Source organism: Erigeron canadensis, chromosome 8 (genome assembly GCF_010389155.1).
Source record: "Erigeron canadensis isolate Cc75 chromosome 8, C_canadensis_v1, whole genome shotgun sequence".
Classification (NCBI taxonomy): Eukaryota; Viridiplantae; Streptophyta; class Magnoliopsida; order Asterales; family Asteraceae; genus Erigeron; species Erigeron canadensis.
In genome coordinates this window covers 6,111,627-6,178,220 of record NC_057768.1, presented here as the reverse complement: position 1 = coordinate 6,178,220, position 66,594 = coordinate 6,111,627, and the positions used below count along the sequence as shown (strand labels likewise).

Below are 66,594 nucleotides of genomic sequence, written 5' to 3'. Positions count from 1 at the left end.
CTGAGGAGTGTCAGATCTATTTTGAGAAGGCTGTCTTCCTCTTTTAGGAGTAGCATGCCTTAGATTTGATTTTGAGGGCATTGATTGAGATACTGTATTAGTTTGAGCAACAACATGTACTTCCTTTGTGGGAAGTACTTGCTGGTGTCTTACATCAACGAACCTAACCCTTCTGTTCATTTGATGATTAGATAATGAATTTGTATGGGTAGGTTCCAGCTGAGATGAAGATTGAGCACCAGAGTGTTGCTGAACGACATGATTGCCCCGCTGAGGGGTACCATAGTCATAGGGAGCAGCAATAGTGCTTCTTTTAAAGGGCTCAGCACCTTTTGTGGATAGAGGCTGAGGAGCAATGGGTACATACCCATCACTTGAGATATCCCCTTTAAAAGTTCTTGGAGGAGAGTTTTGAATTCTCCCTTCGTGTGGCATCATGCCAACAATAGGGAGATAGGAGAACATGTCAAAAGTACTGGTTGAGGTACTTGTACTTTTAGCATTTGAGGAAGAGGGAACATTGGTAGATGCTGTAGCCTTTGAGTCCATCTCAGCATGGTAGTCATTTTGTCCCTTGACAAAATACCACTTTTTCATTTCTTCTTGAGAGATGGAAGATGAACAGGGTGGAGGAATGGAGATTTCAGGCTTTACATCATCATTAAAGGAGTCAGCGATAGAGGCAGAAACATCAAAATTGCCACCAATTACCGCCTGTACTTGAGCAGGGACTTGTTCGCTCAAGCATTGATGATGAAATTTAGAAGCCTTTGACCAGGAGGTCACAATCTTCTTTAGATTAGAAACTTCAGCCTTGAGAGTTCCATTCTCAAGTTGAAGTTTCTGAGTCATCAACTCATGAGATTTAAGTTCCACATGAACATTTTTCAATTTCACAAGTTTTTCAGATTTTTCACTTAACTCTACTCCAGCAGAGTTAAGTTTAGTTTGAAGTTTAACACGTAGACTTTCTACGAACTGAAGATCACAAGACAAGGACTCAATAATTTTGGTCTTGTCTTGATTAGAAGAAGAGAGAAGAGAGAAGAGAGTGTACCTTTTTAACAGTGACGTTCACCCACTGACTAGAGGAGACTTGATCCTTTGTCAGAGCATCACTGTTAGCAAGTGCCATAAGGCACATGGCATCAACATAATCGTCATCATCAGAATCATCTGAGTCAGCCCAATCATGTTCTTCAGCAATTAGACCTTTTGTTGGAACTTTGACATCCTCTGTTTCAGCCACCTTAGCCTTTAGCTGATAATATTTGTTCCTATATTCATCAGCAGATTTGGAAGGATTAGTTTTGGGAGCAGCAGGATTCGGTAAGGAGACTCTACACTCCTTCTGGTAGTGGCCTTTTCTGCCAAACCTCCAGCACTCTTCCTGTGATTTGTCAACAGGAGGTTTGAGGGGAGTAACCGTTTTGCGATTATTCCACCTTCTGGAGTATCTTCTACTAGCAACCAGGGCAAAGCCCATGAAGTCATTAAACAAATCTTGTTTTTCTTCATCATCCAGCTCATTAATGAGAGTCTGAATAGATGCTGGAAGATTAGAGGTACTGGCACCATCATAGAGATCGATGGGCTCAGTAGAAACAAGAGCGATAGGGTCAGAAATAGGATGAGAGGAGATGCTGACAGAGGAAGAAGAAGAGCCAACATGTCTTTTGGCATCAGCAGAGGCTTGAATATTTTGAGCCAATGCTCTTTCTTCAAATTGAAGAGTGCCAAATAGTTCTTCAAGATCAAAATCTTGGATTTTCTTCGTAGTACGAAGAGTTTGTCTTAAGTTTTGCCACTTAAGAGGAAGAGAGTCGATGAATTTATGACATACCTCAAAGTCATCATGGGTAATGCCAACATTTGTCATATCATTGAGCAACCCTTTAAAGCGAGTATAGGTGCTCTCAAGACTTTCATCAGGAAAAGAGAAGTTTTCATAAGTTCTTTTCAAATCAATTTTCTTGATTTTGATAAGGTCAGCAGATCCTTCATAGGTGCTGACAAGTCTATCCCATACTTCCTTTGAAGAGGGATACTTGATGACTAGTTTCATGATTTCAGTGGGAAGAGTAACGATAATCATGTTTTTCAGTCTAGCATCAAGATTTACCAGCTTTCTTTCTTCATCTGTCCATTGAACCTCTGGTTTAACCAGGTCAGTGACTATCTCAGGAGCTTCAGGTGTAGCTCCTGGAGTCCTTTGGACATACATCGGTACATATGGTCCCTCAGTTAATATAGTCATTAAATAGGGTTCCACACCAGAGATGTGAAGAAGCATCCTCTCCTTCCAAGACCCAAAATCTTTGGGCTCGAACTTAGGAGGTGTCGACACGTAGCCAAAGTCACGTGTGTTCACTAGGCTGGGAACAGAAGACATGTTCTTGTTAAAAAAAAGGTTTCAAGAAGAATTAAAGAACAGAAGTTTTAAATGTAAACACGAGGCAAACAGATCTTGTTCCAATGATTTAGGAACGGTGGCTCTGATACCACTTGATGGTCCTCGAATGCACTACTTATGTTTTAATTATACGCGACAAGAAAGTAAGCAAGCAAGTAAATAACAAGAACAATGTTAAGTTCAACTATAATATATCAATGCAAGGATAATCATATGTATCATTGATTAAACGATGAATACATGGTTGATCTTATACACTTGACTTACAAGAATACAAAAGAACAATGATAATTGCTAAGTCTAGACATACTAAAAACTTGAGCAATTACAAGTGACACACACTTTCAAGGTGACTAACACACTTGATACAATGTGGCTGTGTTGCTTTATATAGGAGAAGACTTGGGGCAACACAACCTGCTTTGATTGTGACTTGATGGTGGTTGTCGACATCCAATTGGCTCATGGTACTTGAATCATGTGCCCTTGTCTTCTATACCAAATCGGGTAAGAGAGAGAGAGAACCCTTACTTTGGTCCCAACATGTATCTTTGCCATTCAAGGCATATTACAGTTGGTTAACCACCATGTGACCTTTTTGTCTTCATTTGATTTGAATTCTTCCCGCCATGACCACCATGTTGGAGTATTCAACTTGCTGAAGACGTCTCTTCATCTGCTGATGACTTGCTGACGACATGTGTCAGCGAGCAAGTCTTCTTCAGCGAATCCCAGACTTAACATGAGTACTTGCAAATGTCGGAGAGGATTGCACGAGAGGCGCTTGGCCATTTTTGTAGTGGTAAGTTGTTATTTTTTTTATATATATTATGTTTTTTATTATATATATATATGTATATATATATTTTAATTTGTATATATTAGTTTACATATACTATAAATATATATATATAGATTAGTTTACGTATATGTTATTATATATCTTTTTAGGTGTAATTCGATTGTATGGACGTACATACCTACGTAGACCAACATGGACTGATCTTCAGCGTATATACGATGTGCATGAAAGAGTTCATGGTTTTTCCCGGTATGATTGGTAGTATTGACTATATGCATTGGTCGTGGGAGATGTGTCTGACGGCTTGGCGAGGCACCCACACACGTGGTGACATAGGTAGGCCTTCGTTGATTCTTCAAGCAGTTGTATCGTATGATCTATGGATTTGGAATGCATACTTTGGGCCACAAGGGTCTCATAATGACATTAACGTATTCGAGTCATCTCCTGTGCTTGAAGATCTTATATCTGGTTTGACGCCCTCAGGTATAGTTATTTACTAATACGTTTAAATTATATAGTTATTTGCCAATTTATTTCATTTATATTGTTATTTACTAATACGTTTTTATTTACTAATTTGTAGCTTCCTTTTATGCAAACGGTAACTTCTATCAGAGGGGGGTACTACCTAGGTGACGGGATATACCCCGAGTATGCTACATTCATCAAGACTTTTACCGATCCAGTTGATGAGAAGAGAAAAAGCTTTTTAAGAAAAAGCAAGAGTCGGCACTTAAGGGTATAGAAAGGGCTTTCGGTGTGTTAAAAAAGAGATGGAAGGTCCTTAATCATCCGACTCATTATTGAGACAAAGAACTCATGCAATATGTGATTTATGCTTGTATCATCTTGCATAACATGATATTGGAGGACGAGGGCAAGGCCATATGCCAAGACTACAATCCGGATGAACCTTCTCTAGTACCGGGTTATTGGGAACAAATGACACCGCTCGAACAACGAATTCAAAATCGCCATGCCATTAAAAGCTGAGAAACATACAACATGCTTACGGCGGATTTGATTGATCATCTTTGGTCAACCCAAGCACATGACTTTGATCCCGATAATTTGGTTCTCTCGGATCTCAACGAGTTCGTTAGTTCCGACGATGAGTAGGTTGTTTGTTTTTTTATTTAAATAATGATGTAATATGTGACTTTTAATTAGTTTGATATGTATTTTATAAGTTTTATTTGAGTTTGGATTAAAAATTGTATGTTTAGTTTTAAATTTTAATAAAAATATTGAAAGTCAAACCTGGAAAAAAAAAAAAAAAAAGCCAAGAACCCTTCACGTGGGAACCCCTTGCTACAAAGGAACCCCTCAAATTTGATGTTCATCCATGTGGCCAAAAAGATGAAGGGAATGTGGTTCTTGGAACCCCTTACTCCTAATAGCCTTAAAGAAGACTATGTTGCCGAACCACGTAACTTACCCCTATGAACTATTAAGGAGAGGCTAGAGATTCACGAACTAACTAAAAAGGAACTTTGAAACTGACACATTTATCATGATCTTATCGAGCATATATATAACACCTCCCATGAGCTATACATGTTATTAGTTTATGTAGTCTTTTGTCAAATTGTCGTATTATTTATTTTTTTGCTTTAATTTAATTATTTAAGTAATGTATTATTTTTAAGTAATGTAACATATTGTTTCACTAAGGTGTCTTTTTATCGTTAGTATAATATTTTAATTTAGTTTTATAAATTTAAAGTTATATTAATTAGTATATTTAAAAATATAAAATTTAATAAAGTGTGATTCTTAGACTAATATAGACATTAGAGATATTTTAAGGGATTACTTATTGATTAGTAATTATTTAATGTGATGTTGATGTGATTTCAAACAAGAATTCGCTTTTTAATAACAGTTTGGTTCTCTAATTAAGTACTGTAACACTTTTGACATAAAGAATTGTTTTTTTCTATATCTATATGGGGTACATATCACCACCCTATTTAGATTATTTTAGACACATCAATGAAGATTAGTGTTATCATTGTCCTACGATCATTTTGAAACAGAATTGAAGTATAGAACTTTCATATATATAATATTAAAACATTTTATATGAAATAACCGTCCATTAAAAGAAATTATTTAATACAAATACACAGTTCTTTGTTGCATATTAACAAGAATCCTAAATACTATGTTCATCATCCGTAACTTTGTACATGATAAAGTTTTGTACAAATGCAACTAATTAAACTCTAGCACTCTTTGAACCTTTGATTGTGATGGACTGGTAGAGCTCTTACTAACAATATGTGCAATAGACTCGATCTTATTAAAATTTCAATATACGAGAATACTAGTTTAATTACCAAAAACTCATTTTCTCACAAAAGAAAAAAATAAAATTGAAATATGTGAATATCTCAATATGTTTGTTATTCTCAATCGCTATTCTTTGTGCACCACCAGTCATATATTTCATATATTCCTTTTAAAATACCCCACACTGTTGCAAAATAAGTGATAGATTAACAACCAAGATTTTGTCTTTTTGATAAACAATAGGATTGGATCAATGGAAAAATATTCTATTTTAAAAACAAAAATTTATGGTTCGATTTCCACTTCCTTACACAAACGGTGTTGAAAATAATTTTCTTAAAGGTACATTTTACCTTTTTATACCTCGTGAAAGATGGGCTGGACAATGTTTTTTTTTTTTTTTTTTTTTTTTTCCTTTTTTCCCTTCAAATAGTCTTATCTCGAGTCTCTTTATAAATACCGGCATAGACATGTGAATTTTGGAATTCTAAGTACAATAATTTACAAAATCACTCCTCAACTTACACATAACTCCAAAGTACCACTTTGCCATTTTTCAAATTTATCAAACACCTTATATTATCCGACTACGTACGTACTCACTCGCATATTCGATCAATTTCTTTCAAAGATGGCGATCGACCTCTACTCTGAAAATTCCAATACTCGCAATAACATAACAATGAGTCCTCGCATTTCATTCTCTCATGATCTCTCTCAATCCGACACAATACCCGTTGAACAACTTCTTCGTACACTTTCATCATCCTCTTCAAATATCGACTTCAATTTTTGTGTCCAACAAAATATTGATCATCATCAACATGCCGACGAGCTCTTCTCGAATGGCAAAATTGTTCCAACGAATGTCAAACAACAAAAACGGGCTAGTCAAATTCCACTACCACCACAAGTGAATCAAAATCCACCTCATGAGGAACAACATAATTCGTCAAAGTCGTTTTGGGGTTTCAAAAGAAGTAGTAGTTGTGGTAATGGCTATGCAGGAAGTTTATGTCCAATACCATTATTATCTCGTAGCAATTCGACAGGATCATCTACTAGCACTAGCACGAAAAGATCATCATCAAGCTCTAAAGAAGGTTTTACTCAAAAACATCATCATAATCATTCTAATTATCAGAAACCTCCATTAATAAGGAAATCAAGTTATAGTTACGGGAATAATGGTAATACTAGTAACGGAGTTAGGGTCAACCCGGTTTTAAATTTGGGATTCGGGTCGCTCTTCTCTAGTAGCAAGAAGAAGTGAAAGTGATTTAGTCATTAATTATGTTAATTACTTGTGTTTTCTCTTGTGAAAATATAATTTAATTTGTGTGTTCGTCTAATAAGAATCAACGATTTTAGATTAAACATAACGTGGTTTTAGAAAGACCACGTTATGTTTTAATCGTTTTATCAGAAAACAAAGTATTATATATGGTTTGAAAGATTTATTGTAGGTGATCTAGATTTAAGTTTTTGTGAACTTCAAAGATTTTAAGCTTTTGGATTAATGATGTGATTAGTTGTAGATTAATCTTGGATTAGGTATGAGTTTTGTATACAATATTAGAGTTGATGGGAGAGAAAAGACAGCAAATGTGGGGATGTATTAGGCTTTCTTTTTCATGAAATTGGAGTGTATCATACCACATGCATATGGGGTCTTGTTGATTGGAAAAGGTAATGTTTGCTATCATGGGGTTGTTTTTGTTTAGGTGTCATTTGGATGTATATGTTCCATATTGTGTAATATGGTTCGAATTTGATTCCGTTTGCTTTGATTCTAATAAGTTTGTTTTCTATTTTTTCGATGACGATGTAGTAGTTTGTTTTATCAAGTAAATTCTATTTTGATTATTTCATTATTATTTATATTACTCGTATCTTATAAAAATAATAACCCTCGTATTCAGAGTTATATAAAGAAAATATCTAAAATATCTTTAATGATTAAATTAACCTATTAATTCTTTATTTTTCAAAATATCTACATTAATCTTTTACATCAATTATTTAACCCACTCAACGCCGTCTCCACCACCAACAGTCGTCCCCAACCACCATACCTTCACTGCCACAAACAACGTCTTGTTGCGCGAATATCATGCTGGTTTTTATAAAATATCAGCATGATAGTATTTATAAGGTTTTCCTTTCAATTCAAATTTTTCCATAAACAACGTGAAATAAACCAGGGTTAAATGCAAATTTCGTCCCTGTGGTTTTTCAAAAAACGGCTTTTCATCCCTCCGTTAGTTTTTGAGTTTTTTTCATCCCTGTGATCTTACTTCTGTTAAAAACCATTCGTCCCTGTCGTTAAGTCCCCCAACGTGAAGGGCATTTTTGTCTTTTTACCCACCTGCAGCCTTTGTTCATCTTCTCCAATTGTTGTTCTTCAAACCTTTCTCAAACAAAACAAACCTAAAAACGAAAAAAAGACTAACAATTTAAATTTTTTGGCAATATACAAAAACCATCATTATATATATTTACCAGTTATTTAAGCCAAATTCATTCATTCACAATCTAAACAAAAATATAAACAGAAACAAAAAAATAGCAGTTATCAAGTTTCCGATAATAATCAACCACCCATCACCACCGCAGAACCCCACCATCATCCACCACATAATACCTCCCTGCCTTCACCACATTATGTATCCCGATGAAAACTCCATCCCCAACCACTACACCACACCACTTCCACCACCCCAGAATCACTCCTCGTCGCCGCTATTGGCCATGCTATCTTCAACATCACCACCACAAACCCGCTATATCGAACGTTATCCGATGCTTATGTTAATCAAGATTCTTCCATTACCACCACCACAACACCATCCGAGACTAAGTTTTCAAGATTGTAACCCGTTGAGAAACCCGATGAGAAAACATACCATTGTGTCCGACCACCATTACTTTGCCACCTTCTTGGCCTTTTTACAACGAAAAACCATAACCTGATGAGAACCCCACCACCAGCTCCACTATCTTCATCAACAGATCGGGTAAATTGTATGTTTGTGTGACCATTTATCGGAAAAAATATATACTTCAAAGTCTAAAAGGTTGCATGGGGTTTTTGTCGTGAAGCCTGAGACCTGGTTTGGGAACCCCGGTTTCGAAGTGATGTGTCACATCAACTCTGCAGGTGTGCTCCTTTTACTATTGAACTGAAAAGTGTCTCTACACACTGTGAGACCGCCACCGGTATTGGCACTACCGGTCTCGATATTCAAATTTGACACCTGTATTACCATTACCGGGTACAATTAACTTTTTTGAGACCAATAGTGGCACTACTGGTTTATCTCACTTCCATAAAAAAAAAATTCCAAAAATTTGTTTGATAAATTACCCTCTAAAAACGTCCACTACGAAAAAAATTTTTTCTTAATGTTTCCCTGATAAATCATTCCAACAAATAAACATTCAGTACTAATAATATTAATTCACGTCATATTAGTCCATACTCAATATATATTATACAACAAGGTCGTGCATATGTAGATACGAGAAAAGAAATTAATCTAAATAGGGGTTCCAGGCCCTTAACCGTATAACATAGATATAAGTCGAAGCATAAACAAAAATATAAAATGTAAGTACATGACAACTAGGGAGTGGGATCCTCCACTGCCACAAACTCGACTGGATCTGTAGCTGCATGGGGACCCGAAGAACTTTCCCCTATCTCAGATATTATTAGTTGTAGGGAGAGTACTGATAGGATTGTGGGTGACTGTACCTGCACCTGCTTAGTTAGCTGAATCTGGAGGCCTAGTGGTACGTGTTTCCGAAAGGTAGGATGTAGGGTGTTTTGAAATAAATTTACCACTTGCTATGTATTCTTGCTTACCAAAAATGGGGATGGATGTTGATTTGCACAAATCAACCAGGAGAGGAAATTGCAGAGTAACAATTACTGCAATTGGCACACAAGATAACCCCAAAATTGCCAGCATCCAATGTCTTTGATCATAAAAGACTAGGAACAAGATTGCGCTAAACGTTAACACCATTGAAGCTGTAGAGAGGAATAACGCCAAAAGACCAAGGATTAACCGCCTTGGTAAACTCTTGAGGAAATCCATTTCAGCGAAACGTGTAGTGAGGATTGATAAGAACACTAACAGGGCGCTAATACCTGAAAATAGTGATATTGCATTGGATACTGCAAAGATATCGAAAAGAGTTTTTTTCTTAAACAAAGGCATGCCCGACTTCTGATTGTTCCCCCCAGGTACAGTAATAGCTGCTGCAAATACGATTGTTACAATTAATGCAGCAACTATGCTAAATGTTTGTGAAGTTGTTTTCATCCATTCTTCCCCTTCTTTCAACAAATCTCTGTGCTCGTTTGTAAACACCATAGCTGGTGTCAACGAATCTCTGTTCACCTGTACAAGTTGATCCGGTAGCATGAGCTTCTTCACTTCCTGTAGAAGGCGCGCAGCTTGTTCATAATTAATGAGAGAAATATATATAACGTGACGTACAAACACATATCTTATTTGCACGTACGTACTGTACCTGAAACCATTGAAGCTCTCGTTGTAGTTGCAATGCTGCACCTGTAGAACGACCAAGTATATGTGGAGGTGTCAATTTTCCGGCCAAGTGTAAGATATTGTTATTATTGGTATCCTTAAATTTTCTGTATGTATCCATTCTTTCATTCAAGTGAAAGATAAGGTTATAGACTTTTTCTGAATGATTTTTTATTGCGTATTCAATAAAAGAATGATTCTTTTGACCCCAATTACGTCGTATCAAATCTGGTGACCTATATAGAATCTCATCAACAACATCGTAAGCACCTTGACTTATTGCCTCGATAAAAGCTTCTTGGTAATCGGGATGATCATTTAGATAGATTTTATTCGTAAATTCTTTAGCTTCATCGTATTCCTTTCTCTTCTTGTGTATACTTCGCGTCACTGAAATTTCGACTACTATTAATTAGGCTACGACACAATCATTCAAAAATTGGTCAGGCCAGCTGAAGCCTTATAATTAAAATAGATCGTATTCCAAAATTATATATAAAGCAATGCTACTCGTTGGTGAACATGATACACATCAAACTTTTGAATTTTCAACATATATATACACACAACGTTATTTTTTATAACCTTCAAAGTTCAAATATTATTCAGATGTTCGCCAACTCTCAATTCTCTCTCTCTGCTTAAGGAACCACTCTGTTTTTTTTTTTTTTCAATTGATTACGTGTCAAGCTCACACTAAAATTCAATAAATCTTTTTTTTTCTATTTGATAATTACTCCTTCTTAATTTATAATTAAGTCCCTTTCTGTCACAAATATTATTTTCTCCATCCCTATCCCTACCAATCAATAAATCGACTTTGATAGTCCACGAATGCACAACTTATGTTTTATTTAAATTAGACAAGAAAGTAAATAAGCAAGTAAATAACAAGAACAATATCAAGTTTAATTGTAGTACATCAATGCAAGGATAATCATATGTATCATTGATTAAACGATGAATACATGGTTGATCTACACACTTGACTTACAAGAATACAAAAGAACAGAGGTAATTGCTAAGCCTAGACACACTAAAAACTTAAACAATTACAAGTGATACACATTTTCAAGGTGACTAACACACATGATACAATGCGGCTGTGTTGCTTTATATAAAGGAAGGATTAGGGCAACACAACCTTCCTTTGACAGAGATAGATGGTGGTTGTCGACAATCCATTGGCTCCTTGTACTTCCAGGCAAGAGCCTTTGTCTTCTTTACCAAAATGGGTATGAAAGAGAAAACCCAAGTTTTGGTCCCAACGAGTACCTTTTCCAGTTAAGGTATGTTACAGTTGGAAGAACCACCATGTGACTCTTGTCTTCATATGGTTTGAATACTTCCCGCCATGATGAACTTTTGGTCAGCATGCAACCCGCTGAAGAGAGTCACTGGACTCACTGAAGACTTGCTGACTATGCATGTCAGCGAGTAAGTCTTATCAGCGAATCCAGGTCTCAACAATGTCCCCCTATTCGCTGAAGAGACTTGCTGAATAAGTAAGAAGAATGTAATATGAAGAAAAGATGTCTTTTATATCATCAAAGTGAATTACAAGCTGAAGCATAAAGCTTTTACAAAGTTGACATCTAAAGATTAGTAGCTTCTATCTCCCAAGCGTCTTCCTGCTTGGCAATTCTTAGCACTGGATCTTCTATTCTCGCTGGCTTCATTAATTCTTCATCAATCTTGCTGATTACAGATCTAGCACTAATCATCTTTGCAAATCTTCTCCTGATGCTAATCAGGAAACCAGTAGATGCTTGTTCAATTTCTGCCATTCTAAAGAAGAGTTGATCGTTTCTGAAATTTTGGAAGAATATGCCAGCAGGGTCTTCAAGTATTCTCCCTTCTTCAAAAGAACACCTGGGAGGAAGCCTCAAATTCAATCCAGCATCATTAGAGATAAGAGGAAGGTCAGCAGGCAAGAGTTGCATGGCTTGCTTTCTTTTCAGGACACGCTTGCCTGTTGAAGAGGAGACAGATGCTGGAGATCCAAAGACTGCCCTCAGCATGGGAAGGTCTGCCTTGAACTTAGTTTCAAACTTCAGTGCCTTTTCAAAGTAATTTTTTAGCATCCCCTGAAGTTGTTCATAGCTGGCAGCCTTTTTATCTTTGATAATCATATAGATTTCATACCACTCTGAAGCCCCGAAGTTGGTCAGCTTTACATCTTCAATTTTGGTTGGGGCGTTGTGTCCTTCCCTTAGGAACTTCAGATTGGTTTTTGTCCCCATGGCAGCTTTATGAGCTTCAACTGCTGTGATTCTCTCAGGCTTCTTCCTATCTTTCATGATCTTCAACCACTTGGCCTTCTCCATTTCAAATTTTTCTCTCTTTTCCTTCAGTAGTTGCTCTACATCAGCTTGCTTTTGCTTGTAGAGAGCTTCAGGCCCACCAGTGGTCAACAACATTCTTTGCTCTCCATCCATCTCATCTTATCTTTCTCCAAGAGGGCCAGCTGCTTGATATACTCAAGATTTTTCTTTTCATTTTCTTTATTTGCTTTCAGCCTATCCAGCTCCTCCAGGGCCTCCTCTTGAGTTTTTCCCTCAGCAGTAATTGATAATATGTCGATGACTTGAAATTGATTTCCTGCTGGGGATGTGATGGATACATTTTGAGCAGTCAGAGGTGAGGGACTCTTGAAAAAGCTAGTATCAGTCAGCTGCTTTCTTTGTGCTGCTGTTAACTTAGAGACTTCAGCATTTCCAAGGAAGCGAGGATGGAAAATATTGAGCACTTCCCTGGATGTGTCCCTAGCCATTTCTTGTGCAAATCCGGCTTCCGAGGCTGCTCTGACTGCACGAGGACTCATTTCCTCTTCTTCTTCAATTAGGGGAGCTTCAGCAACTATCAATTGTTGCTCCCCCTCAGCACTTGCCTCTTCAACTGTCTCCCCCTCAACATCAGCAGGGGGAACTTCACAATTCTTGTCTCCCCCTCAACATCAGCAGGGGGAGAGTTAACCTTGTCTTAACTGACGGCCACTATTGCCAGTTCATCTTGTTTATCAGTGGCCGCTGCAGTGTTTTCTTCACTTGCAACCTTGTCAGCTGAAGCTTCATATATATCATTTACAGCTTTGTTAACAGCTTCACTGACAAGTGCCATTACGGCAGCATCAACTTTCTCCCCCTTGGAGGTAGTATCATTAATAACTACCTCCACTGTTGCTGTTGGAGCTGCCTGCTGTTGAAGAAGTTGGGACAACATCTTCTTAATGTCCCCAACCTCTTGCTCCAACTTTTGTTGGCACTTACGATCTTCCTCAGTTAATGAGACTTGAGGAGGAGGAAAACTGGCCACTGTAGTTTCCAAGGTATTGATAGCCTTGGTGTTGTCTTCAACCTGGGTGGTAAGACGAGAAACCAGGTCAGCAACTGTTTTTACTTCAGCAGCAGTAGATTCACTGCTGCTGGATGCCTTCTTTGCTGAGAACCTTACAGCAGTTCCAATTTTGCATAGCGATCGTGAGAACCCACGAATGGCCTGCTGATCCTTTTTGATATTATTTGTATAAGTGCGCAGCTTTTCTTGATCAGTAGCCATAGAAATAGATTTTTCTTTAAGAGTCTCGATGCTGGCAGTGTTTTCGTTCTGCTTGCTGTACCAGCTCTCCAAGATCTTCACCAATCTGTCATCTTCATGATTTTTAAGTTGAACAGCGAGTGTGGCAGCCTTGGTGAGATCATTTAATTGGTGTTCCACTCTGGCCAGCCTGTCATCAGCAATTTGAGAATCGACAGGTTTGGCAGAAGGAGTTAGCACCTCAGTTTCTTCAGGATTAGCTGCTGCATTGTCATCAGCAGTAGCAGCTTCAACATTTTCATTGATGGCTGCTGCATTTTCATCAGCAGCAGCAGCCTCTTCATTAACCTCCATATCACTTGCCTCCGTTTCATCAGTCTGGTTGGAGGAATCCAGCTGGAATTCATCAGCAATAAACTCTCCCAACTCAAGATCACTTTCCTCCTCCTCATCATCATCTTCTTCAACAACATTTCCTTTATCCTCTACATTTCCAACCTCAACCTCCATCCTTTCATCCAACGAGAAATTTAGAGGGGTAGGGGAACCGGGTGCCTCAGCTTCAGTGTGTTGTATCACCGAAGCATCATCGGCCGTAGACTTTGTTGTCTCTAGCATCACCTGTGATGTGGCTGTTGACAACGACTTAGAGGATTGAGAAGAAGAGGGAATTATTTGTTCGGTGGACTCAACTCTAATGGGCTGGGGTGGCCCTTGATCTTCACCAACCTCGCCTACAGAAGTTTGAGGTTGCTGCTTGCGGTTACCCTTTTTCTCGTCAACAGCCTTTTTTGAGGCTGTTGATGGGCTGGCTAGGTCTCTATTGTCCGTGGGCAGTGAGGACTTCTTAACCTTAGTAGTTTTGCCCTTTGATAGTCGCTGCTGCTGTTTTGGGACAGCAGCAGGAGGTGAAGTGGAAAAAGATGCAAGTGTTTTGGTTTTCTTGAAAGCTTTGGAGGTTGCTGGGGGGATTATCAGCATACCAGCTCCAGCAGGGTTGTGACTATATGGACCACGATTTCAACTGTACTCGAGTTCATACGGCGCGTACAGTGTACAAGTTGCCCATTTGGGAGAAAATCGAGGTAACCGTTTGAGATATATATAATAAAATATTAACAAAAATACGTAGTGGAATACACTCAGATAAATTGAGGTATCCACTGAAGAGTTTATGTAATTTTAAAGAAATAATGGTTACCAAGTTTTAATCAGCACCACAAAGACAGAAGGAGTGGATGCTGATGAGTATCAAACAATTTTTGGCAAATTGTCAGCCATCAACGGATTTTAGAAGTCTTTACCAGCAACCGTTTGCTGCTGGACTAGATAGGGACTTTCAGCACCCTATTACTTTTGGTATGCTTTTTCCCAAAGCATCAGGGATCAACGGATTTTAGATGTCTTTACCAGCAGCCGTTTGCTGCTGGACTAGATAGGGACTTTTAGCACCCTATTACTTTTGTTATGCTTTTTCCCAAAGCATCAGGGATCAACGGATTTTATATGTCGTTACCACAGCCGTTTGCTGTGGACTAGATGGAAACTTTTGGCTTTCCATTGCCTTTATTTTGCTTTTTCCCAAAGCAACAGGGATCAGCGAGTAAAAAGAAAGAGCTCGCTGATGACTTTGACTTAAAAAGTCGCTGCTTATCTTCATAAGAGGAAGAGGGGCAGCAAAACATGAGTGATCATGTTGCTGAACTTGTAGGATCACAATTTAACATTCCCAACCTGCTGACAAGATCCTTGAATCTTTTTTCATCTAAAGGTTTAGTGAAGATGTCTGCAAGTTGGTCATCAGTGGGGATGAAGTAAATTTCAACATCCCCCTTCATGACATGATCACGAATGAAGTGATACCTAATGTCAATATGCTTAGTTTTGGAATGCTGAACAGGATTATGTGTGATCCAAATATGATGGAGGATCCAAATATGATGTCATCGACATATATTTACACATAGAGAACATGAGCACCCTTTCTATAGATAAAGAGGGTGCTGTCTATAGATCCTCACTGAAACTCATGAAAAAGAAGAAATTCAAAGAGAGTGTCATACCAAGCTCTGGGAGCTTGTTTAAGACCATATAATGCTTTATAGAGACGATAGACGTTGTTTGGCTTGGTTAGATCTTCAAAACCAGGTGGCTGCTCCACATAAACTTCTTCATCGAGTTTTCCATTTAGGAAAACACTCTTGACATCCATTTGATATACAGTGAAGTGTCGATAAGCAGCATGTGCTAGGAATAAGCGTATTGCTTCAAGTCTAGCAACTGGAGCAAAGGTTTCGTCATAGTTGACACCTTCTTCTTGAAGGTAGCCTTGAGCTACTAACCTAGCCTTGTTGCGTATAACAACACCATCTTCGTCCATCTTATTTCTATAAACCCATTTAGTTCCAATGGGTTCTTTGCCAGGAGGAAGAGGAACTAAGAACCAGACATGCTGTCTTTGGAATTGTGTTAGTTCTTCTTGCATGGCTGCAACCCACGATGGGTCAACCATGGCCTCTCCAATATTCTTAGGAGTGATCATTGACAAGAAATTAACATATAGACATGTGCTTCTAGTCGCTGATCTAGTCACAATACCCTGCTGAGGATCACCAATAATTTGTTGAGCAGGATGACTTGAAGTCCATTTAAGTGATGGGACACTTGATGAACCTAGAGTGGTAGCGGAAGACATTTGCATGGGATCAGCAGGAGAAGAATAAGAGGAGAAATCAATGGTAATTGAAGGATCAAGAGGAGTTTGATCAGTGGAGCCATTTGACTGATTTGAGTTATCAATGATGGGGTCATCAGCAGACACCATGTCTTCAGTGTTAGCTGAAGCATCATGAAACTCATCATCAGCAGAGTCATCAACTTGCACATCATCAGCCAGTGATCTAGGTTTGGCTGATGCAGCATGGATTGACCTTAAGATAGGCTCAACTGGCTCAATCGTGTAGATATGAGCAGCAACTTGCTCCAGCTCAGGGTCTGCTGAACTGTCCTTAGTGAGTTGCTGATCAAGAGGAGGTGAGCAAGAAGCGTCAACAATGAGTCAGCATCCTCCATAGGAGGATTAGTGAACTCATTGAAGATCTCTTCAGTAGAAGATGGCTAGATATCTTTAAGAGCAGATGAGCTTTCATCAAAAGTGACATGAATGGATTAATCCACTTTTTGAAGTCGAGTATTGAATACTCTAAAAGCTTTGCTAACGGAAGAGTATCCAACAAAGTAGCCATCATCAGCTTTAGGATCAAATTTTCCTAAATGATCCTTATTATTAAGAATAAATACTGGACAGCCAAATACATGGAAGTATTTGATTTGAGGTTCCTTTCCTCTTAAAACTTCATATGCTGTTTTGTCATGTCTTTTAACAATGAGACATCGATTTTGAGTGTGACAAGCAGTGTTGACTGCTTCAGCCCAAAACCTACTGGGAAGAGAGGACTCACTAAGCATAGTACGTGCTGCCTCTATAAGAGTTCTATTTCTCCTTTCAGCAACACCATTTTGCTCAGGAGTTCTAGTGGAAGAGAAGTTTTGTGAGATCCCTTGATCAGCACAAAAAGTTTCAAGAGTGTGGTTTCTAAACTCAGTGCCATGATCACTTCTGAGTTCTTTGACCCTTATGCTGTTGAGATTTTCCATTTTCTTAATGAATTTGATAATTTCATCAGCAGCATCACTCTTAGAATTAAGAAAAATTGTCCAAGTGTATCGTGAATATTCATCCACAATTACTAAAGTGTATCTGCTACCCTTTAGACTTTAGACATTCACTGGTCCAAAAAGGTCCATGTGAAGAAGGTGAAAGCAACCTTTAACAGAGATAGCTTGTTTAGTTTTGAAAGTAGCTCTATGGCATTTGCCTTTTTCACAAGCACCACAAAGTCTATCTTTTTCAAAGGACAGAGGAGGAAGGCCACGAACAAGGTTCTTTTTGGCCAGTGAGTTTATGGTTTTGAAATTCACATGCGACATACGCTTGTGCCATAACCAATTTAACTCGGATGCTGACTTAGCAAAGAAACAAGTCTCACTATCAGTCTTGATAGGAGTGAAGTCTACAAGATATACATCTCTTTTTCTTGGTGCAACCAAGACGACTTCCTTGTTAATGTTTACTACAGTGCCTTGATATTTATCAAGGATTACCTTGTAGTCAACATCACATAGTTGACTTATGCTGATGAGATTATGCTTTAATCCATTTACATAAGCAACTTTTGAGAATTTTATTAGGCCATTAGAAAGAAGACCATACCCTTCAGTCTGTCCAGTGGAGTTATCACCAAACACCACTGTAGGACCAGGTGCCTCAGTATAGTTGTCCAACAGGGACTTAGAGCCTGTCATGTGTTTTGAACAACCGCTATCCAAATACCACACTCCTTTACCTAGCGAGCCCTGCATGGAAGGAAAGAAAGGATTTAGGGTTCACTTTGTTCATCCGTTGCTTAGTCAGCAGGATTAACTGAAGGTACTTCAGGGAGGATATTTGCTCTTTAGAGAAAGCCTCCTCAAAAGTAGTGTGATTTCCTACAGAGACAGCAGTGTTATCTTTATTGGAGGGCATTATGCTGGCTTCATATCTACGAAGATATGCACAGCTGCTCACTACATCAGGAGGGCTATACTCAACCAGCATTGGAGGTTGTCCCCAAGAGATAGAAGTAACCCTCTGAGAATGGGGAATTTCAATGCGCTGAGCAGCAATGTATTCAGCAATGCTTGCATTTGTGACAGAGGAAGTGTCACTGACAACAGGCTCAGTACAGAGGTTCTCACTGATCCGTGTAGAGGAGGAAGATGTTTTAGTAGCTGCAGTGATGTCTGGTTGAGATACAACCGCTGGAGCATCTCTTAGGCTGAATAAAACACATTCAGAGGTCACATGTCCTCTGCTGCTACAAAGATAGCATTTTTTGTCAGAGGGGTTGCCATGATTCTGAATGAGAAAGTCCCTCAGCTGAGAGGAAAGATCATTTACTTGCTGAGTAAGTTCATTTATTTGAGGAGTAGAGGAAGAGGAAGCCTTGCTTTTTTGCTTAGACTTTGACTTATTCCTTTGTCTAAGTTTAGGAGGGGGCAATTGAGGAACAGGACCAAGGATGGATTCACCATGATGATTTTGAGAATTTTGATGTCCTCTAATCATGGTCCATGCTTGCTTTCCAGCAGGATAGGAAGTAGAGGAACCCTGCTGAGACTGATTCACATGGTTAGGAGTTGTGGATCTGACTTGACGCTTTGGAGTGACTGACCTCATTTGCCTATGAGGTAAGTACTCCCTGTTGGACGCGGAGGATTGATTGTGCTGAGAGGGCACTTGTCCTCTTTGTGTAGTGGAAGGTCTCATTTACTGATGTAGCAAATGTCCTCGCTGAGGAGTTATAAGCCTTACCTGCTGATGAGGAAGGTGTCCTCGCTGAGGAGTTATAGGCCTGTTTTGAGAAGGCAGTCTTCCTTTTTTAGGAGTAACATGCCTTAGATTTGATTTTGAAGGCATAGATTGAGATGCTGTAATAGTTTGAGCATCAGCATGTACAGCCTTTGTGGGGAGTTCATGCTGGTGTCTTGCATCTGCGAACCTAACCCTTCTGTTTATTAGATGATCAGACATTGAATCTGCATGGGTAGGTTCTAGCTGAGAGGAAGATTGGGCACTAGAGTGTTGCTGAACAACATGATTGACCCGCTGAGGAGTACCATAGTCATAGGGAGCAGCAATAGTGCTTCTTTTAAAGGGCTCAGCACCTTTTGTAGATAGACGTTGAGGAGCAATGGGTACATACTCATCACTTGGGATATCCCCTTTAAAGGTTCTTGGAGGAGAATGTTGTATTCTCCCTTCATGTGGGATCATGCCAACAATGGGAAGATGGGAGAACATGTTAAAAGTACTGGTTGAGGAACTGGTACTTTTAACATTTAAGGAAGAGGGCACACTGGTGGATGCTGTAGCCTTAGAATCCATCTCAGCATGGTAGTCATTTTGTCCCTTAGCAAAATACCACTTTTTCATCTTTTCTTGAGAGTTGGAGGATGAACAGGGTGGAGGAATAGAGATTTCAGGCTTTACATCATCATTAAAAGAGTCAGCGATAGAGGCAACAACATTAAAATTTCCACCAATCACTGCCTGTACTTGAGCAGGGACTTGCTCGCTCAAGCATTCATGATGAAATTTGGAAGCCTTTGACTAGGAGGTCACAATCTTCTTTAGATTTGAAACTTCAGCCTTGAGAGTTTCATTCTCAAGTTGGAGTTTCTAAGTCATCAACTCATGAGATTGAAGTTCAACATGAACATTTTTTCAATTTCACAAGTTTTTCAGATTTTTCATTTAACTCTACTCCAGCAGAGTTAAGTTTAGATTGAAGTTCAGCACTAGACTTTCTATGAACTGAAGATCACAAGACAAGGACTCAATAATTTTGGTCTTGTCTTGATTAGAAGAGGAAGAAAGAAGATAGTGTACCTTTTTAACAGTGACGTTCACCCACTGACTAGAGGAGACTTGATCCTTTGTCCGAGCATCACTGTCAGCAAGTGCCATGAGGCACATGGCATCAACATAATCGTCATCATCGGAATCATCTGAGTCAGCCCAATCATGTTCTTCAGCAATTAGACCTTTTGCTGGACCTTTGGCATCCTCTGTTTCAGCCACCTTAGCCTTCAGCTGATAGTATTTGTTCCTATATTCATCAGCAGATTTGGAAGGATTAGTTTTGGGAGCAGCAGGATTGGGAATAAAAACTCTGCACTCCTTCTGGTAGTGGCCTTTTCTGCCACACCTCCAGCACTCTTCCTGTGATTTATCAACCAGAGGTTTGAGGGGAGCAACCGTTTTGCTATTGTTCCACCTTCATCATCCAGCTCATCAATGAGGGTCTGAATGGGTGCTAAAAGATTAGAAGCACTGGCACCATCATAGAGATCGATGGGCTCAGTAGAAACAAGAGCTATAGGGTCAGAAATAGGATGAGAGGAGATGCTGACAGAAGAAGAAGAAGAAGAAGGGCCAGCATGTCTTTTGGCATCAGCAGAGGCTCGAATATTTTGAGCCAATGCTCTTTCTTCAAATTGAAGAGTGCCAAAAAGTTCTTTAAGATCAAAATCTTGGATTTTCTTCGTTGTACGAAGAGTTTGTCTTAAGTTTTGCCACTTAAGAGGAAGAGAGTCGATGAATTTATGACATACCTCAAACTTATCATGAGTAATGCCAACATTTGTCATATCATTGAGCAACCCTTTAAAACGAGTATAGGTGCTCTCAAGACTTTCATCAGGAAGAGAGAAGAAATTTTCATAAGCTCTTTTTAAATCAATTTTCTTGATTTTGATGAGGTCAGCAGATCCTTCATAAGTGCTGACAAGTCTGTCCCATACTTCCTTTGAAGAGGGATATTTGATGACTAGTTTCATGATTTCAGTGGGAAGAGTAACGATAATCATGTTTTTCAATCTAGCATCAAGATTTACCAGCTTTCTTTCTTCATCTGTCCATTGAACCTCTGGTTTCACCAGGTCAGTGACTATCTCAGGAGCTTCAGGTGTAGCTCCTGGAGTCCTTTGGACATACATCGGTACGTATGGACCCTCAGTTAATATGGTCATTAAATAGGGTTCCACACCAGAGATGTGAAGAAGCATCCTCTCCTTCCAAGACCCAAAATCTTTGGGCTAGAACTTAGGAGGTGTCGACACGTAGCCAAAGTCACGTGGGTTCACTAGGCTGGGAACAGAAGACATGTTCTTGTTTAAAGAAGAATTAAGAAACAGAAGTTTTAAATGTAAACACAAGGAGGCAAACAGATCCTGTTCCAATGATTTAGGAACCTGGCTCTGATACCACTTGATAGTCCACGAATGCACAACTTATGTTTTATTTAAATTAGACAAGAAAGTAAATAAGTAAGTAAATAACAAGAACAATATCAAGTTCAATTGTAGTACATTAATGCAAGGATAATCATATGTATCATTGATTAAACGATGAATACATGGTTGATCTACACACTTGACTTACAAGAATACAAAAGAACAGAGGTAATTGCTAAGCCTAGACACACTAAAAACTTAAAAATTACAAGTGATACACACTTTCAAGGTGACTAACACACATGATACAATGCGGCTGTGTTGCTTTATATAAAGGAAGGATTAGGGCAACACAACCTTCCTTTGACAGAGATAGATGGTGGTTGTCGACAATCCATTGGCTCCTTGTACTTCCAGGCAAGAGCCTTTGTCTTCTTTACCAAAATGGGTATGAAAGAGAAAACCCAAGTTTTGGTCCCAACGAGTACCTTTTTCAGTTAAGGTATGTTACAGTTGGAAGAAACACCATGTGACTCTTGTCTTCATATGGTTTGAATACTTCCCGCCATGATGAACTTTTGGTCAGCATGCAACCCGCTGAAGAGAGTCACTGGACTCACTGAAGACTTGCTGACTATGCATGTCAACGAGTAAGTCTTATCAGCGAATCCAGGTCTCAACAGACTTGCATTTCTTTCGATCCACCTTTTACTTTTTTCTTTAATGACATATAGCATATTTATACTGAAATAATTGAAATAATAATACTAATCTTTAAATAATACTAATAATACTAAATACTAATCTATTGAAATCTTGATAAAACTATCCACGATTCCACAATCAGATTTTGGGTAAAAGACTCCGACTTTATATGCGATATCATTATCTTTCGTTTGATTTGGTTGCTCTTGATTGTAATATGGTATGATAATTTTTATTTTATTAGTTGTGTTATTTATTATCGTTTGATTCTTTTTTTTTTCCAATATAATACAGCAAATCGCATATATGAAAATCAATTGAAACTATTTGAATTAAAATAAGGTTAAAAACCCCATCAGTCTATATAGTTTGTTATTTGTGTATAACTTCCAATTGATAGTATATAAATATTTTTCATTTGTTTGTGGCTATCATAAAGGGAAGTTGTTTGTGGCTATAATATAGGAAAATTTGTTAGATCAAGTCATAATAACGATAACTTTAAACAAAATAGTGTTAATTTAAATTTATTGTTTATGTTTATATTTGTCTCAAAATATTGTGCGGATTTAAATCTTACATATATTAGTGTTAGTATAATTTAAATAATTTTAAATAGATAATGTTCGGTAGGTATTTATCATCTGATAATCATATTTGAAATTAAAATTCCGTATTTTGTTGTATATGTACCTCTTATTTAAAATTTAAATCCCTTTTTTTTTGTAAATATGGTTATCATCCGCTAATATATATATATATATATATATATATATATACGTCCTTTACCATCTGCAAAACCACACACTTAATTGCATCCTTTATTTAGAACTCCCTGCATAGTGCATACCCCAAAATGGAGAGAGGTTATTCTTTGTTGTCACTAATAAGTGACGTGTTGTGCTCTATGGGGGGATTACGCCACTCAAGTTGATAAGTTTTTTAGAGATCCAAAGAATGATGGTCATGTTGTGATTATTATTCAACTTGCAAAGTTTCGCATCTGGGATGGTTTTCTCCTAAAAAGAAATATGTCATTTGTTATTATATTTATTGAGATTACAGAGTTTTTTTTGTTATAAATAATGTGTAAACTCATTTCATATTCTAAAACTGCATCGGGTGAACCACAATTGGGTAACTATTTGTATAGTACCCGTATTTGGATGAACTCTCACATGCCTGAAACTAAACACTTCATCGATAAGTATGTATCGTTATACTTATAAACATCTATACTATATTATAATTTCTAAGAGTATAGGTGGATTCATTATGGGTTTCATTTTTTATTTAAGCTCAAATGCAAGAGATGGTGTGGTCTTTGGTGACACCAACTACAAGGTCCCTTTCATAGATCAGGAACAAGTGATTGGACTCGGCACATGGACAAGACTGATATCAATGACCTTTAAGAATGTGAGTCAGTTTCTCATTGTTACACTTCTAATTATGAAGTTCTGTTCCGTTTCCTAACACATGTTTTTTAAATTGTAGGACACTGTTTGTTTGGTCTATGGAATGATAAGAGTTGTACAATCCGAACATAATTGGTACTATATGGCACATCGAAAATGCAACAGAATTGCTTAAAAAGTTGAAGATGTGGATTTAACAAAGGTTGACTACTTTAATATTGAAAACCATCCATACCATTGTGAATAGTGTCAAGCTTTTGTGTCTGATGTTTTCCCGAGGTACTTGCATATTGATACTTAAACACTAATGTATTACATATTTCTTTGTTGCATACTAGACTCATTCATACTTAAACAAACGTTGTAGGCATCGTGTCGGGGTAAGGGTGCGGGATAACACTGGAAGTGCATCTTTTCTCCTGTTTGATAGAGATGTCAGAAACATAATATACACCTCTGCTGATGAGATTTTCAGTAAAATAAAAAGGGTAAAGGCAACCTTTAAATACACCAGTAAAAAAGCATTTTACTGCCTTCTTTACATTTACATTAGCTTACACAATTTCATAAGTACTACTCTAAGCCCAGGATTTGGACCTTTTCTCTGGAGAATTGGATGTATTAAGGTTGAGATTTCTCAGTATAACTTAAAGCACAACTGCAAGACATGAACTGTGCGTAAGTTAACAGATTTCCGCTTTTATTAAACGAATGGATCCAAGTCAGGTACATTTTTCCTCCCCTATTTTGGTGGGTTGCATAACAATAATCTTGTTTATTAATTATCTATGTTTTTAGAAATATTTAAACATATACCGGAAACTTATGTCATTTCAATCTACCAGGTTACTATATCCCGTGTTGATATGAGTCTCACCGATGATGGTGTATCTTCACTTAACCTGTCGCTAAAGGTGGATTGTTTTACAGTTTATGATGATTAACAATATGATTATTAATCTTTTAAGCTTAACACTATAGGTAATATGTTCCCTTGTATAGGATGTTGCGTTGGTTACTGGGAAAACAAAAACAAAAACGTGATTGATTTGGAGACGAGCACCGTTGAAATCCACCCTAAAAAGCTCGATACTGGACCATTTGATGTTGATGTTGTGAGTGATTTCTCCACCACCAAAAACAAACCCAAGATGGAAGTGACTGACAACACGGCTTGACGGATGTTCCTTATGTCAAGTTGATTTCCGTTTTAGTTAGAATAAATGTTTGGCGTGATTCGTTGAACTCTTTCCCAGATTATTTGTTTTTGAAATATGCCATTTTGTAGATATTGACTCTATTTTGGAACACATAATGTGTTGAACTTTTGACTGCATTTTTGAACACCTTCCATTGATACTTTGTAATTATTGGATATTGAAAGTCAATATTAACATCTATCATAGCTCATCTACACACATATATAACTTCTAAATTTAAAAACTTTATATACTAGATTAGATTTTATATGTGCATTTTTTTTGGCAAACTTCGAATAGTATATTGACAATTAACGGCTAACTAAATCGTTTAGATTAGATTTTATATATGTACTAAATTAAACTCTTACGATGTACGGTAATATAACTATAAGATGCATGTTTATATACAAAAAAATTATAATCAAAAATATAAATTAATGATTATTTTGAATACATATATTTTAATTTTTAAAAATTCATATATAATTATCCAATATGTAAAAGCTTTTGTGGTTGAAAATATACTAAATCACATAAATAAAAAGTATAAAATGTTTTGAAATATAAAATGAATACATTTTGAGTATATATTCAAATTTCAAATATTAATATTCTATGCATTTATGAATACGATGGTCTTAATTTAAGTATTTTAATTTGTTTTCATTAAAGCACAAAAAGTAGTTGGATAAAGGTGTCGACTATGACGAAACCTTTGCTCCAGTGGCCAGACTTGAAGCAATACGCTTATTCTTGGCACATGCTGCTTATTGAAACTTCACTGTATATCAAATGGATGTCAAGAGTGCTTTCTTAAATGGAAAACTCGAAGAAGAAGTTTATGCGGAGCACCCACCTGGTTTTGAAGATCTAACCAAGCCAAACCATGTTTATCGTCTTTATAAGGCATTATATGGTCTTAAACAAGCTCCCAGAGCTTGGTACGACACTCTTTCTGAATTTCTTCTTTCTCATGAGTTTGAGTGAGGGTCTATAGACAGCACCCTCTTTATTTGTAGAAAGGGTGCTCATGTCCTATATGTACAAATATATGTCGATGGCATCATATTTGGATCCTCCAGCAAGAAACTTTGTAATAAGTTTAGCTCACTAATGTCCTCTCACTTTGAAATGAGTATGATGGGTGAGCTGACCTTCTTCCTTGGTCTACAAATTCGCCAACTTCCTGATGGCATTTTTATAAACCAAGAAAAATACATACGAGACATGCTGGCTAAATTTGATATGTCTAATATCACTACTAAGCCTAGTCCTATGTCTCATCCAAACAATCTCCATGCTGACCCTGATGGTAAGCATGTGAACCCCACTTTCTATCGTCGGATGATTGGCTCGCTGATTTATCTCACAACGAGTCGCCCAGACATTATGTTTGCTACTTGCCTTTGTGCAAGATATCAAGCATCTCCCAGGGAGTCTCACCTTCTCGCTGTCAAGCGTATCTTTGAATATCTTAAAGGGACTTCCTCATTGGGTCTTTGGTATCCCAAAGATTCAAATTTTGACTTAGTTTCATACTTTGATTCTGACTATGCTGGATGCATGTTAGATAGGAAAAGTACCAGTAGTGGATGTCAACTGTTGGGGGGAAGGCTGACTAGTTGGTCTAGTAAGAAACAACATACAGTTTCCATCTCCACTGCTGAAGCAGAGTATGTGTCAACAGCAAGTTGTTGTGCACAAGTCCTCTGGATGAAAAACCAACTTGCTGACTATGGCTTAGATTTTTCTAAAATCCCAATTATGTGTGATAACACGAGTGCTATTGCCATCACACATAATCCTGTTCACCATTCCAAAACTAAGCATATTGACATTAGGTATCACTTCATTCGTGATCATGTCATGAGAGGGGATGTTGAAATCTACTTCATCCCTACTTGATCAACTTGCTGACATCTTCACTAAACCTTTATATGAAAAGAGATTCAAGGATCTCGTCAGCAGGTTGGGAATGCTAAATGGTGATTCTGCTACTTAACTTACATATCTTTTGTAAGTTAAAATCTCTTGACTTATATCAAGATCCTTCAGCAAGTTCAAGTGTGTCTTACTTGCTACAGAACAAGGCAATGAAGAGCCATAAGTCTTCATCTAGTCCAGCAGCAAACGGTTGCTGGTAAAGACATCTAAAATCCGTTGATTCCTGATGCTTTGGGAAAAAGCATAATAAAAGTAATAGGGTGCTGAAAGTCCCTATCTAGTCCAACAACAAACGGCTGTTGGTAAAGACAAATAAAATCCGTTGATCCCTGATGCTTTGGGAAAAAGCATAATAATAGTAATAGGGTGCTGAAAGTCCCTATCTAGTCTAGCAACAAATGGTTGCTGGTAAAGACATATAAAATCCGTTTATGGCTGACCATTTGCCAAAAATTATTTAATGCTCGTCAGCGACCTTTCTTCCTTCTTTGTGTTGCTGATTAAAAAGTTGGTAACCAATTTTTTTAATAAAATAGTGATTCTTCAGTGGATACCTCTATTTATCTGAGTGTATTCCACTACGTATTTTGTTAATATTTTATTATATAATATCTCAAACGGTTACCTCGATTTTCTCCCAAATGGGCAACTTGTACACTGTACGCGCCGTATGAACTCGAGTACAGTTGAAATCGTGGTTCATATAGTCACATCATACAACCCACATACGTACATATAAACAGTGTCCCATAATTTTATATAATATTTCATATGCCACGTATGAAAGAAAGTACATGTGACGACTCACTTTTTGAAGTTATGGGACCCATATCCATGCCATATATATGCAAATCTCTTCCACTTCTCCTTCTTTTACGTTCATTTCTTTCTCTCAAAACTTCCAAAATCTCTCAAATCTTTTATATTCTCTTAATAATTCATATTCTAATCTTCTCTCATCTTTACTCTCATCTATAATGGCTTCATCATCTGAAAATGTTCCAGCACAACTCTCTGAAAATCTCTCCTATCTCTCATCCAAGGTATATGATAATGAAGGCATTAATCCTTCTAATCAAGTATCTTTTCAAGCTTCTAAACTGGTCATCAAGGCCAATAACTATCTGGGATCTGAAGAGATCCCATCTAAAACCAAAGGGTATTTCTCCATGCTTGATTTCATAATGGGATGCCCAGTTAGAAGGGCGATTTATAGTGATCCCAAGAAAATAGCTGTCCACCTCCTAAGGGAGTTCTGGTGGACATGTGATTATAAAGTTGCCAGTAGCACCATCACTGGCACTGTAATGAAAGGAGAACACACTATCTCCATCTCAGTAGATTCACTGAGAGATGCTCTTCGTCTTCCCAAACAATCGGAAGAGCATCCATATTTGGAGTTGGTCCCCATTGGAGTATGAAAGGAATGGTTGCTAACCATTGGGTATGGGACCAACATGGAACCAGCACAACCGGTGCACAACAACCCTCAGAAGAAGTATCTACCAGGTGTATGGAGGCTGTTGTTCACCCATGTAATCCAGTGTCTTGGTGGCAACAGTGGCTCTTTTGATCAAGCCACTGCTGCCCAAATGTAAATGATATATGCGCTGGCAAATGGTCGCAATATTGACTTTGCCAGCGTAATTTTTGAAGACCTGAAGGGGAAGCTCAGTGCCCTTTGCACGTTTTCTCTCATTGATCTTCAGAAGGGAGCTGAAAGAAAAGTATCTCCCTGAAGGTGCTCAATTCATCCTTTCTCCAAGGGTTGCAAGCTCTGTTTATAAGATTCCTGCTTGCAACCCAGAGCAGTTTGATTCAAAGTATGCTGTGCTCACTCTAGCAATGAAGCAGGTACTATACTTTGTATATCCTGATATTTACAAACCTAACCCTGCTGGAGCTGGTATGCGAATAATCCCCCCAGCAACCTCCAAAGCTCCCAAGAAAACCAAGAAACACTATCAACTTTTTCCACTTCACCTCCTGCTGCTGTCCCAAAACAGCAGCAGCGAGTACCAAAGGGCCAAACTTCTAAGGTTAGGAAGTCCTCACTGCCTAATGACAATAGAGACCTAGCCAGCCCATCAGCAGTCTCAAAAAAGGCTGTTGACGAGAAAAAGGGTAACCGCAAGCAGCCACCTCAATCTTCTGTAGGCGAGGTTGGTGAAGATCAAGGGCCACCCCAGCCCATTAGAGTTGAGTCAACCCCACAAATACTTCCCTCTACTTCTTCTCAACCCTCTGAGTCGCTGTCAGCAGCCAAATCATAGGTGATGCTAGAGACAGCACATTCTATGACCGATGATGCATTAGTGACACAACACACTGATGCTGAGGCACCCGGTTCCCCTACCCCTTAAAATTTTCCAGTTGAAGAAAGGATGGGTGCTGACGTTGAAAATATTGAGGATGTATTTGGTGAAGGAAATGTTGGTATTGAAGGTGATGATGATGGTGAGGAAAGTGATTTTGAGTTGGGTGAATTTGTTGCTGATAAATTCCAGCTGGATTTCTCCAACCAGGCTGATGAACAAGAAGCAAGTGATATGGAGGAGGATACTGCTGCTGATGATATTGTAGCAGTCATGGAAGTTCCTAAAGAGGCTGCTGCTGATAATAATGCAGCAGTCACTGAAAATTATAAAGACGCTGCTGCTGATAATGCAACAGCTACTGTAGTTTTTGAACCTGCTGGTGAAGTTGTACCAACAGTGTTTGTTGAGAAAGCAATGGGCATGCCCTCCTTTGGCATGCCTTCCTCCTTTTCAAGTATTTTTGGATGCATATCTGCTGGCAAGCCTGTCACTAAACCTCAAGTTGCCAAAGAATTGGGTATCTCCTACTCTACCAATTATTCTGACAGGCTGGCCAGGGTAGAGGACCAACTCAATGATCTTACTGGTGCTGCTAAACTAGCAATTGAAATTAAAAATCATGAAGATGACAGACTGGTGACGACATTGGAAAGTTGGTACAAAAAGCAAGAAGAGAACACTGCCAGCATCATGAACATAAAAGACAAGTCCACTTCAATGGTTGCTAATCTAGAAAAGCTGCGCACATACTCCACTAGTCTAAAAAGAGATCAGCAGGCCATTAGAAGTTCCTCTCGATCGCTATGCAAAATTAGAAACAACACACGCCTCCTAGCAAGGAAAGCTTCCAGTAGCAGTGACTCTGCTGTTGCTGAGATAAAAAAAGGTGGCTGACCTGGTCTCTCTTCTCACCACCCAGGTTGAGAGCAACACCAAGGCTATCAATGCCTTGGAAACTACAATGGCCAGTCTTCCTCCTCCTCATGTCTCATTCACTGAGGAAGATCGTAAGCGCCAAGAGAACCTAGTGCAAGAAGTTGGGGACATAAAGACAATGCTGTCCTAACTTCTTCAACAGCAGGCAACCCCAACAGCAACGATGGAGGTAGTTATTAATGATACTACCTCCAAGGGGGAGAAAGTTGATGCTGCTGTAATGGCACTTATCAGTGAAGCTGTTAACAAAGCGGTGAACGATATCTATGAAGCTTCTGCTGAGGATAAAGTAAACACTCCCCCTGCTGGTGTTGAGGGGGAGACAAGTATTGATGCTGAAGTTTCCCTTGCTGGTGTTGAGGGGGAGACTGAAGATTTTAATGCTAAAGGGGAGCAGCAGATTGTTGCCAAATCTCCCCGACCTGAAATTTCTGAAGCTGAGCAGTTGGAACCAGAAACCATGAAGGCTGTATGGGAAGCTGGGTTCGCTCAGGAAATGGCTGAAGACAGATCTCGTGAAATGTTGCCAATCTTTCACAGACGATATCTGGCAAATGCTGAGATCACTCCAATGACTGATAGTCAAAGGAAACAGCTCACGGGGTCTGGATTCTTCAAGAAACCTCTAGCTGTTGTCACCTCGTTCTCTGCTGAATCACTGACCATCCAATCCCCAGCAGGTCATCAACATCAAATGATTGACATTTTGGCCCTGATTGCTGAGGGCAAAACTTAAGAAGAAGCCATCAAGGAGCTGAACAGAATCAAAGAAAACCAAGAAAATGAAAAGAAAAACTTGGAATTCATAAGACAGCTACCACTCCTTGAAAAAGACCAATTGGATGCTGAGCAGAAAATGATTCTACAAACAGGTGGTGCTGAAGCTCTCTACACGCATAAACATGATGAAGTAGAGAAGCAGCTGAGTGAAAAGAGAGCCAAGTTTGATGGTGAAAAGGCTAAATGGTTGAAGTACATGAATGACAGGAGGAGGCCTCAAAGAATAGTGGTAGTTGAAGCCTTTCATGCTAACATGGGCCTAAAGACAAATCTGAAGATTTTAAGGGAAGGTGCTGACAAGCCTGTCAGGTATGAAGGTGTCAAGGCAACTACTCTAAGTGCCTCTGAATGGGCTGAAGTGTACATGCTGATAAAGGACAAAAAGGCTCCCAACTACGACCAATTGAAGAACATGCTGAGGGAGTACTTTGAAAAGGCAAAAGTTTTTGAAACGAAGTTCAGGTGTGATTTGCCTATGCTAAGGCTAGTATTTGGAGCTCCAACAGCTACCTCAATGTCTGCTGGCAAGAAAATAAGAAAAAGAAAAAAAATGCATCAAACCTTGCCAGCAACTCTTCCTCCTCTAGCTGGTGATGCCACTTTGAATCTTCGATTGCCTCCCAGAAGCATATTCGAAGAGGGAAGAATATTGGAATCTCCTGCTGGCATATTCTTCCAAAACTTCCAAAATGATCAACTCTTCTTCAGATTGGCAGAAATTGAAAAAGCGTCTACTGGTTTTCTGATCAGCATTAGAAGAAGATTTGCTAAAATGACAAGTGCTAGATCAGTCATCAGAAAGATAGATGAAGAGCTGTTGAAGCCAGCGAGAAGATCCAGTACTAAGGATTGCCAAGCAGGAGGATGCTTGGGAGATTTAAGCTGCTAATCTTTAAATGTCTTACTTTGAAAAAAGCTTTATGCTTCAGCTTGTAATATTCTTTGATGATATAAAAGACATCCTTCTTCCATACTTCATTTTCTTTGACTTTTCTACTTAGCAAGTCTCCTCAGCAAATAGGGGGAGATTGTTAAGTCTTGGATTCGCTGACAAGACTCGCTCGCTGACGTTTGTCGTCAGCAAGTGTTCAGCGAGTCCAGTGACGCTCTTCAGCGGGTTGGATGTTGCCCAAATGTTTGTCATGGCGGGAAGTTTTTCAAATCATATGAAGACAAGAGTCACATGGTGGTTCTTCCAACTGTAACATACCTCATATTACTAAGGTACAGTTGGGACCAATTCAAGGGTTCTCTCTCATACCCGATTTGGTAAAGAAGACAAGGGCTCCTGTATGAAAGTACAAGGAGCCAATAGGACGTCGACAACCACCATCTATCACCATCAAAGGAAGGCTGTGCTACCCTAATTCTCCCTCTATATAAAGCAACACAGCCGCATTGTATCAAGTGTGTTAGTCACCTTGAAAGTGTGTATCACTTGTAATTGTTCAAGTTTATAGTGTGTCTAGACTTAGCAATTACCTTGTTCTTTTGTATTCTTGTAAGTCAAGTTTTTAAGATCGACCATGTATTCATCGTTTAATCAATGATACATATGATTATACTTGCATTGATCTATTACAATTGAACTTGTCATTGTTCTTGTTGTTTATCTTCTTATTTACTTTCTTGTCTAGCCTAAATATGACACAAGTTGTGCATTTGTGGACTGTCACAACTATTTAATGCACCTTAACTACAACTTTAAAGGCTGCGTTTAGCAAAACCCTTATTTAATCTTTACAAATTTAATAGATGGGTTTTGATAATTTAAACAAACAAAATAAAATTTATAAAACTCACGTTAAAATTGGTTGGTAAGTTGTTAAGATTAAAAGCATATTTGAGAAGTTTTAGGAGATGTTTTATATTTTTGTTTCAAAAACATAAAAAAAAAAAATCCTTGTTGTACGTATGGAACAAAAAATAAAAATAAAAAAACAAATATTGAGGCTAAAAAAAGAGAGAGTGCCAAATTGGAAAAAAATCTAATATGACAATTAAGCTCAAAATTATCATCTCTTAGTTATATAAAAGATATTATCTCAATGATTCTCATATTCTATTAGATATATTAGCATGGTGTATGCGTAATGCGGTGGCAGCAATGCGGTGGTGTCGAGCGATGGCGGCGACTGGTGGTGGTGACGATAATTAGTTATATAAAAGATATTATCTCAATGATTGTCATATTCTATTAGATATATTAGCATGGTGTATGCGTAATGCGGTGACAACAATGCTGTGGTGTCGAGCGATGGCGGCGACTGGTGGTGGTGACGATAATTAGTGTAGGCTATTTATGTAAAAATAATAAATGTAATGGTTGTATAGTTGTTTTAAATGTTGAGGGATTGATGGTGTATTTATTTCATTTAGGGTGAGGGTATATTATATTTAAGGTGTGTTGTTTTACTGGAAGGTATTTCTGACATTTTTCCTTGTAGAGAGGGTTTATTATTTTTACTAAGAAGTATAGATTAGCTACTATTTTATATTCGTGATATTAAAATTATTGGTTAAAAAAATCTAATTTGTGATGAAACAAAAACAAAAGTATAAATTAAAATTAAAATTTAAAGCAAAAGTCAACTTATGCTTTACGATTAGTATTTTTTTTTAAAGTTAGTTTCGATTCAGACGTGCCGAAGACAATTTTAATTAGCAGTTTCCTGGAACTTCAACCCTTTTCTCATGGAAAGTATCTTGAGATGAGAAACACAAGACTCGAACATGAGACCTTGGGAAAAACTCACATCTGGGGCCCACATAGTTGATTTAGAAGATACTCTTGTCCAACCCATTTAAGTGGAGTTGGTTATTAGGAATAGTATTTAAGAAGATGATAATGAATAATATAAATCATTAATATTTTATTATCAACTATATAAGTTATTACTATCTATTTAAAGTGCTTTTACGTGAACAGTGTTTAAGTTAGGATTACAGAAGCGTTTATATATTAGACATAGCATAATTAAATTAAAGATGCCTATAGTTGAGGTCCTTGCCTTTTGGAGATCAAAAGGTGGGTTCGACTCTTGGTGTCATGGATTTTTTTTTCCAAAAGTTTAACAGAATTTTAAAGTGGGCTTTTTTGGTTTATTTTGTTATATGAATATGAATTTCAGAATTAAATTTAATTATTATTCCATATATATAGTTTTTGTGGGTTAATAGTCAAGGAAGTCTTTTCATAAAGGCTTGGATTTAAGAAGATTTATGTTCAAGTATTAGAGGCCAAAGTTTTCCCTTAATATATTTTTGTACTTAAGATTTATGTTCAAGTATTAGAGGCCAAGCTTTCTTGCACAAACTCGGTTAAGACAACATATCTAGAGTCTACGTTGTAATATTTGATCCGTATGTTTGAAAAAAATTAGTTAAATAAGTTTACTTAAATTTTTTTCGTTCAATTTTTATACTTATTTTCCGTAATGATTTTACGTAACTTTTATTTTTCATTGGTTTTTGGATTTGTACAACACATGTCAACTTTAAATTATGATAAACAACTTTTAGATTGACTTTCGGACTCCGATTTATATTTTAGCAAACGGCGAACCGTCATAATTGTTGAACAAGTGTAAGTTTCGCTGTCCGAGTAAGGATGGTGTTTCAACTGGAGAAATTTACTTCGATGTATGTTAGAGGGTTTTCCTATATTAGTTAAAAACTTTTTAAACAGTTTATCCAAATAAGAAAACATTCAAAATTTGTTGTATATCGTGTAAGTTTCGCTGCCCGAGTAAGGATGGTGTTTCAACTGGAGAAATTTACTTCGAAGTATGTTAGAGGGTTTTCCTATATTAGTTAAAAACTTTTTAAACAGTTTATCCAAATAAGAAAACATTCAAAATTTGTTGTATATCGTGTTATGTTTTTAATTTATTAGTATATTAATTTGCATAGATATTTTTTCTAAAGTTTTTCTAATAAAAAAATTGTCAGTGTTTATTATCTCCGACCGACCAACGGTCGGGTATAACACTAGTTGTATATAAAAAACTAAAAAAGCCATCCAAGTAATATGAAAACAGGAGGAAACAACATAAAGGAGTAAAGCATCACTTACCTGTGATTGCTAAAACCATGCAGAGCAGCCAGTACAATATAAATAAGGGGCAAAGAATAACCACTAGAAATAGGAGACGAATCAACTCTGTATGGAGAAAGTTAATTAATTAGATGCTAATTAACATCGCCAAGTTGAATTAATTTCTGTTATCAGTAGCTCACCAAATAATATCGAAAGAGTTGCCCATAAAACATCGTAAGCACAGGCGTACGAAACTCTGTATGCATTACAAAACGAAGATATCCTCTTTACAATTCTAAGAGAGAAATTGCTTAGAGCTGCAAGATATGGAGTAGTGTAAGTATCACCTTCAAAGATATGGAGTACTCTAATATATATAATAATTATAGATTGGGGCTAAATAAAGGACTGTATTTAAGGTGTATAAATTATTTGTACATTTACCATAAAAATCAGGGGTGGACTTTTAATATAGAAGGTACAAGTGTTTTTATGCACGTTAAATACAACCCTTAGATTTATGTTTAATTTGTTATGCATAACACGCAAATACTAAATAACTAGATTAATACCCGGTCGGTGACCGGGTAAAAATATAAATTGATATATGCATCATACATTGCAAAAAAATATACATCAAATTATTAGAAAATGTATTGTGAAAGAGAGAAAAAAAAACATATAGTTTAATAGTAAAAATGAATGTTTAGTTTTGTTCACCGATATATTTATGAGTCTTATGATATTAGTATTTTTTTTTCATGTTTATTGATATATGAAGTTTAATACGATAAATTGAATATAAAGTTCAGATAAAATTTTACACACGTGTAATATTGGGTATATCATGTTAAGGTTGTCAATAGTTGATCTAACCTGATGCCCAATTTGAAGAAAAACAGTTTTAGGTCAGGTATCTCAACCTGCCAACCCAACAACTTGATTTTTTTCAGGTTAGTTTGAGTTGGCTCCTTGGGTTTTCAGATCCACCTAGTGGTGTACAAAAACAGTTTTTACTCAACCCAACCTGGTTTTTAGGTCAACGGGACCAAAAACGGGTTTGACCCAACTCGACCTGGTTTGAAACCGGTTTTTAGTCAAAATTTGACTGGGTATTGACCAGGTTTTACCAGTTTTTTTTTTTTTACCAAAACCCGAGCCATAACCAATCTAAATCCGATATAAAAACAAAAACCCAAACCGGTTAGTAACTGCCGGGTTGGTTCAGACCCGGTTGTTGACCATTTTTGGGTTCAAGTTCTTTTTCGGGTTCGGGTTTCAAACTGTTTTTTTGTACACCTCTAGGTCCACCTCCCAACATGAAATACTTTTATATTAATTTATTAATACTGACCCGTTTGACACAAAACCACACATTTGACATTTCAACCCGTCAACCAATTTGTCTAGAAAACAACTCATTTGACTATATTGATCCAATAACAACCCATTTAAAATAATAACCCACAAACCTACAGGTTGACGCGAGTTAGGTCATGGTTGTAATCTATGATATGAAACTTTAGTGGGTCTAATTAAGGTTAAAGATTTTTAACCTATCAACCCAATTGGGGTGGTCCTAATTGACAAATGTATATCATATATAAAGCTTCTTTTGAATTTTTATATGCTAAAAAAAACTCTTATTGGTTAAAAAAATTAATTATAAATTTGAGTAAAATTATACATTATAAATAATTATAACTCTTGTATTTTTTTAAGGATTTTTTTTAAAAGGATGAAGATATGTAAAAAACCCTCTCTTAAGAAAAGTAACTCCCAATGTCGTCTTCCACGGGTTTTGGGTCCCAATACCGTCTTCGACGGTGTATGGGGGAGGTTGATATGTAGACAGCTTTACCCCTACCAAAGGTAGAGAGGTTGCTTCCAGGTTCTACCAAAGGTAGAAAAGGACCTCCAGCCTTGCTGGGCATGAGAGTCGAACCCATGACCTCTGTTTCCAGAGGCATGAGCTCCAACCACTGATCCAACCCAGTTGGTTTTAAAAAAAAAAAACCCTCTCTTAAGATATTGTAAAATATTAAAGTATATAATATTATGCATGAACAATAATGGTGGAGTACATAATCCTACTTTTTCTGAACGAACTCTAAAAAACCATATGTTTAACAATATATAGTAATAATGTTGATAAGCTACTATTCTTTTTATGTTTGACAATTGTGTTCTAGTTATATAGACCGCAGTCAATTTACCAACCCAATTTACCAACCCATATATATTAATTTGTTTTTTATTATGTTCAAGTTAAATTAAAAATAAATAAGAACTATTATATTTCTTTAAAAAATTTGTTTGTATCTAATATTAAGCCTCTTCTTTAAATAGCCACATATATTACTAATATACTTGTTTTATATTTAACTTCATTAATGAAAAGATTCTTGTATTAATAAATGTTAAATCATTTCCAAAATTAGATTCAACCAATCAAAATACAAGATAATAAAACCATCAGCCAATTAGAAGCGAGAAAATTCAATTTTTTTTCTCTCAGCTCTGCCGGCAATATATATATATATATAATTTTGACTCTCACTCAAAATAAATTTCAAGTTTCGCCAATGTAACTGAAGGAATAGATATGTGTGTAATTGTCTTATAATTATTATTATATGTTTAAAAACTTATTTCATACGTACCCATTAAAATCGATCTCTTCTATAAAAGAATTTAAAATACCGAGTAGCTAGTACAGTATATATTAGCAGGTAGATACATACATGGACATAGCAATGCTTCTCCAAAGCCAAGGTCACTCGGAAAGTGTCTAGCCATAGCCATCATGAGCTTATCATCTTGCATCACTCGAGGGAATTCTTTGACACAACTCCTTGCTATATCTGCAAGAGTATATGTAACAAAGTAAGAGTTTCATCCACAATATATATATATACTAGCTCTTTTCTTTATTTGGGTTCAGGTATATATATATCAACTACTCACCGTATCGTTTTGTTGAAATAGCTTCCGAGGCAATTTTAAAGTCAATGTTATTACGAATGTAGTCTTCAGCGCTAGTTACATCTACAGTTTTGGTTTGCTCATAATTTTTATGAGCTTCCCACAAATATAAAAAAGTATCGAGGTTGTTGTTCACATGTGCAATTTCTAATGGTATGCGGTTTGTACCGTCCTTAAGAAATAACAAATCTCCGCATTTTTTAACCAAGAGTTGTGCAGCACGTTTGTTGTTGAAGAGTGCCGCATAGTGTAGGGCTGTCTTCTTGTATCATCATCGTTTGTTTGTTTCATGATCGTTAGCCGATCATCATCAACATTTATATCTAATTCAGCCAGCAACCTTTGGAGGAAGTTATTGCAACCTTCTATCACAGCTATGTGAAGCATTGTCAAGCCACGACAATCCGTGACATCATGTTTGTGGCGTACTGCTTCCGAACATTTCCCGTCAACAACTTTGACTAACTTCTTGTCGTGGGTGTAGGCTGCTACTACATCATAATCAACTTTTCATTATGTAATACATCATTACACATTCATCATTTTAAGAAAAAATAGGGACATCCCTCAATATTTATATCAATTGAATAACTTACTATCTGACTCGGTTGATATTGTAATGGATGGACATCATGACGTGATTTATGAGATTTTAGCAATTGAATCTATACAACTTCTATGGCTGTTTTTACTATAGATAATTTTCTAGGATCAACCCACGTGGTATACGGACAACATGTGTCATTTTAATCTAAACCCGTGTAATGCAGCGGCACGGTGACTAATGTAAAAGTAATTGATGTAAAAAAGGGTAATGTAGTTATTTTAAGGATTGGGGTTGTATGTTGTAAATAATTTCTTTATTGATATTTTAGGGATATTAGGTGGAGTTATTTAAATTGGTAAATAAAGATAATAGGTAGCGTGAGTAGACATGGTTAGATTTGTGGGGTATATTAGGTAGATACCTATACTATATTAATAAACAAAGAATTCTCCTCTTTTTTAAACTCTCTACCTTTAAAATACCTAAAATACCTTTAATTTTTAACACATTCCTAACTCGCATACTAAATCTACCCAATATATCCCCAAAATATTTTACATCCATGTTTATCCAAACTATCTATCTCTTTTATTAACTAATTGACATATTTCCATCTAATATCTTTATCTATATTTTATCTAATAAAACAAACCACCCATTTTTTTTTAACTTTTTACTTTTGAAAAACCAAAAATACCCTTCTCATAATTTAAACATTTTCATCTATTATATACTAATAGTACCCTTAATGAAATAATTTACAGAATATATCCTTCGGCACTTCAAAATAACTGTAATACCACCTTTAATATCAATTACTTTTACATTCACCATCATCATCGCCCTTATCACCGTCCCCACGATCACCTTTGCTATCACTACCCCATCGCTGCCGTATTGTACGAACATAAGTCTAGTTATTAATATAAGAAATGGGTCATTTAAATTAAAATTTTGAAATGACTAATAGACTATTACAATTATAAAAATTGGAGATTTTTTATAAGTCTAATATTAAAACAATAAATATCTATATAATTAACAGAGGTTATGTTTGAGCTTATGTGACTATTCTCTAATCTTGACAAATCATTATTTTACGTATGTATCAAATTCTTATGTTTTTCTCATTTACTTTTTCTATTAATATATTCTAACTCATCCAATAATAATCTTAAATTCTTAATCAATAATAAGTTAGTAATAAATAAATAATCAAATAATATAGTTGTCATGTCATATTTTACTTAGTTGTTACTTTCTTTTTTGTTTCTGTTTTCTTTATGTGTTTATATTATACTATTTATATTTTATTATTATTATTATTATTATTATTATTATTATTATTATTATTATTATTATTATTATTATTCTCACATATAATTTTTTTTTATAACTTAATATTACGTTTAATAAATAATAGTGAATCCAATTTCTATCCAGAAAAGGATTGGATGCGGTAAGGGGCTTTACACCCTATTTTTTTTAATACCCTAATATGTAAAATGTATATAAGTTGTACACTATATAAACATTAAGATTAGTGTATAAATATACCACATTTACAACTAAAATTCTATTAATAAACTACAAGATTAATTAGAGGTGGTATTTATAAGGGTTTTTTTTTTTTTGGATCAATACACATATCCAAGCAATTAATTTTGTAATATGTGCAAGCAAAGAATAAAGAAGAATGCTATATATTAATCGATTAGATATTGTTTATACAAAGAAGAAGAAAGGTTTAACGGTCATTACCAAATTTGAAGATAATTTTATTGAATTTAGAGTTTTAAATATAAATAGTTAATTTGTCAATATATATATGATATATCTAAATTCAAGATTTTATTCGAGCTAATTACTATCAACTATGCAACCAAATTTCTAACATTTTAGTTGTGGTTGGGGTTGTGAGGAGTTGATTTTCAACTATTTTTATTTAGAAATTACTTTGATACACCTCACTATTTAATTAGAGGGTGGACGTTAAGTTTCAAAATTTAAGCTCATTGTTTGTTTGCAGCATGCTAGCTAATAGATACAAATTTGAAATTGGTGGTGTTATACAGAAAACAGAAAATATAATGTACCGTCTGGATTACCTTCGGGATTATATGAGCCCTCTGTTCTTCTCAATCTGTCCATCTCCGTAGACACAACTATTTTCTTTTATCGTAACACACGGATCGAATATTTGTTAGAATTATATATAGTAAGATTCTTTGCAAGTTGACTTATTACACTCATTGCAGGGTGCTGCTGCTATAGCCAGGCCTCAAACCCTAACATCCTTTTATTTCGTCAACAGAAAATAAACTTACAAAGAGAGAAGAGATAAGAGGCTTTGATTTGCAGCTAGTGTGTCGGCAGTGGCACCATCAAGAAATTGAAATTTTTACAATGAAGTTGGTGTGTTTGTATGGGTCACATAGGGAGAGAAACTGTGTGTACTACTATGTACAATTGAAGTTGGTGAAAATCAATAAATAAATAGAATCTAATCTAATTATGAAAAAAATGTAAATTACTTGATGAATGTCATAATCGGTTCACCGAATAAATCCCCAATTTAAACCTTTTGATGAGAAACCCTATAACATAAAAATCTGATATATGTATGGTAAAGTTCACTCGACCGACCATAGGTAGAAACTAAATACTTTGAGGTCACCCTCCAAATATATCTAAATTAGGACTCTGGGCTCTAAAAATTTTTATTATACTATGTAATATGTAATCTCGTGCGTTACACGTTTATATCTTATTTATTTTTTGATTTATTGTAAATTAAATCCAATGCAAACAACCGTAGAATGTCAACAAGATAGACGTTTATATCTTATTTTATGTTTGTGAATTATAAAATAGACGTTTGTGTAGATTGAAGTACAACGTCAACAAAATATGAAATTCAAACCAATACGTACAACCTATCATTAGTCTGAGTAATATTGGCAAATAAACATCGTAAGTTTTGATAGCAATGCATCTTGCAGGACATGAAATAAAATGAAACGAAAATGAGTAACTAAAAGGAATGACCCGAATTGAGTAATTATAAAGGGCGCCAATAAAGTTACTTTTATTGGGATGTTGCATTGTACCTTCACAAAGAGAGTATATGGCTAGATGCCTAGATAGACGTGTAACACATCAACATTAGTATACAACCACCATGGTTCAGTAAGACACACTCAGTGTGTAATATCCCAAAGCGTTAACTGTTAACCTATTGTTAGTTCTTGTTAGGTTCAGTAAATCAATGTGTGACTTAATGTGCTTATGTGTTGTAACGTATTCAAGTGTTAATAAATGTCTTAAGGTGCTCAATGATAATGTCTAATGAAATTAAATGAATAACTGTACGTTGAGTCTTGGATTAGCTAACTAGATTTGCTCGCTGACATGTGTCGTCAGCAACTCTTCAGTGAGTCCAGTGACTTTCTTCAGCGGGTTGTATGCTGCCCAAATGTCTGTCATGGCGGGAAGTATTCAAACCATATGAAGTCAAGAGTCACATGGTGGTTTTTTCAACTGTAACATACCTTATATGGCAAAGGTACATGTTGGGACCAAAACTTGGATTTTCTCTCTCATACCCATTTTGGTAAAGAAGACAAGAGCTCTTGCTTGGAAGTACAAGGAGCCAATGAGACGTCAACAACCACCATCTATCACCATCAAAGGAAGGCTGTGTTGCCCTAATTTTTCCTCTATATAAAGCAACACAGCCGCATTGTATCAAGCGTGTTAGTCACCTTTAAAGTGTGTGTCACTTGTAATTGTTCTAGTTTATAGTGTGTTTAGACTTAGCAATTACTTTGTTCATTTGTATTCTTGTAAGTCAAGTTTGTAATATCGCCCATGTATTCACCATTTAATCAATGATACATATGATTATACTTGCATTGATTTATTACAATTGAACTCGTTATTGTTCTTGTTATTTATCTTCTTACTTACCTTCTTGTCTAGCTTAACTATAACACAAGTTGTGCATTCGTGGACTGTTAAGTTGTATCAGAGCCACCGTTCCTAAATCATTGGAACAAGATCTGTTTGCCTTCTTGTGTTTACATTAATTCTCTGTTCTTTTCTCTTCTTAAAATCTTTTCTTTAAAACAAGAACATGTCGTCTATTCTCAGCCTTGTAAACACACGTGACTTTGGTTATGTGTCTACACCTCCTAAATTCGAGCCCAAATATTTTGGGTCTTGGAAGGAAAGAATGCTTCTTCACATCGCTGGTGTGGAGCCCTATTTAATGACAATATTAACTGAGGGTCCATACATACTGATGTACGTCCAAAGAACTCCTGGAGCAACACATGAAGCTCCTGAGATTGTGACTGGCCTGGTTAAACCAGAGGTCCAGTGGACGGATGAAGAGCGTAAGCTGGTAAATCTTGATGTCAGGCTCAAAAACATGATTATTGTCACTCTTCCTACCGAAATCATGAAGCTTGTCATCAAGTATCCCTCTTCAAAAGAAGTATGGGATAGACTGGTCAGCACCTATGAAGGTTCTGCTGACCTTATTAAAATCAAGAAAATTGATTTAAAACGTGCTTACAAAAACTTCTTCTCTCTTCCTGATGAAAGTCTTGAGGGCAACTATACGCGCTTTAAAGGGTTGCTCAATGATATGACTAATGTTGGCATTACTCATGATAATTTTGAAGTATGCCACAAACTCATCGACTCTCTTCCTCTTAAGTGGCAAAACTTAAGACAAACCCTTCGTACGACAAAGAAAATTCAAGATTTTGATCTTGAAGGACTCTTTGGCACTCTTCAATTTGAAGAGAGAGCTTTGGCTCAAAAGATTTGAGCCTCGACTGATGCCAGGAGACATGCTGGCCCTTCTTTTTCTTCTGTCAGCATGCCCTCTCATCCTATCACAGACCCTCTTGCACTTATCTCTGTTGAGCCCATCAATCTCAATGATGGTGCCAGTCCCTCTAACCTTCCTAGTCCTATCCAATCTCTTGTTGACGAGCTTGATGCTGATGAAAAACAAGAAATGTTTAGTGACTTTATGGGCTTTGCTCTTATTGTTGGAAAGAAATATTCCAGAAAATGGAACAACCATAAGTCGGTTGCTCCTTACAAGCCTCCTGTTGACAAATCACATGAAGAATGCTGGAGGTGTGGCAGAAAAGGCCACTACCGAAAGGAGTGCAAGGTTGCTATTCCCTCTCCAGCAGCCCCTAAAGCTAATTCTTCTAAGTCTGCTGATGAGTACAGGAATAAATACTATCAGCTAAAAGCAAAGATGGCTAAAACAGAAGAGGCCAAAACTCCAGCAAAAGGACTTGTTGCTGAAGAACATGATTGGGCTGACTCAGAAGAGTTAGACGATGATGATTATGTTGACACCATGTGCCTGATGGCACTCGCCGACGTTGATGCACTGACAAAGGATCAAGTCTTCTCCAGTCAATTGGTAAATATCACTGTTAAAAAGGTACACTCTCTTCTTTCGTCATCTGAAACTAACAAGACTAAAATCATTGAGTCTTTGTCTTGTGATCTTCAGTTTGTAGAAACTCTACGTGCTGAACTTCAAGCAAAACTCAACTCTGCTGGCGTAGAGTTAAGTGAAAGTCTGAAAAACTCTTGAAATTGAAAAATGTTCATGTCGAACTTCAATCTCATGAGTTAATGACTCAAAAACTCCAACTTGAGAATGAAAATCTCAAAATTGAAGTCTCAAATCTAAAGAAGATTGTGACCTCTTGGTCAAAAGCTTCTAAATTTCATCATCAATGCTTGAGTGAACAAGTTCCTGCTCAAGTACAAGCAGTGATTGGTGGCAATTTTGATGTTGCTGCATCACTTGCTGACTCGTTCAAAGATGATGTTAAACCAGAAATCTCTATTCCTCCCTCCTCTTCAGTTTCCATCTCTCCTAAGGAAATGAAAAAGTGGTACTTTGTCAAGGGACAAAGTGACTACCATGCTGAAATGGATACTGGTGCTACTTCTTCCTCTACAACTGTATCCTCTTCTTCCACTAATGTTCAAGGTACTGGTTCTACAACCAGCACCAATAACATGTTCATTCATCTCCCTATTGTTGGCATGATGCCGCATGAAGGAAGGATTCAATTCTCTCTTCCAAGAACTTTTAAAGGGGACATTTTAAGTGATGGGTACATACTCATTGCTCATCATCAACTATCCAGAAAGCCTGTTGAACCCTTTAAAAGGAGCACTGTTGCTACGACATATGACTATAGCACTCCTCAGCGAGTGGAACCAGTCTTTCAGCAACCTTCTTGTGCTCAATCTTCTTCTACTCAGCAGAAACCTGCTCATGCTAGTAATAAGGGTGATCAGCATGATCGCCTTATTAAAAGGCGTGTTAGGTTCGCTGATGCTAGATATCAGCAAATACCTCCCACAAAGGATGTACTTGCTGATGTTCAAACCCATATGGCACCTCAATCTGTGCCAGCTCTATCAAATTCGAGAAATAACACTCCTCGGAGAAGGAGAATCCCTTCTTAAAATAGGCCTATAACTCCTCAGCGAGGAGACTTGCCACATCAGCAAGTGAGGTCTATAACTCCTCAGCGAGGACATTTGCCACATCAGCAAATGAGACCCACTACCCCACAAAGAGGACAAATGCCAAATCAGCATGTTCAATCCTCATTGTCAAATAGGCAGTACTTACCTCATAGGCAAATAAGGTCAGTGATTCCAAATCGTCTGTCTAGACCTATCATTCCAAGTAGAGTGACTCAACCTCAGCAGGGTCCTTCTTCTCACCTTGCTAATAGACAAGCATGGACCATGATTAGAGGATCACAAAATCCTCAAAATCACTATGGTGAGTCCTGTAACACCCCACCGTTGGCAGAAACATGAGGTGTCATGAAAAGTACAGCACGACATGGAATTACATAGATACTACTATGCTCTCTAGATATTGGCTCGGTATGTATACAGGGTGTACCAGCGGCTAACCCTCCACCTAACCAACACCCATTAAGCAGACCAGGGTAGCTACCACACTCTCACTACAAGATCAATAACTGATGTCAATAACTGTCGCAAGGCATGGCGGTAATCATAGAACAGTTGATCAGGCTTTTCTATGATTATCGCTATGCGATACTAGTTAGCGTCATCACTTCATCTTGCCCTAATACACATAAATAATCACAATAACACTGAAAGCACAAAGTCACCACAAGTACACAGTCACCAAATGACAACCATAGACAAAATAAGCACAGGGATAATAAGTCTTAATAGAACTTGAACTCAAAATATAAGTGATGTTAGCACGTCTAGAACGCATCTATGATTCCTATCGTAAATTCTATACGTGGTTCTTAGGTTATAGTCTAGGTTTTTCCACCTAATTCTCTACAACCATGGCTCTGATACCATTCTGTAACACCCCACCGTTGGCGGAAACATGAGGTGTCATGAAAAGTACAGCACGACATGGAATTACATAGATACTGTTATATGAAATAGAATATAATGAATATATTCCCAAAACATGAGTTCAAAGTCATGACAATGCTAGGAAAGCTTATTACAAGTACATCCATAAAAGGAATAAACTAAGGCATGCAGCCTTAAAGTCTGACAAAAGTAAAGGAGCTCTAGTCTCCAAAGTCCAGTCCTAGCATGAAAGTCCTTATCCCTGAATAGCTTGAGCACCTGAAAAGTATACTAAAGCGTGTCAACACAAAGGTTGGTGAGCTCGTAGGTTTTTGTCAAAAAGTCTAGTCAAAGAAATAAGTCTTTTGTCGATTCTTTTAAGTCAAATAAGTATTTGTTCAATATATAATGAGCAGAGTTACGCCATATAAGTCAAAGCACTCAAGTCTCAAGTCTCAAGGTCACAAGTCTCAAGTCTCAAAGTCACAAGTCTCAAAGTCTTAGAGACCTCAAAGTCTAAATGTCACAAAGTCCGGCCTTACGGTACCTGCCTTAGTCCAAGTCTCAAGTCTCATGTCCAAGTCTCAAACTCATACAATAAGCACGTTCAAACCATAAATCACAACAATAAACACATAAATCACACACATATAAACAAAATCAAGCACGTGAAATGGCACAAGTAACTCTATACACACAGGCTCCATATTGAACATAAACAGGAATCGACAAAACTGTTTGAAAAATAAGTATACTTTCCACCCCAAAGCTTGTAAAAAGAGGGGCTACGAAACTCACCTGAAAAGTGTTATGAAAGTATAACGAACGAGCACGACAAGCACAATCAAAGTCCACGACAATCAACACCTACCAATAATACATGACAAGTCACAATTAAAGTCTTTGGTCTTAAGTCCTAGCCTATTAGAAATGCCTTTAAGTGCACATGTCTTTATTTAACTTCTAAAACGACGTTTGACAAAATTCGAATAAACCGAACAAGAGTCTGGATTTGACAACAAAGTCCTTTATTAAGTTCAAACACATTATTATATCAATACAACCTCATTTGAAATCATTTTATATTTCAAAATAAGTTTCACTCGAATTTTAATCAAAACTAGACGAAACCGGAGATTTTACCGAAAAGCTTACGAAACTGAAACGAGTAGAGGTTGAGCTCAACCTAATGGTTGAACTCGACCAACTAAAGCCCAAATATGTTATTTTAAAATCTTTTATTCATATATTAGCCAATTGGACCAAAACTGCACTTTTTGAGAAAACTAGTCAAGTTTAAGAACCGAATAAGCGCGTATGGACACGATAGGCTAATGAAATCGACTATATGAGTAGGGAAGTGGTTGAACTCGACCATGGCAGGTTCAGTTTGACCTAGACAGATGTCAAAATGATTCTTTTCTAAGTCCTAAAGGTCCGAGAGTTAAAACAAGTCATTTCGGGTCAAACTAGGAACCTTACGAGCCGTTTAAGCGACAAAAGTCAACAGAGGGTCAACCTAGACCACCAGAGGTCGAGCTTGACCAGGTAGAGGTTGAGCTAAACCTGCCTAGGTTGAGCTAGACCAGCTTGCCTAGGTCGAGCTAGACCTGGCCGGGGTCGGATTCATACGCGATTGAGCAAAAACGAACGATTTTAACGCGATTTTGTTAAAATAACGAGATCTAAGGCTAGCCAATTCATACCCATGAGTCTTGATTGCACAAAAGTGTCACAAATCAGTACCAAAAAGGGTGAAGTTCGACCGATTTCATACATCATGTGATCGACAATTGCACAACCTTAATCTTGGATACGGAATCGACTAGTTTTAGTGTCTTTTAGCCAAGTAAAGGATATCTTCAATTTTTGTAGTTGCACAAAATCCAAATTACATGAGTGCATAATGTATCAAGTCAAAGACTTAATCAAGGTTCAATTCGTTTCTTACACACAATTGTAACCGAAATTGCACAATCAGCAATGAAAGACATGCTTCGCCTAACTTTTGATAAGAACCGAAAAGTAGTTACATAAATATGTTAAGGGCCAAATTAAAAACATGAAAATCAGTACCTTCTTATGTTTTTGATGAAGAAAATGATAACAAACACTAGTTTCTTGATCGAAGATTGAAGCCTTGATTGATTTGCAAGCGTTTAGAGCCGAAATCGAGAGAATGATTTAAGAGAAGATTTGAAAGACAAACTCTTTTCTATTCTTGTCTATGAAATTTGAATTTTTTTGTGAAGAAAGGGTGTTTTTTTCAAAGAAAACTTTAGAGAGAAATCTTATGTGTGTAAACCCTTTTGATGGAATGAAAGATCAAGTTTATATAGGCATGTATATGGTTGAATTCAACCATGGTCGAACTCAACCAGGTCGACCTCGACCAAGTAGACCTCAACCAGGTCAAGCTCGACCAACATCTGGAAAAAAGACTCTTTTACGAAAACGTGGCTGCTTGAATCGTCAAAAATGGAGTTACGGTTTGAAAGTTATGACCAAAACAAAATCAATACGTTTTTCTGTTGTCGACTCGTTTAATTAATTAAAACGACGCCATATACGGCAAGGGTAAATGATATCCGTTGATTCGCTTAAAGTTTTGAAAGTTCATTTTAACTTTATTTGGCATTTCGATGAGGCAACTAATCTTCCTCAATCATTTCCTCCAAGTCTTAAAAAGTTAAAGGCCCTAGTACTCAATAAACATGTCTTATCTTATTCATACTCTAATCCATATAGCCACACGTCTAAAGACTTAAATTGATAGTTAATGACCTTCTACAAACAGAAAAGTATAGTCAAACGAACGCTAAGGTGATGGTTGTCACAATTCCATCCTTGTTCCTATTCCTCAGGTGCCTCCACCCAGATTTAAGCAAAAGAATAAATCAAAATCTAAACAAAAGGTTAAGGCTTCTTCCTCTAACCCTCAAATCAATGAACTCACTCAGCGAGTAAATGATCTCTCTTCTCAGCTGAAGGACTTTCTTATTCATAGTCAAAAAGGCAACCCCTCTGACAAAAAATGATATCTTTATAGTAGCAGAGGACATGTTGCTTCCAAATGTGACAGTTTGAGTTCAAGAGAAGCTCCAGAGGTTTTTATACAATCTAACTCCTCTATGTCTGCTGGAGCTTCTTCTTCTTCTACCAGGATCAGTGAGAACCCTTCTCCTGAACCTACCACTAGTGACACCACTTTTGTCACTGAAGCAAATGTTGTTGAGTACATCTCCTCTCAGCATATTGAATTCCCTCACTCTCAAAGGGTCATATCTAACATTTGGGGACAACCAGCAATGCTGGTTGAATATAGTGCTCCTAATGTAGTCAGTAGCTATATATATCTCCAAAGTAATGGGACAAATATAATGCCCAATGATGAGGATGATACATCCCATGAGGATGTTGATGGGGGTGACTTTCCCACTCTTGTGGATGCTCTCTCTGTAGCCCCATCTGTTATCTCTAATGAACCCTCTTCTAACCCTACTGAAAGGGTTACTGGTGAATCTTAAAGTGAAGCCTAAATCCTTCTTATATCCATGCAGCGCTCGCTAGGAAAAGGAGTGTGGTATTTGGACAGCGGCTGTTCAAAACACATGACTGGCTCTAAGTCCCTGCTGGATAACTATAAAGAGGCACCTGGTCCTACTGTAGTGTTTGGTGATAACTCCACTGGACAAACTGAAGGGTATGGTCTTCTTTCAAATGGTCTTATAAAATTCTCCAAAGTTGATTATGTAAATGGATTAAAACATAATCTCATAAGCATTAGTCAACTTTGTGATGCTGACTATAAAGTGATTCTTGATAAGCATCAAGGCACTGTTATAAACATTAACAAGGAAGTCGTCTTGGTAGCACCAAGAAAAAGAGATGTATATCTTGTAGACTTCACTTCTATCAAAAATGATAATGAGACTTGTTTCTTTGCAAAGTCAGCATTTGAATTAAATTGGTTATGACACAAGCGTATGTCGCATGTGAATTTTAAAACCATCAACTCACTGGCCCAAAAGAACCTTGTTCGTAGCCTTCCTCCTCTCTCTTTTGAAAAAGATAGACTCTGTGGTACTTGTGAAAAAAGGTAAAAGCCATAGATCTATAATGAATTTGGTTTTATATCTATGGTTATACTTATCTATAACCATATTTATTAGAAAAATAAATTTAAAGTATTCAAAAAGATATCTTATATAAACATTTATCTTAAGTATATTTTGCATTAAAGATACTTATCTATGAAATATAATGAGCCTAGAGGTATAGGATGTATTCAATTTTTTTTATGAACTGTAGCTATCATAGTAATGTTGAGATAATTAATGTTTTTATTTCAAAATGAAGACATTATTTTAGATGATTTGTAATGTGGAACTTTTAATTCGGGCTTCATTTTCTCAACTTGTAAATTTGTAAGTTTGTAGCATTTTATTTATTTAATACAAATTGACGTATAAATGTGCCCCTTATTTTGACAATCGTAGTTTGTCGTACAAAATTTTGGTACGGGCATATCCTGACTTCTTAGCCCTGAGCATCAGATAACTCAGGACCGGCCCTGCATAGTAGATATCTTGTGGCAGCCAGAGACAGGGGTATACCTGGTACACAACTACACATTGGTTTTATAGTTGTATATCTTCATGGTACACAGGGGTATTCACATGTCAATTATCATTAATGTTCATCACCATTTCCTCTATAGATTACTCACAGACGTGGCCCGAGCCCTCAGAAACCTGGTTCCACCACTTTCCCATTTTTTGGGATTGAGGTATCCTTAAGAGAATATAAATCTAGCTTCATTTGTTTTCACGATTGGTATTAATATTTTTGGATGAAAATAACATGCAGCTTCTGATAGTTGATAATAAAGGAGTAAAAAAGGATGGCGAGTGCAGCGGTTATTTATGCATTAAAAACTCCTGGCCGGGGGTATTCAGGACAACTCATTCAAAGCGGCTCTCTGGTTATTATTTCAGCGGCGATAGCTGTAGCAGGTAATAATGTGTTGTCTTCAAGTTATTAAAGAGTGCGTAGGTTGCCCCCTCCAAATCCTAATCTCAAAACAGTTTAAATATGGTAAACAAGGGCATGTGCACATGCTCACACCACATCTTTTAAAATTGCAGTCACTTACCTTAATTTGGATGATGGTTACAATGGGCCGAGATCACCATTTCTTATCAAATGGGTCAAAATTTGTCTAGACATCACAAATCAGTTTATGCAAATAATAAATTATAAATAGATGAACTAATCTCAATTTAATACTATGGATATGTTTGGTAATTGTAGCTTGGGCTAGAAGTTTTGGTTAAAATTAGGGGTTGGGGATGGGATTAGAGGTTTGACTGTAAAATTATTACTTCATCCGTCCCATTTTAATTGTCCTATTTTGATTGGTAAAGTCTTTTTCTCCTGACTTTGATTGTAAATATCTTTATTTGTGTTATATATTAGTTAATGAAAGTTATATCAATGAAAAGTATATTCAAAACTCAATCAATTTTGTGTATGTTATATCAAGTGTTATATAACACAAACAAAAATATTTATGGTTAAAGCAGAATGAAAAAGACTCAAAAAGTCAAACTTCAACACTTAATATGGGACAGAGAGAGTATTATATATATATACATGCCAATGGGGTTACTGGCTCATTGGTAAGGTTTTTAACCTTGGGAAGATCCATCTTGGTTCGAGTCCAACTTTTCACATTTGTTGAGTGGATTAATAGAGATTTTTCGAGAGTCCTAATTTCTAGGTATACATGTAACTTAGGAGTAGTAGTATGATAGAATGTCGGACAAAAAAATAAAATATATATATATATAAGGTACGTAGAGAACCGGAGAGAAGAGAAAGAAAGTTCATTTTTTTTATTTTAAATTTTTATATTCTTTTAACATAAACTCATTAAAAAAAAACAAAAAAAAATTGTAAATAAAAAGGTTTTAAAAAATACAACTTACACATATGTAGTTATCTATATATGTATAGACATGTGTAAAATATATATATAAAAAAAAAGAAATTACATATGTGTAAGGGAATTTTTTTTCAATCTTTTTTTTTTTCAAAGGTTTTTACTAAGAAAATGAAAATCGTCCATCAATTTATATACTTGTGCTTCGTGAATTTTTATTCATCAGTTTTACCATTATTCAAGGGTCATGATTTTGTTTTATTTGTTTTACTCTAATACTTGTTTAACAATAACCAACCTATATATATATATACACTCTCAACTTGAATAAACAACTAGGGGTTAACTTTTATAAAACAAGTATTAAAGTTTAACAAATAAAACAAGATCTTGACTCTTAGATTATGGTTAAACTGATGCACGGAGATTCACGAAATAATTTATGCACGATGATTTTCATGATGTATGGTGATTTTAAATGAAAACAAACCTATTATTTTATCTGTTTTTTTACTTTCATAATTGTTTTATTTTACCTAAAACCTAAATAACTAATCTCTAACATTCTAAATTTTTAATATTTTAGGAACCTCATTTTGTTTTTCTGCAAAATGTATTACGAAGTATACTCTCACTCTTTATAAGAAGAGTGAGTGTGGTGTTATTTCGTCCCATCTTGAATGAATGACATCTAACATCTTATATTTTAAAATGTTTTTTATGCAAAATTATATGTGAAAAGACCATATATATTTACTTCCCTTTATATATATAAAAACACTTCCAATTCTAGTCCCTTAAAGAGTGTACTCTCTTCTAGCATGCCCTAACTTTATATAACTTTTTACAAATACAGAACAGTCTTCTAAGTATATTCTGCATATAAAACAAGTATATTTAATAAATCTTCAATATATATAAGTTGAATTGCACAAATACGTACTCTAATACAGGTTTAACAACTTACCAAAAATATGCGTTTTTGAGCCGTTATTTATGTTTTCTTTTCTTCTATTATCAAGTACTAAGTTTGGAAAAATGTGAAATTTGTTTTAGGGACAAGGATGGATATTATCATCGCTCAAACGAAAGGGCTAAAAATGTGGTTAATGACAGGTATATTCATTCAATGTTATCATTTGTCCATGTATATCTTTTCTTCTATACCCTAGTCCAAGTCCAAATCCAGCCAACTAGCCAAGTATATTTTCTTTTATTTGACAACGGTTACCTAATTAAAGAACAAAGATAACGACAAAGATTCATGCGTAACGGTCTGTTTCTTTTTGTGATTAAGTACTGAGTATATTTGATGGTCCTCGAGTATATTTGATGGTCCTCGAATGCACTTCTTGTGATTGATTTACTAACTTAAATCATAAATATGAAATAACAAGATTAAAGACGAGTAGTAAAGAATTAGTTTAGTTATATGTATTTCAAACTAAACGATTAAAACATGGATGGTTGTTTTACAACAACAATAAACAGAAAAAATTCATTAAGTTTTTGAACACACAAAAACTTAACAAATAAGCAAAGAGAATAAAGTAAAGACTGTGGAACACACCAACAAGATGGTGGCTAGGTCAAGTGATTCCTTTTATAGACAGATAAGGAATCACATGACAACCCTAGTAGATGTTGACACATGAAGGTTGTCAACTATTTATTGGTGGATCATTCAGATCTGCAGAGGTCTCTTTCCTTCATCTTGTTTGTTTCCAAAAACGGTATGCAAGAGAAACTCCATTGCACAGAAATAGTACAAGGTCACATGGCTTCATCTTGATCTTGCAACACGTGTCCTTGGGACCATCCTTCTATTCTTCAAATTCCCGCTCATATTTGACTTACAAATACTGGACGATGAGTCATCGAACATATCCTTTAGACTTTGAAGATAGATTATGCTTGCAGATGCATGCATTCGCTGAGAGCTCGCTGAACGAATCACTCGCTGAGTCTCTCAGCGAATCCATGACTCAACAATCTCCCCCTATTCGCTGAGGAGACTTAGCTGAGTAGAAGGTTTGCATTAACAGATATTTGACAAGAGGTCTTTGGTACAATGCTGATTTTATATATGACGAACAATTTACAAATACAACAAAGTAAAATTACAAATATTAATCTACTCCCACACAGATTCTTGTTTTGCTTCTATGAATGCCTTATCTTTTTGTCTTTCGGACTTCATTAGCTCTTGATCAATTAGCTTGATGAATCTTGGATTGTTTGAAGTCCTTGAACAATACTTTCTTAATTTAACAAGAAATCCAGAGGGAGCGATGGAAATTTCACTGAAACCGAAGAAGAGTTCATGACCATGAACATTTGAGAAGCAAAAACCTCCTAGATCTTCACTGTACAATCCTTCCACAAACAGCATTCTTGAAGGCATGTGAAGATTCAGCGATGATTCCTCCCCAATGTCAGATTTTGGTAGATCTTTAAGCATAGTAGGGAAGGAGGAAGTAGCCTGACCAGAAACTGTCCTCTTGACACCACTTCTGGGTTGCTGAGGTGGAGGAGGAGGATATGGATGTCTTGCTTTGCTGAGCAACGAATCCTCGACATTGTACTTAATCTCCATCCTCCTTGTATTCTTGATTGAGTCACCAGCCATCTTAAGAAGTGGATCAAAGACCGGTGTTTTGTTGTCTTTGATGAGCTTATAGATCTCGATCCACTCGGTGGGCCCAAGAGTGTCAGATTTGACATTCTTAAGAGTAAACATCCTGGGCACACCTTTCCTCTGAACTTGAAGGTTCATTCCTTGCTGAGTAAGAGCAGGCTTGATCCACGTAATCTCTTCTTTTCTCTGCCTTACATCTCTTGAAGTAAGATAGGCTTGGCGTGCTTCTTCAAGCTTCTTCTCCTTATTCGCAAAGAATTCAAGTTCTTTCTTTTTTAAAGCTTCCAAGCCACCAGACTGCTCGGCTAACCTCTTGGTCTCATCATCAGCACCCTCAAGTTCCTCATTTACAATTAATTCACTTATCAGTTTCTGAGACATTTCTTCTTGAATTTGCTTTTTCTTCAACTCTTCTTGAATGACTATCTCAGTGGGAGTGAGTTCAGCAGATGCTTTTGAAGAAGACTTGGGAAGAGCACCAGACATGAGCTTGTCTTGTTGTGTTGTTGTTGAGATGGGAACCTTGGGGTTTACTTTGAATCACTGCTGCTGCTTTTCCCTTATCAGCATATTTCTTTACAAGGGCAACATGAAACTCAGCAGTTGGCTTGAAAGTGGACACATTTATCGGCCTCGCTGGCACATCTTCAGCGGGCTTCACTATTTCTTTTTCAGCTGCCGGTTTAACAACCTTCTCAGCTTGCTCCCCCTCAACACTTGTTGCCAGTTCACTGACCTTTTCAGCGAGGGGGACACTTTCAGCAATTGGGGTCTCCTCATTGACAACAGTTTTCTCCCCCTTGGAAGTAGCTGGAGTACTTGCTACTTCCACTTTTTCCTTTTTGAGGAGACCCATCATTTCCTTCATCATTTCTTTGAGGTCATAGACCTCCTTTTCAAGCTTGCGTTGGCTGCTGATGGATTCTTCTATCCTTAGCTTATCAGCAGCCGAATAAGAGAAGTGTAGAGAAGATTTAAGAGAAGCTATTTCGTTGGTGAGAGTGGAGAGGAAATTGTTCTGACTTCGTGAGAAGGAGTTTATAGAATTTTGGAGATGGTTAAGATGAGCAGTGAAGAGAATGTTAGATTGGGAGAGTTGTTGAAGAGAAGAGAGGAGGGCAGTGCTTTCAGTGGCCGTCGTTGACTTGGCTATTTGTTCTTTGAGTTTGTTCAGCGAGGCAGAGATAGAGGAGTTTGAGACACTAACCCGATTCATGCTTGCATTAAGAAGAGTTTGATTTTGCTTGAAGAGTCTTTCATTTGAGGCAGTGTGTTGCTGCTGAGCCTTAATCATTCTGATAATAACATCTTTTTGCTCAGCCAGCCCATCATTAAGGTTGTCACTGCTATGCACCAAGTATTGAAAGTTTGTATGAGCTTCTAACTGTACTTGGGCAACCTGATCAACCAACCATGCAAATAAGTACCCATGCCTATTCCCTTAACTTTGACACACCTGTATTCTTCTTAACAGTTCTTGCAATTGATATGTTTCAACATAATCAAGCCTAGGCAAATCAACTGCGGTGTACATTCTTTCAGCATCGTCAAGCTCTGGCATCCTTAAAGTTAATGAAACTGGGTACTTGGAGCAGGGAGTGCCAAAGAAATCTGGATGATGCATAGGGGGCACTTCCATTATCATTTCATCATCCAGTTCTTCGACTTCAACAAACACTCCTGGCCTGATGCGTTGATTTTTGCATAGCTCCTTCCTTCTATGCAATTCTTCTTTATTGAGCTCAGTTTGAAACTTTCCAAAGTGTCCCACAGGTTCAAAAGTTGTTGTGGGCCTTGGACAATAGGAAGGAGGAGGGGGCATGTCAGCTAACATCTCAGGCATTTCTTCATCATTTTGTGGTTCAGCAACCATGATGTAGCCCATGTCACCTTCCAAAAACTCACCAACAACCACTTCTTCTTCACTTTTTCTTCAGCGGCAGCGAGTGTAACTTCAGCATGTGAATCTTGTGGATCAAACTCGCTGCCATTGTCATCTTCCATCTCAAGATCTACCAAAATGTTAGTCTCGGTCCCTGCACAAACAGTTTCCGAGACATTTATAGAATTTGGGGAAAGGGAACCTGGTGCCTCAACCTCAGTGTGTTGTTGCACTAAGGTATCATCGGCCATAGAGGGAGTTGACTCTAGCATCACCTATGATCTGGCTGCTGTCAACGACTCAGAAGGTATTTGAGAAGAAGAAGGGGGAATATTTATTTGGGGTGGAGTTGGACTTTGACCTCTAGTGGGTTGGGGTGACCCAGTTACTTCACCAACCTCTCCTACACAAATTTGAGGTGGCTGCCTGCTGTTCCCATTTAACTCGTCAACAGCCTGTTGGGAGGCTGCTGATAGGGTGGCTTGGGTACTAGTGTCCTTGGGCGTAGAGGACTTCCTAACCTTTGGTTTGCCCTTTGAATCACTCCGCTTTCGTTTTGGGACGACGGCGGAGGGTGAAGATTGTAAATTTTGTGTTAGGGACGCTGCCTTAGGATGAATTTTGGTCTTTTTAGAGGCTTTGGAGGTCGCTGGGGGGTTTATCAGCGAACCAGCCTCAGAAGGCATTTCGGCGTCCACAGCGACCGTATCAACCACTTCATCAGAAAGAAGTGCTACCTCCAGTCGCTGTCTTTAGGGTATAAAGAAGAGTTTAGAGAGAAGAGTACCTCTTTCATATGTGCAGTGAGGCGAGCAACCAAATGTTCAGCAGGTTGCTTGTAGATATTGCTGCCGACCCTTGCAACTTGAATTGTGGCAGCATTTGGTAGGTCATATTCATCACCCAGCGCCTCTTTGAAGATAAGAGAGAAAATTCTCACAAAAGGCAGTGTGTGAGATCTATTGTTCAGAGAGACCTTGTTCTTCATATCATTGAAGATCATCAAGGCGAAGTCCACGAATCTTCCTTCAGCCAGAGCGTGGATAATAGGCATCGAAGTTGAAGACGCCTGATTATAAGATCCAGAGTTACTACCCATACACTGGATCACATGAGTGAATAGAACTCTCCAGATCCCGGGGAGATTTTGTTTCAGGGGATTGCTTGGGATCACCGGAGGGTTCCTCAGGTTGTGATTATACCCGATGGAAGGCAACCATGCCTTCCATTCATCATCTCCAGCAGCTTCTACAAAAGTATTGTCATTATTTTCTTGTGGGAAGCGAAGAGTATGGCGTAATGATGCTGGAGTGATGGTGATGGACTTTGTTCATTCTCGAACAGTGCCAGCGATCGACTGGGTGGACTCCTCATAGTTACATGTCCACCAGAACTCACAAAGAAGATGAACATAAATCTTCTCTGGATCTGCCATTATACAATGACTGGCAGGGGAAGCATGGATGAAATCCAGCATAGGCTTATATCCTTTTGTACCTTTAGGTACGTCAGACGAGCCGAGATGGTTATTAGGTTTAACAACCATCTCAGAAGTAGTAAAGGAGATCTTAGAAGATTTGACAATATTAGGAGATGGAGAGAAAGTAGAGGAATTTAAATAGGATTTTTGAGATTGTTGAGTGGCGGCGGAAGCGGATGGAGTTTCAGATGATGATGCCATTTATGAAGTTTGGAAAAAGATTAGAAGTTGTAAAGATCAAAGGAAATACGTAGTATGATTTAGAGATTAGACAAAGATGAACAGTTTGAGAGATTTTAAGAGATTAGAGAGAAGATGAATAGTTGAAAGAAAGCGTGAAAATGAAAATATGAGTATGAGTTTGTATATATAGGGTATGGTGATGGAACATGATTGGTCAAATGAAAGGACAAAGAAGTTTTCTCTCTCTCTCTCCTCATTTTCAACATGTACAGTTTTTTTTAACAACTGTAAAAATATATATATATATATATATATATATATAAAACTTTGTGAGTAACGTTTTAAAAAAAATATTTACAAATACTTGAGTATGCGCCGTATGCGTCTGACAGGGCCAGACCATCAGAGGCACAGTCACAGTCTCAAGTGGACAGGTGACGTACTCAAGTAAACAAGTGGGTAACTTTTTGTTGTAAAATATATATCATATGGCTCAAAAGACTGCCACGTTGCCAACATAGTTACATCCGAAATAGTTAGTTTCAGATCTAATCCTATGTTTTATTTAATATGTTAAAATCCAACAACTATTATTTAAATAGATCATGCCTCAGCAAACACATTGATAAGGACACGTTTTCTATTAGATGTCAGCGAGCATATGACACACATATGGTCGCTGAGATACAATTTTTGGCAAATTGTCAGCCATCAATGGATTTTATAAGTCTTTACCATTAGCCATTTGCTGATGGACTAGATGGAAACTTTTGGCTTTCCATTGCCTTTATTTTGCTTTTTCCCAAAGCACCAAGGATCAACAGATTTTAGAAGTCTTTACCAATAACCGTTTGCTATTGGACTAGATGGAAACTTTTGGCTTTCCATTGCTTTTATTTTGCTTTTTCCCAAAGCAACAAGGATCAACGGATTTTAGAAGTCTTTACCAATAAACGTTTACTATTGGACTAGATGGAAACTTTTGGCTTTCCATTGCCTTTATTTTGTTTAGCAAGCAAGACATACTTAAACTTGCTGACAAAATCTTAGCTTACAAATGATATGTAAGTTAAGTAGCTGAGTCACCATTCAACATTCCCAACCTACTGACAAGATCTTTAAATCTCTTTTCATCTAAGGGTTTTGTGAAAATGTCAGCGAGTTGATCATCAGTGGGAATGAAATAAATTTCAACATCCCATTTCATGACATGGTCACGTATGAAATGGTACCTAATGTCTATGTGTTTGGTCTTGGAATGTTGAACGGGATTATGTGTGATAGAAATTACACTTGTATTGTCACACATAATGGGAATCTTAGTGTAATCTAAGTCATACTCAGCGATTTGGTGTTTCATCCAGAGGACTTGTGCACAACAACTCGCTGCCGACACATATTCTGCTTCAGCAGTGGAGATGGACACTGTATGCTGTTTCTTACTAGACCAACTAGTTAACCTCCCCCCCCCCCCAACAGTTGACATCCTCCACTGGTACTCTTTCGATCTAACATGCAGCCAGCATAGTCAGAATCGGAGTAAGCAACAAGATCAAAATTGGACTCCTTGGGATACCAAAGACCTAAGGTCATAGTACCTTTCAGGTATTTGAAGATTCGCTTGACAGCGAGAAGATGAGATTCTCTTGGAGACGCTTGATATCGTGCACATAGGCAGTGGCAAACATGATATCACGACGACTCGCTGTGAGATACATTAGCGAGCCAATCATCCCACGATAGTGATTGGGGTTCACATGCTTACCGTCAGGATCAGCATGGAGATTATTGGGAGGAGACATGGGAGTTGGCTTGGGAGAAATATCAGACATATCAAATTTAGCCAACATGTCTCGAATATACTTTTCTTGATTGATGAAAATACCATCAGCGAGCTGATGTATTTGCAAACCAAGAAAGAAGGTTAATTCTCCCATCATACTCATTTCAAAGTGAGATGACATAAGGGAGCTAAACTTTTTGCATAGTTTAGTGCTTGAGGATCCAAAGATAATGTCATCAACATAAATTTGGACATACAGTATATGAGCGCCTTTTCGAAAGATGAAAAGAGTGTTGTCAATAGATCCTCGCTGAAAGTTGTTAGAGAGGAGAAATTCAGAGAGGGTGTCGTACCAAGCTCTAGGAGCTTGTTTAAGACCATATAAAGCCTTCTGAAGACGAAAGACATGATGTGGCTTGGCTGGATCTTCAAAACCAGGTGGCTGTTCGACATAGACTTCTTCATCGAGTTTTCCATTTAGGAAGGCACTCTTAACATCCATTTGATAGACTTTGAATTCTCGATAAGCAGCATGTGCCAAGAATAAGCGTATAGCTTCTAATCTGGCCACTGGAGCAAAGGTGTCATCAAAGTCGAATCCTTCTTCTTGAAGATAACCTTGTGCAACTAGCCTAGCCTTATTACGTATAACAACACCGTCTTCGTCCATTTTGTTTCTATACACCCATTTGGTACCAATAGGTTCCTTACCAGGTGGTAAAGGAACCAAAAACCAAACATGTTGTCGTTGAAATTGGGTTAATTCCTCTTGCATGGCAGCAACCCAAGAGGGATCAACCATTGCTTCACCAATATTTTTGGGAGTGATCATTGACAAGAAGTTTACATAAAGACATGTGTTTCTCGTCGCTAATCGAGTGACAATACCCTGCTGAGGATCACCAATGACTTGGTGAGCGGGGTGACTCGCTGTCCACCTAAGTGCAGGAACACTTGGAGAGCCTAGTTGAGTATCAGCGGAAGATAGAGTGATGGGGACAGCAGGGAGAGGATTGTATGGGGAGAAGTCAATGATGACAGTGGGTTCAGCCACCGGATGATCAGTTGAGTCATTTGACTGAGCTGAGTTATCATTGATGTTGGAGTCGTCAGCAGACTCCATATCCTCAGCATTTGCTGAGGCATCATGAAACTCATCCTCAGCGAGATCATGAACCTCCTTAGTCAATGATCTATTGTTGGCTGAGGCAGCCTGGATTGATCTCAAAATAGGCTCAACTGGCTCAATAGAGTAAATATGAGCAACAACTTGTTCCTCATCAGTACCTACTGATGTATCCTGAGATGTCTGCTAATGACATTCAGGTAAGGTACAAGGTGCATCAGAAAATGAGTCAGCTTCCTCATTTGAAGGATTAGTGAACTCACTAAATACTTCTTCATAAGAAGAGGATTGTATGTCTTTTAAAGCAGATGAGCTTTCATCAAAAGTGACATGAATGGATTCATCTACTTTTTGAAGGCGAATATTAAATACTCTAAATGCTTTGCTTATAGATGAATATCCTACACAGTAACCATCATCAGCTTTGGGATCAAATTTGCCTAGGTGATCCCTATTATTTAGAATGAATACAGGGCATCCAAACACGTGAAAGTATTTAATTTGAGGTTTCTTGCCTCTTAAAATTTCATATGCTGTTTTATCATGTCTCTTGACAATTAGACAACGATTCTGGGTGTGACAAGCTGTGTTGACAGCTTCAGCCCAAAATTTGTTTGGAAGAGAGGACTCACTGAGCATTGTTCTCGTTGCCTCCATAAGTGTTCTATTTCTTCTTTCAGCGACACCATTTTGCTCAGGAGTTCTAACAGACGAGAAATTTTGTGAGATCCCTTGATCATCACAAAAGGATTTAAGAGTGTGGTTTCTGAACTCAGTTCCATGATCGCTTCTGAGTTCTTTAACCCTTATGCCATTGAGATTTTCCATTTTCTTAATAAAATGTATGATCTCATCAGCAGCATCACTCTTGGAGTGAAGGAAGATAGTCCAAGTGTATCGCGAATATTCATCCACGATAACTAAGGTGTATTTGCTACCTCTTAGACTTTGGAAATTCACAGGACCAAAGAGGTCCATGTGAAGAAGATGAAAGCATCCTTTGACAGAGTTGGCTTGCTTAGTTTTAAAGGTAGCTCTATAGCCTTTACCTTTTTCACAGGCGCTGCAAAGTCTGTCTTTTTCAAAGGATAGATGAGGAAGACCACGAACCAAGTTTTTCTTAGCTAGTGAATTTATGGTTTTGAAGTTCACATGCGACATACGCTTGTGCCATAACCAATTTAGTTCAGCTGCTGACTTGGCAAAGAAACAAGTCTCGCTATCATTTTTGATAGGAGTGAAGTCAACAAGATATACATCTCGTTTTCTGGGAGCTACCAATACAACTTCCTTGTTAATATTTACAATAGTCCCTTGATGTTTCTCAAGAATAACTTTGTAGTCAGCGTCACAAAGTTGACTAATGCTTATAAGATTGTGTTTTAATCCGTTTACATAGGCAACTTTGGAGAATTTGATTAACCCATGTGAGAAGATACCATAACCTTCAGTTTGTCCAGTGGAATTATCACCAAACACAGTAGGGCCAGCAGTCTCTACGTAGTTATCCAGCAAGGTCTTTGCCAGTCATGTGTTTTGAACATCCACTGTCCAAATACCACACTCCTTTTCCCAGTGAACCCTGCAAGGATAAAATAGAAGGTTTTAGTTTGGTCCACTTTCAAATTCGCTGACAGGCATGTCATCAGGATTAAGGATGGGTGCATCAGAGGTAGTGGTTGGCTCAGTTGAAAGAGCTTCCTCAAGAGTGGGATAGTTTCCCAAGTCAGCAAGCATATGGGTTCCGTCATTCTCGTCAGTGGGCATTGTGTTAATCCCATTTTCTTGAAGAACAAAAAAGTTGCTGACAACATTGGAAGCACTAAATTCAACCAGCATCGCTGGTCGTCCCCAAGAATTGGAGATAACACTCTGAGAATGAGGAATCTCAATACGTTGAGCGGCAACATAATCAGCTAAATTAGTTTGGTGAGTGCTATAAGGGCCAGTGACAGAGCCAGTGTCAATGATGATAGATTCATCAGGAGAGCTCTCACTGATCCTAGTTGATGAGATGGTTTCAATGACAGGGTCAGGTTATTGAAGTTGAAATTGATCGGATTCGTACTTTCTATGGTGACGATGCAGATTGCATGTTTTAAAAAATTTTTGAAAGAAAGATGGATGGAGTATCATCTCCGATATCTGCATTGGTATGCTACTGCATGGTTGGACTACTAGAGGAACGACACTACTGCAAGCTTAAGAATAGAGTCGTGTGAGTGCATGGTTGGTCCTGAACCAGAGATGAGGTAAGGATATGTATACCTGGGTTAAACTTTTTGGGTTTATGAGTTGCTTTTTCCTTTTTTGGACAAGCGCCGGAAGAGGCTTTCATTTAGTTGACGTTTTAGTGGGTGACGTCTATTAAAAAAAGAAAAAGATGAAGAGTCAGTTTTCCTATGTCTTCGGGTGCCACAGCTGCTACATTAAACACTTCGTCTATGGTGTCTTTCACCCCGGGCAACGCAACCTGTTGCCTAGTTTTGAGTCTTGCTCACCTTCAAGTTCAAGATTCTTTACCCACACTTTCACTCACAAAAAAGGCACTGAATCAGCTAATCAGCTCAGTCGGAGACGAGATGCTGTTAAAGAGCCCTAATTCGTATTCATGCTATGAAGTTGGTCAATCCTCAAGGATTGAATACTTTCCTCTCCTTAGTTCTTAACTTGGGTCTCTCTCTGATAAGGAATGAATCAAATTATCGCATGAACGCAACTCCTTTCATTCATTCTTATTCTTCACTTATCAAAAAGTTATATTATATAAGTCAAAGCCTTAAGCTAAGCAGCATACTCGAATCCTTCAACGATGCTGCTGCCGTTTTTGGCTTACGACTCTTGAACTTGAAGGTGAGTGAGTCGGTTTAGTTTGGCTCACATCATGTGAATTCTTCAGGGAATTGGGCCTATGTACAGTAATTGTTCAAAAAAACCCTACTCTTACTTAGTTCATGTTGCCGGGTGTCGATATGGCAAGTCTGGAGTCAGAAGATCGGTCCCTTCCTGCGTGTATAACACTCAGCATGTAAACTTCCTAACCATCTTGTTGAATGGCTTGTCTCCGGAAAGAAAAACAACCCTATCAGAGGAACGGAGTAGCTCGACCAGCGAGAGAAGAACGGAGTAGCTTGTCTAGAGGGAGAGCCTAGCTTATTGCGTTCCAACGGCTGCTCTTTTTAGCCGATTTCATACATTTAGGCATTAATGTAACGATACCTGTGGAGTCCCTTTTGCACGATAGAGGCTAAATAAGTTGGGCTTGTGCTCGAAACCCTGGAAAGAAGATAAGATGAAGATAAGATACAGTAGATCCGGAGGCGAAAGCCACACAATCAAACAAGCGATTCAACAACACGGTACCAAAAAAGCCTTACGAAAAAGCTATGGAAAGGCATTGGCTTGAAAGAGAGGTTACGGAGTCTCTCGACTAGGTATGTTGTTAAGAAAAGACCTCCCTACCCTAGAGCTAGATTCAACTTCCCCCGGGCTTGACCTAGGAAAGAAAATCGAAGTCAGTGTGTTAAGTGGCATTTTCATTTCACTTCTTGGCCTGGACACTCTCTTCGTCTAAGGTCTTGGCTTGGCCACTCCATTAAGCTTTCCCATCTAACAAGGGAAGTCTATTGAATGGGGTACAAAAGATTGCTATTCAAAGCATCGTTAAGAGTTCTCCCTTCTAGGGAGATAAGATGACTCTTTTCCTTCTATGGAGCGGGATGTGAGCTTGATGGGACACATGCTGAAGTGGAAGTACTTGTTTGCACAATCACTTCAGGAGCATCTCTTGAGCCACTGCAGTCAGTTGCAACATGTCCTCTAATGCCACAAAGATAGCATTTTCTATTTGAGGAGTTGTTTTGTTGATTGCTGAGAAGGAATTCCTTGAGTTGAGAAGACAAGTCATTGACTTGTTGTGCAAGTTCAACAATTTTAGAGTCTAAAGAGGTTGAAGCCTTGGTCTTTGCTTTGGACTTAGGCTTTGATTTTTGCTTGCGAGAATTCCTTGAGGGTGGAGGAGGACCCAAGAGAGATTGTCCAGTGGGGTCATCTAGATGAGGAGTGGAAGAGGAGGCAACTTGTGATCCTCTTAAAACACTCCAGGCTTGTTTCAGATTTGATTGAGAGTAGGAAGTCCTAGGTAGATGCACTCTGCTGGGAGTGGTGGACCTAGATTGACGATTTGGAGTAGCAGACCTCCCTTGTCTATGAGGGAGGTATTCTCCAATAGAACCAGAAGATTGTACCTGCTGAGAGGACAGTTGTCCTCTGTTAGGAGTGGAGGATCTCACTTGCTGATGTGGCAAGTGTCCTCTTTGGGGAGTCACACTCCTTATTTGTTGCTGAGGAACATTTCCTCGCTGAGGAGTTACAGTCCTCATTCGTTGCTGAGGAATGCACCCTCACTGAGGAGTAGTTGGTCTATTAACTGACTGAGGCATCTTACCTCTTTGAGGAGTTGAGTGTCTTAGAATTGATCGAGGTGAGATGACTGAGTAGCCTGCTGATGGACAACAGGTTTAGCTTGAGATGAGCTTTCATGTTGAAACCTAGCATCTCCAAACTTTACACGTCTCACCATAAGACGTTCATGCTGAGGTTCCTCAGTATTTGAGACTTTAGAAGGAAAAGGATCAGACAAGATGAACTGAGGTTGCTGTTTAGGATGATCAACTCGCTGAGGCGTGCTATAATCATAAGGCACAGCAATGGTACTTCTTTTGAAAGTCTCAGCCGTTTTCAAGGTAAGTTGCTGAGGAGCAATGGATTTGTACCCATCACTTGAGATGTCTCCATGAAATGTTTCATTAAGAGAGTATTGGATTTTACCTTCATATGGCATCATGCCAACAATAGGTAGATGGGAAAACATATTGTAAGAGGATGAAGATGAGCTAGCGATTTTAGCTTCAGAGGAATTTGAAGGGTCGCTGGATAGAGATGAGGAGGATCCAGCGTCCATTTCAGTGTGATAATCATTTCCTTTAACGAAATACCACTTTTTCATTTCCTCAGGAGAAGTAATACCAGATGGGGGGATTGAGATTTCAGATTTCACATCATCTTTAAACATGTCAGCGAGACAGGCAGCAGATTCAAAATTTCCACCTATCACTGCCTGAACTTGTGCAGGGACTTGTTCTCTGAGACATTGATAGAAGCTTTTGACCAAGAGGTCACAATCTTCTTGAGATTGAGGACTTCAAGCTTGTGAAGTCCCTCACTCAATGGTTTAACCCACAAGTGTAGAATAAAAAGTCAAGTAATCACTAGAGATGACTAGTATTAAATATCAAGTAAGCACTAGATTGGACTAGTATTACAATTAATATAAATGCAAGAATATATATAACGTAATACGTACTTAAGCAATATAAATATAAGCAAGTAAGTAAATGGTGAGACACAATGTAATTTTTCAAATGTATTTTATTTATTGATGTTAAATAAAATACAAGGTTGTTGCGGAACAAGATATTACAAAGTAAGTATCTAAACAACCTATGAATTACAAGTGATCTAATCTTTGCTAAATAAACTCTTTGATCGAAATACTTAAAGTTGTGAAGTATAACTGTTTAGATCGAGAGTATTTGAGCAAAGGCACCAAATTGCAAAAGTATGTAATTTGGACGAGGAAGTGACTTGGTATTTATAGGCAAAAAGAATAAATATAATATTGTTTTTGCCGTACAAATATGGTTACATGCATTTAAGGAAATTACATTAATTCCTTAAAAGCATTGATTAAAGTACAAGAATAAAGTCACATGATAGTGACTTGTCTTCTAATTAACCAACCACCTTTACATGCGTGTAAGGCTTTTA

At 37.4% G+C, this 66,594-nt stretch overlaps 3 protein-coding genes across 3 annotated transcripts; 1 reads left to right on the top strand and 2 right to left on the bottom strand.

Moving 5' to 3' along the window:
• The first annotated feature begins 5,997 nt into the window (after positions 1-5,997).
• On the top strand, positions 5,998-7,379 carry LOC122578730. The gene has a single exon (XM_043750756.1). The coding sequence runs from the start codon at positions 6,145-6,147 to the stop codon at positions 6,784-6,786; it is 642 nt and encodes a 213-aa protein (XP_043606691.1). The 5' UTR covers positions 5,998-6,144; the 3' UTR covers positions 6,787-7,379.
• Positions 7,380-9,280: 1,901 nt separating this feature from the next.
• Positions 9,281-10,256, bottom strand: LOC122610172. Its single transcript, XM_043783165.1, has 2 exons — positions 10,056-10,256; positions 9,281-9,961 (listed from the first exon to the last, which is right to left on the bottom strand). Exons 1-2 carry the CDS (start codon positions 10,191-10,193, stop codon positions 9,281-9,283), a joined length of 819 nt encoding a protein of 272 aa, XP_043639100.1. The 5' UTR covers positions 10,194-10,256.
• Positions 10,257-13,054: 2,798 nt separating this feature from the next.
• On the bottom strand, positions 13,055-14,227 carry LOC122610170. The gene is made up of 3 exons (XM_043783164.1): positions 13,712-14,227; positions 13,364-13,609; positions 13,055-13,270 (listed from the first exon to the last, which is right to left on the bottom strand). The coding sequence occupies exons 1-3, from the start codon at positions 14,225-14,227 to the stop codon at positions 13,055-13,057; spliced, it is 978 nt and encodes a 325-aa protein (XP_043639099.1).
• Positions 14,228-66,594: the final 52,367 nt, after the last annotated feature.

Excerpts from the sequence above, each read along its gene's own strand:
- LOC122578730 (XM_043750756.1), top strand. The coding sequence starts at position 6,145 with ATGGCGATCGACCTCTACTCTGAAAATTCCAATACTCGCAATAACATA.
- LOC122610172 (XM_043783165.1), bottom strand. The coding sequence starts at position 10,193 with ATGGATACATACAGAAAATTTAAGGATACCAATAATAACAATATCTTA. Across the intron at positions 9,962-10,055 it reads GAGAGCTTCAATGGTTTCAG|GAAGTGAAGAAGCTCATGCT; the intron begins GTACAGTACGTA and ends CGCCTTCTACAG.
- LOC122610170 (XM_043783164.1), bottom strand. The coding sequence starts at position 14,227 with ATGCTAGAGACAACAAAGTCTACGGCCGATGATGCTTCGGTGATACAA. Across the intron at positions 13,610-13,711 it reads ATCATGAAGATGACAGATTG|CTGCGCACTTATACAAATAA; the intron begins GTGAAGATCTTG and ends GATCAAGAAAAG. Across the intron at positions 13,271-13,363 it reads CCAGTTTTCCTCCTCCTCAA|CAGGCAGCTCCAACAGCAAC; the intron begins GTCTCATTAACT and ends CTTCTTCAACAG.